Raw genomic sequence first — 52228 nt, forward strand, 5'->3', positions numbered from 1 at the left:
AATTTCTCTCTCCTTCCTCTCCCATCTTTTCTTTCTTTTCCATCATCATCTTCTCCATCAAACTTTTTCTTCCCCTTATTTCTCTATTTTCAAATTTAGGTGTAAAAATGGATTATTATTATTCTCAAATTCGAGTAACCACGCTTGCGCGAATAATGAGTACCTTTTTATTACCTCTCCGTTTAATTTTCAACTGTTTTATTAAAAACGTTTTCATCAAATTAGATCAATTATGATCCATCTTTTTCTCATACACTCTGAATTTTTTCAATGAGAGACGAGTTCATAAAAAATCTTCACTGGCCGATTTCTTCAAACTTTATGTTCTCTATTTATGAGCATATTACATTGATTCTAATCATTTCTCCGACGAGTGCACGCCTGAGATTAGACATTATGTCAACTTTGAGGAGTAATTGACATAAGCGGTTTAGCACAACGGTCGCACCAAAATTACTTTCATGGCAATGATTCTTTCCACGGCACAACAATGATTCGATATTTGGTTCTTACAATCTGAAAGTAATCTTTTCCTCGTTCCAAATGTCAGTCAAGAACGGTAAGGTCCTTTCCGATATGTCCAAGTTCGAACCATTGGATAGAATAAATTACCGCGGTTGGTTTTAGAAGTTGCTCATCTTCTTTGAACAGTTAGAGGTTGATTACATTCTCACCACAGAAGGTTCTGCTATTGTCGAAAAGGTGCCTACTGTCATCGATCCAAAAAAGAAGCTGTTGTTGTTTCTGACCAAATGAAACAACCATCCGATATTGATCCCGAAAAATATGAAAAGACAACAAAATGGTTCGAGGTCATCTGCTTAACCATATGTCAGACTTGTTGTTCGGTATGTTTGTGGGCCAAAAATCAGCGAAGGAAGTTTAGAACACGCTGGATTTCAGATATGGAGGAGACGATGCAGGCCGTAACAAATATGTCGTCGGACAATGGCTACAATTTCATATGAAAAACGAGAAATTGATGGTGAATCAGATGAGTATGAAAATCTAGTGGCAAATGTGTGCTGTCTGAAGGGGTGAAGATGTGTGAAATTCTTCAAACGAATGTACTGCTTGAGAAATTTCCTCCATCTTGGAGTGACTACTAGAATCACCTAAAACACAAGAAGAAGGATTTAACTTTAAATAAATTGATCAGCCACATGCACACAGAAGAATCCGACTGACTGAAAAATAAGATGATTTTTGAAAAGTTAAATTTGGTTAATGCTAATCTTGTTGAATCTTTTACGGTTAACAAAGATAGGTTCAAAGGTAACAAGAAGTCTGGTAAAAATAATTCCTTTGAGAAGGGATATCACAGGACTTCAGGTGGCAAGATTGAAAAGAAAAAAATTAATCTGTTATGTATGTGGAAAACAATGGCACAAATCCTACCAGTTCAACCAAAGGAAAGGTAGGTCGGATTAGCGACCTACCCCACAGGCTAACCTTACTGAGCAAAACGATGTAATAGTTGCTGTAGTTGGGGAAGCCAACCTGGTGGAAAACAAATCTGACTGGATTCTTGATATCGGAGCCTCAAGATACTTCTGCTCAAATGGAGAGCTCTTTCATGACTACCAAGACACACCTGATGGGGAGTGTGTATTCATAGGTACTCTATAACGGTATTAGTACTTGGAAATAGAAGGTTATTTTAAAACAGACTTTTGGAACAACTTTATCTTTAAGTAATTTTTTGTATGTACCTTCCTTACATAGAAACCTGGTGTCTGGAAGTCTATTGAATCGGGTTGGGCTTAAAATTGTACTAGAAGTCGAGAAGGTTATTCTCACAAAAAATGATGACTTTATTGATAAGGGATACTTAGCTGGTGGTCTTTCTGTTTTGAACAATGTTTCTGTTACAAATTTGATGAATGCAAGTGCTTCTAATTCTACCTACATTGTTGAATCTTTGATATGTGGCATAGTAGATTAGGTCACGTGAACATTGCATCGATCAAAAAACTTAATGAATTAAACATTATTAATGCATTTAAAACACATGAAATAGGTAAATTTCATGTATGTGTATAAGCTAAATTTATCAAGAAATCTTTTAAACCAGTTACCACTAGATGTTCAGAATTGTTTGAATTAATTCATACAAACTTGGTTGATTTCAAAAACACTATTAGTAGATGTGAAAAAAATTATTATATCACCTTTATTGATGATTTTTCTAGGCATACTAAAATTCATCCGCTAAAAATAAAGGATGAGGCAGGTAATACGTTTTTTTAAATTTAAAGCTGAAGTAGAAAATCAGTTGGATAAAAGAATTAAAAGGTTAAGATCAGATAGAGGAGAAGAATGCAGTAATAAGACACTAAAAGAATTTTGTGAACTAAATGACATTACACATGAAACATCCGTACCTTATTTTCCTCAACAACATGGTATAGTTGAACATAAAATAGAACACCGAAGAAAATGATGAATCCTATGCAATTAAGTTATGGATTATTTGATAATATGTGGGGGAGCTATGTTTTCTACCTATTTGATTCTTAACAGAGTACTTCACAAAAAACTGGATAAGACGTCTTACGAACTATGCAAACATTATGCACCAAACTTCAACTACCTGAGAGTGTGGGGATGTTTGGCTAAGATAGTATATCCTATGTACAAGAAACCTACAGTAGGGTCTAAAACTTTTGATTGTGTGTTCATCGATTATGCCTACAATAGGCTGCATATAGATTTATGTGTTTAAATGATAGATCCATATGTGAATATAGAGATGCAGAATTTTTTTAGTATATATTTCCCATGCTAAAGTCAAATAATGAATTATTTAATACATCTAATTGTGATAATGTATATGTTTTTATGCCTTCGTCAGCTGACAGTATGCATGAAACTAAAGATAGTAAATTTTGCGATAATATGCATGAAATTAAAGATAGTGACATTTATGATAGTATGCATGAAGTTGAACCTAGAAGAAGTAAAACACAAAGGACTGAGAAAAATTTTGGCCCTGATTTCTTGACTACATTTTTAATTAAAAGATCATATGATATAGATTGTCGATATGCATGCATGTATTTAATAGATGAAAATCTTAAAACTTACTAATAGGCCTTAAGTTTAGTAGACTCTAACCGTTGGAAGGAAGCCATTAAAAGTGAATTGGATTCTTTAACTATGAATCAAACTTGGGACTTAGTAGATCTTATTATGAAGGTAAACATATTAGATGTCAATGAATTTTAAAAAATTAAGCCTATTAGATGCAAATGAATTTTCAAAAAGAAACAGATTTGATGGTTCGATTGAAAGGTACAAGGCTAGACTAGTAGTAGTAGGGTATACACACAAAAAAAAAAAAAAAAAAAAGTTATTGACTAATTTGACACGTATTTCTCTATGACTAAAATAGTTAGAATTAGAGCCTTGATTGCACTAACAACCATCCATGGACTACTAACTCACCAAATGCATGTAAAAACACTTTTTCTTAATGGTGATCTAGTAGAGGAAATATATATGATACTATAGCCTGAAGGCTTTACATTTGCCAATTAGAAAAATAAATTATGCAGACTTAAAAAATCTTTTTATGATCTCAAGCAAGCTCCCAAATAATGGTATAAAAAATTTAATAATACTTTAATAAACAATGGATTCAAGATGAATTCCTCTGACACATGTGTTTACATAAAATTATTTGGAGCAAAGTGTGTGTTGTATATTTGTATGTTGATGATAAGCTTGTCTTTGAAACAAACATAGAGGTAGTTTCTAAGTTATTATTATTGTCACAGTTTGAAATGAAAGATCTAGGAGAAGCTGACATAGTACTTGGTGTTAAAATAAGAAAAACTGAAAATTATTTTTCTTTATGTCAATCACACTACAATGAAAAATTGTTAAAGTTGATTTTTTTTATGATGCTCCTATAAGAATACCTTGCGACACTAGTACAAGCCTTAAGAAAAATAAGGGAGATAGTGAAAGATCCTATTGAAGGGAACCTTGAACGGAAGCAGGATATACCTAATTCCCATTTTTTTTTTCAGATCTTAATTTTTACAAAAAAAATAAGACTAATTATGCATTTACAAAAGAATTAAGCATGCTCAGTATTAAATATATATATATATATAAAAAATAAATAATAACGTAGGGTTTCAGAAACCCTTACCTTTTGAAGACAAATCTTCAAGAATCCCTCGAACTGGCAACGGACACAATCATATATTTTTTAAAACATCAATCCCATAAAAACATCAATCACCCACTTACGTGGGTGGAGAGAAAGGGTAGAGAAATTATAACCACCTATCTAATTTAATTAAATTTTAATAAATAAAATAATAAATTTAATTTATTTAAAAATCTTTTAATATACATATGTAAATATGATAACTAATTTATCATATGATATATATATTAAACTATATGTTATATCAAATATAACATATAACCTATAATTTTAATATTGTATCATATACATAATATAACCTATAGTTTCTTTTCTCTCACATATGACATTTAATATAAATCACATTCATATTAAATTTAACAAATATGAATCCAATTCATATATTTAAAATTTGAATCATATTCAAATATTTATTTACTCTAAAAAAATGAATCAAATACATCATAATAATTATACCACATATAATTAAAATAACTTAATTATATCGTATATAATTAAATCCCTCATTTAATTTCAACAATTCAAATTAATCCAAAAACTGATTCTCATTTAATCCTATTGAGCTACCAAATGGACCTCATGGACTTGTAGCTTGAAGCTCCAATGGTACATGAATAATTAATCAAACTCTTTAATTAAATTATTCATCATCCGTCAACTGTCGGACATTCCACTAAAGACCGACAGCTGTACTCTTCGCACTACAGATATATTTCTGTGTCTATTGGATATAACCAATCAATAGTACGATGACCCTTCACAAATTACTTGTAAGTACATATGGACCAAAATTACCGTTTTGCCCCTATAGTTACATCTAACTCCTTAAGTACCACCGATCCCTCTAATGAGGGATAGATTATAGTCCAACTACGACTAAACCTCTCTCTAGCCAGGAGAGAGTGTAGCGCCACATTGTTCAAGCCTCGAAATCAGCCCTCAAGGGAGCAATTTATCTACTTACCTTGACCTCGGGAAAGAAGTGAACTTCTTCTTGTGTGGCCGTGTTTCCAGCTCCCCAATCAGACGAAACTCCAAAATGGTAGGCTTATTGAGTCGGCGATCTGGTTACTCTTACCCATACAAATCAAAGGATCGCCTTCATAGGTAGGAGTTGACAACTCACTCAGGATTCAGGTCATGTTACCTATGGTCATCCTAGTGAAATGGAAGTCTCTATTATGAATGGCGTTATATAATGAGACTAAACATTTCGTGGTCCGGTCTTATACAAACTTCTTTGTATAGAATATCTCCGCTCACATGTCTATAAATGAATGATCAGGATCCGATCATTTATAGCACTTTACAACAATTGTAACACCTATAAAACGGGCCATACTTGTAATGTTACTAGGATAAGGTACCCTGCCTTATTCATCTACTACAGACCATTTAAGTTATCACTTAAACATGATCCACCCGTATGTTGTAACGCAAATTTTATTCTTAAACAATGCGCTGATACAAATATGGATATGAATGAATGAACAAGTCTATGTCCCCGTTACCAGTTCCCTGGCAACAGTGCCATAAACTTGTAACGCAAATCTTATATCTTTAAGCATGTGGACAAATATGCGATACTACTTCCAGATATACGTTACTTATGAATATTCTTGTAGTATGCATTGCGTTGTCACAAGTTTTCTTACGTTAGAACCATGTGTAATTCCACCGCAAGTTTCTCGGTGTGATCTAAGGTCGAACACAGGGATTTTTTGAGATTATTGCGGTATGTTCGTGGTATATGCGACTAGGTTTTTCAATCTTTAAAGAGTATTTTGTACAAGTATATAAAATTGCGGTAAAGTAAAGGAAAGCAGTAAAATGCGATAATAAAATAAGTACAGTAAACCTAAGTTAGATGATACAAGATACAGGCTTCATGATACAAGATGCTGGGGTCCAGGCTGGCTGTGAAGGTTATGCAAAAAGCATGGAATACGGCGGCAAGTCTTATGTACAAATAGAAAGAGAAAGATAACGAATATAAACAGTGCAAGTTTCTTAATTGCGTTGAAGTTATAAGTACGGTTCCGCTTTTCTCTCGGTGTACACCTTTTAGTGATCGACTGCGCTCCCACATATTTGTGGTGAATCAGAGACGAACGTGATGAACGCAAGGTTGCTTCCATGTCTGAAAGTACTACTCGCTTTAGTTAATGCATTCTTCTAACCTTCTCTCGATAGATCAGAATGGCATCTTCATTTCTGTTCTCACAGGTGAAGATGTCGTTTAGCATGCTTTAGCTAAACGCAGTTATCTCTTTAACATAAGTTAAGTACTCGTTTAATTCATATTAACTACCAGGGGATTAAGAAGACATCATAGAGAAAGTGATTCATGGAGGAACGGAAGTAGATAGAAAATGGAATATGAAAGCAATCGAAACATTTAATATATCTATTAAGCGTTTGATACATGGCGTGTGAATGAAGAGATAAAGAAAGTGAAATACAATGATGAAAAAAGATAGAATAGATACAAACGAGCGCCAACGTCTTGGCACCGATTCGGGTGGAGATCTGCTTGTCAGATTGGATGGATAAGATGGATGGATGAGCTTCCCTTTCAGGCTTGCTCAACCGGTAGCAGGTTTCTCAGCACAGAGCTTCTCGGCGGGTATTCGACAGAATAGAACTGAGACTTACCTCTCGGCCTTGTCTCGTCTTCTTCCTGGATTTCTTCAGTTAAGTACTCAACTCAGCCTTTTCTCTCAACACTTTAGCAGTAATTAGCCCCGTATCTAATAGCATATCTTTTCTTTGAAATCTATGGGGTATTTATAGGTAAGGATCTTTGACTTCGGCCTTGTGGTCCCCACTTGTTGTTATGAAAATTCCGAAGATGGGGGGATATTATTCCTTCTGTTATGCAATCAGACCGTCAATTCTGCACAACTGTTAGTTGTACACGTGTCTCAATCCTTCACTTTTGCATTGCTCAGCTGCATCTTTCGATCGTGAGTTCGCATGCGGTATTGTTTTTATTACCGCATGCAGTTGAAAGTCAGCTCTGGATGGACTATCGCATTGCACCATCATTGCATTAATCGTCTCTTCATTGTTGATTGATGGCCGCAATGTGACAGAGATGCGTTGATAAGTTCTTCTTGAATCTTGAGCGCAAGCGGTGACTCGGTCTTCTGCAAAACAGAGTAAAATCTCCTTTTCTTCCATCTTAAAGATGTTAGTGGGTGTAATTGTGATAATTTATAATTATTGTGATTCTAAGCTAATTTTCATACAATTGACGCATATTCACTATCTTTTGGCCACAATATCTAGATAAGGCAGTATAAATAACTTGTATTTCTACAAGTTATCATACCCCCAAATTTAGATATATGCTTGTCCTCAAGCATATCTTCTACTTAGGCAATAAAGCTTAATTCCTATCCTATATTTTTGCGTCGATTGGTTGCTCTGAATGTGCACTTAAGCACATTACTTGACATCGCAACATCTTCCTATCGTTGCTAATTCTTAACGAAGCCCTACTTTATTCTTCTATATAACAAATTTCTGCTAAAAAATGCTTTTCTAATTTTTCAAAATAGAATGTTTTTCTCTTCTTGTCAAAAAAACTCAGTGTATCTATATGCGGTGGTCAAAACTTTGCGTTATTTAATAGAGACTGTTGGTCATGGTTACACCCTTTATTTTGGCTGTCCCCACGAGTGTCATGCGAACATCCAACTACGGTTGTGTGTCACTTTCAACTTTAACTCATGAATTTCAGAGGAGTTGTCTCTTGTATTTTTTTTTTTTTCTATTTCATATTGCGTTGTTCTTGGAAACCCACCTTCGTTTTGGCTTGCTCCTACGGATGTCAAACGAACATCTAACTACGAGCAGACTCCTTTCACAACTAAACTCTTATTAGGTTGGGAATATTTTAAGGATTTCCCTTGCGCTGACATTGGAGCTTTGTATGAACATTTTTTTTTTTTTGAAAAGTGGACACATTTTCTTAAATATTGCATATTCTGATCTTATCTGCTCAGACCTTCCCCACCCCCAAATTTAAAGATGAGCAAGGTCCTTATTGCGTTGTTTGGATAGACTAGACAAACACTTAGAAGAAAATTTCAAAAAGAAGGTTTAAGCAGAACTTTGAAAGATAAAAGGTAAAGTACTGATAAATTAAGAATTAACTAAGTGTTAGTCAGAATTTACTAAGTATGGGAAATGTTTCTAAGTACAAACATATATTACATCATAGCAACGCAATGAAGAACACAAAAGTAAAAGATTAAGAATATTGCAAATATTGACAAAGGATGATAAAGAAAAAGGCACAGGCAAAAATGGAGTGAATATGTACTCATTGTATTGAATATTAACAAAGTATACAATTAATTACAAATTAACACAATACAAAAATTTGTGCATGTACAAGAATCAAAGAATTGATTAACTCATAAAAGAATAAATGAATTTAAAAGAATACATAATGGTCACATAGAAGAGAAAAATAATAGGAAGATTATTGCTGAGGGTCTGGCGAGTCTAGAAGCAGATTTTGAGGTGGTGCAGGAGGTGCTTCTTCAAAATTTAAGTGTTGTCGGAGATGTAGGGGCACCATCGGACTATGAAGATATGCGGTGAGAAAGTTGAAGTACTCTTGATTACGTTCCGTAATCATTCTCTGGTGCATATGGACTTTATAAATGTTGCGCTACATGTTGATTAGTGCCTCTCTTGATGTGGCAGCACTGCGTTGAATATCATCAATGCGCTCCATTACTACCTCAAATCGCTGGTTGAAGAAGTGTTGTTTTTGAGAGAAAAGTTGTTGTTGTTAGAAGAAGAGGGATCTCATTTCTGCTAACTCGGCAGCCATGGAGGTGATGGAGGGTTGTGCCTGCGATGTCTCGCCAGCATCTTTTGGGGTTGGTTAGAGGTGCCTTCGCCAAAATCGTGTGGGTCATTAACTTGCGATGGTGGAATGGTGGGTTGCGGTGATGCTGCTGATGGTGAATGTGGGGCTGCTGGATAAACAGGTGAGGAGGTTGGGATAAGGAAGAGATTGGTAAGATGTTCGTGAAGAGGGGAAAAGAGTTGCGTTGGTGGACTCAGAGGGCTTAGAGGTCGAATAACAATGGGAAGAGGGTCCATAGGTACTGGATCTTGCGTTGGTGACTCCAGGACCTTCTCTTTTCCCTTGTCTTCTCTTCGTTGTCTTTTTGGCCTGGATTCTTGCGGCGCATTCAAATCAATCGCGGGCCTCTTTGCTGGCATCTCGGGGCAATGTGGGGAGTCTTTGAGGAGCAGCATCAAGATTTTGATGTTGATGAGGCCGTGGACTTCTAACATGGGCTTCTCATCAATGCCTATGCCCATAGATAGGCACAGACTTGAAACGATCCACGAGAAGAAGTACTGCCCCCAGATATGCCCCACCAATGCTCTGATCTGCCTTGCGATCAACTGCTCTACGTCAATAGGATGTCGCGTTCAATGCAGTATGTAGCCATGACCCGATCCCTTGATATAGTTCTATCATGCGTTGTTGGGATCAGCCGCTTCTTGACCAGGTAAACCCAGAGCCTTCCCTCCGGAAGCAAGGACTTGGCCTCTAGAGTGCGGATGCCTTTGAGTGAAACCGACCACTTCGTGCCCATTTGCGTTAATATCCTCAGTGCGTCTTCCATCTATTGCTCCGTGGGATCATCAATAATTTTATTCCCTGGTGCATCAGGGTTATCTTTCATTTGATATATTTCGTTGATGTCCCTTGCGCTGAAGGATACTGTTTCTCCTTTAAAGGCCACCGCATCCCTGTTTCCATGAAGACGTCCGTGATAGAAGTCCCGCACCACCTGAGGCACGATGATGGATGGGCACTAGCAGAACGTGTCCCACCCATGTTCCAAAACTACGCTCGTGATAAGGTCGGGTACTGGATTCGACGCAGGAAAGAAGCCCATCTCGATCAACATATCATCATTCTCCTTTTTTCTTGATGAACGCTTCTTGACCGGTGTGGGTTCGCTACTCTCCGCAATTGCTTCGCCTTTTTCCTTAGCCAACGCAAGGCGGGCTGCTTGTTTTTGTTTCTTTTCCTGCTCCTTGCGTTGTTCTTCTTTATCGCGCTCTGCGAGTTTTTTTCCCTTCTTCTTATATAAGCGCCGCTTATTGGCTTTGTGCTTCTTCCTTTTCTCTTCCTCCAATAATCCGTCCTCTTCTTCTTTCTTCCTCATCTCTTATTCTTCTTCTTCTCTTTCTTCTCTCGCAAATTCTTCTTCAAATTACTCAGAGGCCAACAACAGACGTTGTTCCTCCTCGCGCTTCCATATCCCTTCAAGTCTAGCAAGCTCATTGTTGCGTCGCATTTCTTCAAACTCCAATCTTCTTCTTTTGTTCCCCTCTGCGATGATGAGTTTTCCCCTCTCCATCTTTTCTTGCTTCTTCTCCTCTCCTCTTCTTTTCCTTTCTTTTTCTTCCATTGTGATAATTAGTCTTTGAGGGTCAATAGTGGACCTTTCCGGCGCATTCTCCCTGGGACGCCGCATTAGGGGGGTTCCCTCTGCTTCTTCTCCTTCTTCAGTCGTAACCATTTGCATTGTTTCAGGTTGCGCTGATTCCATCAACTGTGTCGTTTCCCTCCAATCCTCCCTTACGAAGTTTGATTCTCCATATATCTCCGGGCTCACAACCCTTTGTCTCGCTTCCTCTTCTTTTCTCAGGCGCCTCTCTTCACGCCAGCACATTTTCTTTTCTTCTTTCTTCTTCTTCTTTCTTTCCTTCTTGGCCTCCTTATCTTCATTGTCATCCTTTTTCTCTTTATTCTTTTTTTCTTTGGGATGATAGGAAGATTCAACCTCCTCGGCCTTCTTTCCCTTGTTCTTCTTCTTCTTATTTTTATCTTTAGTCACTTTTGGTTGCGCCTCCCCTGCAACCTCCTCCAATGCAACTTCAGGGGCCTCCAACGCAACTTCAGCCTCCTTGGCCTCCTCCATCGCAATCTCTTCATCTTCTTTTCTTGGCGGTTCATCATAGGCTTCTACGTTGGCAATCGCCTCAGGAATCTCTGGGGCCAGAACACCTTTTCCCGTTTCTTCTTTAATCGTCACTACCTTCGCCACCACTACTCCATCCTCTACCACCACTGTCTCCTCCTCCGTAGGTAGTGGTTGATTTACATTCCCAACCTCGGGCAGTCCACCTCCTAGCTTCAGGTACTCAGAATATTGCCAAACACCTCTGTATCATCGCGTCTCTTCCTTTCACTCTCAGTCGAGACGGAAGGTATTGGAACAGGAATGCTCTCAGTGCTTCCTCCTCTTTTGAACAGAGGAGGCCTAACGGCCAAAGGGTTTCTTCGGCCTCTCTCGAAAAGTCTGGGAACAGTGTGGACTTGGGCGGCGAGTCTGCGACTGGCAGCCAAAAATGCTACCTTTCGCATGGGTACTTGGTAAGGGGTGGATGGTGAAGCAGATTGGTTGGGAGTTTGGTCAGCCATGGATACGAACTTAGGATGACTGGTGAAACGCTGGAATGCTGGGGAAGAAGGAAGGTCTGGATGCAAAGGCGCTAGGGTTTCTGATTTGTAAAATAAGGTAAAGTTTCACAATGAAGGAAGAGATTCTTTTTATAGGTTGTGCCGTGATGGGCCCAACACGATTTTTCCGGCGACAAGCCTCGAGCAGCTCAAAAGGCGCGTCGATCGATTTCCCTCATTTATGGAATTTTAGAGAAAAAAATTGTCCTTTCGTCTGCCGAATCATCATTACTTTGGGATACGAAACGATTGGACTTCACCCACATTACAAAAAAGAATTTTCTTTAATGTTTTATTCGAATTGACGCAAGATAAAGATTAACGCATTATGCTCACCAACACAAATGCATTTTCGCTGAGGACGGAAAACAACACATATATTCCCGTAACACACCCATTAACCAAACACATTTCTAGAGGATACCTCAACATAGTGCATTTAGCTAAGGACGGCAAAGAACATATACGAGCACAACACACCCCTCAACTTATTACAGTTGAGTTAGGTGAACGCAAAGAAGCTCTTATTAGCTTGCTATGCGTCCATTATCGCCTTGCATACTTGTTGTTAATCGTTTCGTTATTTTTATTATTTTTTCATCAACGCAAGTTGTTATGACTTGTGGCAATAAATTTTCTCTTTATTACTCAATCATTCACCATTTAAAGCTCAACACATTAATTACATAAAAACTCAAAATTAAAGACGAGACAACATTAAATGCAAAGAAATAAATGAGGATATAAATTTATGAAGTCAAGAATGAATTAAATGCAGAATCAAAGAAAAAATTCAGAATTCAAATAGACAGAAATTTAAGAAAGCATTAAACATAGTATTGAGATATGGACCGAAAATTGTGTTGTCATGAGTGATCGCAATCCACATCTCCTCAGGCGATCAGACTTGCCTGCCCAATGTCCTAAGGACATTACTCTTTTTCTGTAGATCCCGGGGCTTCTGAATTGCTGGGCAACGTTCCCGGTGCTCGACTTCTCAGCTCAGAGGCTAGCTGGCCCACTTGAATCTCCATACTTCTTATTAAAGATGCTTGCGCTTGCATCACTGCGTCATTTTTATCCATGTATTGCTTCAGCAGTGTCTCCAATGAGCTTCTCGAGGTGTTTGATGATGATCACTGCGTCATTTTTATCCATGATTTTTCACCAATCTTCTAAATCGCACCCAGGCGGTGCTTAGGGTCTCATTCTCCATCTGCTCGAAGTTCAGCACATCCTTTCGTTGGTCTCTTATACACATCTAGATGTGTATAAGAGACAGGTCATTGTCTCCGCAGGGACAATGGCTATTTCATTTTTCCTTCTCTCGGCGCCTCGGCCTCCATATCCATCGTCGATCCAGTCATCCATATTCCGCGAGATGTGTTCAAGGATGACTTTAGCCTCTATGTATGTTTTATCCATAAAACCTCCTGCCGTGGAGGCATCAGCAACAGCCTGCGTTGCTCAGTCCAAACCGTTATAAAAAGTTTCCATCAAGATGCAATCGGGGATCCCGATATGCGGGCAGTTTTTCACCAATCTTCTAAATCGCACCCAGGCGGTGCTTAGGGTCTCATTCTCCATCTACTCGAAGTTCAGCACATCCTTTCGTTGCCTTGCGTTAAAGGCAGGTGGGAAAAACTTCTTCAAGAACCGCTCCACCAATTGGTCCCATGAAGTGATCTCATTTGGCTCCAGTGAGTGAGCCCACCTCTTAGCCTCGTCCCTCAAGGTGTAAGGGAACAGATACAGTCTTATACTTTCTAGGGTTACGCCAGGTAAGGAAAAGTTGCCGCACATTTCGACAAAGCTGGTCAAATGGGCATGTGGGTCATCATTTTGCAGACCCCCGAACTGCCCGACATTTTGAATAATTTGCAGCATGACCGGCTTAATCTCGAACCGTGCGTTCTTCTCCACAGTCGGCCTTGAGATTCCAAACGAAAAATCATACAAATTGGGTGTCGCATAATTCCTCATAGGAATGTTGTGGTCAGCTGCCAGGAAAAGAGGATCCTGTGCTAGCCGAACAACTCCTTGATTCTCTACCGGTACTGCATTATCATTTTTGTCCGCCATGCTTGCTGCCTTCTTTCGCCTAATTCGGTTCTAACGTGCCGTTGCGCGAAAAGTACGCTCGATCTTAGGGTTAGCTTCGAATTCTGGTTCAGCACCATGACTCATAAACCATCAGGCTGTTCTCCGCATTGAACAGCCAGTACAATGAGATATGTCCTGCAAAATACCAAAAACATACTCAAACAATAAACCGTTAACCAATCCCCGGCAATAGTGCCATAAACTTGTAATACAAATTTTATTCTTAAACAATGCGCTGATACAAATATGGATATGAATGACTGAACAAGTCCATGTCCCCATTACCAGCTCCCCGATAACGGCGCCATAAACTTGTAATGAAAATTTTATATCTTTAAGTATGTGGACAAATATACGATAATACTTCTAGATATACGTTACTTATGAATATTCTTGTAGTATGCCTTGCGATGTCACAAGTTTCCTTACGTTGGAACCAAGTGTAATTCCACCGCAAGTTTCTTGGTGTGATCCGAGGTCGAACACAGGGACTGTTTGAGGTTATTGTGGTATATGTGCCCAGGTTTTTCAATCTTTAAAGAGTGTTTTGTACAAGTATATAAAATTGCGGTAAAGTAAAGAAAAGCAGTAAAATGCGATAATAAAATAAGTACAGTAAACCTAAGCTAGATGATATAAGATACAGGCTTTATGATACAAGATGCTGGAGTCCAGGCTGGTTGTGAAGGTTATGCAAAGAGCATGGAATGCGGCGGCAAGTCTTATGTACAAACAGAAAGAGAAAGATAACAAATATAAATAGCACAAGTTTCTTAATTGCGTTGAAGTTATAAGTACGGTTCCGCTTTTCTCTTGGTGTACACCTTTTAATGATCGACCGCACTTCTACATGTTTGTGGTGAATCAGAGATGAACGTAATGAATGCAAGGTTGCTTCCATGTATGGAAGTACTACTCGCTTTAGTAAACGCATTCTTCTAACCTTCTCTCGATAGATCAGAATGGCATCTTCACTTCTACTCTCACATGTGAAGATGTCGTCTAGCATGCTTTAGCTAAACGCATTTTTCTCTTTAACACAAGTTAAGTACTCGTTTAATTCATATTAACTACCAGGGATTAAGAAGACATCATGGAGAAAGTGATTCACGGAGGAACGGAAGTAGACAGAAAATAGAATATGAAAGAAATCGAAACATTTAATATATCTATTAAGCGTTTGATACATGGTGTGTGAATGAAGAGATAAAGAAAGTGAAATTCAATGATGAAAAGAGATAAAACAGATACAAATGAGCGCCAACGTCTTGGCACCGATTCAGGTGGAGATCTGCTTGCCGGATTGGATGGATAAGATGGATGGATGAGCTTCCTTCTCAGGCTTGCTCAACCAGTAGCAGGGTTCTCAGCACAGAGCTTCTCGGCGGGTATTCGGCAGAATAGAACTGAGACTCACCTTTCGGCTTGTCTCGTCTTCTTCCTGAATTTCTTCAGTTAAGCACTCAGCTCAACCTTTTCTCTCAACACTTTAGCAGCAATTAGCCCCGTATTCAGTAGCATATCTTTTCTTTGAAATCTATGGGGTATTTATAGGTGGGGATCTTTGACTCCTGCCTTGTGGTCCCCACTTGTTGTTATGGAAATTCCGAAGATGGGGGGGATATTATTCCTTCTGTTGTGCAATCAAACCGTCAATTCTGCTCAACTGTTAGTTGTACACGTGTCTCAATCCTCCGCTTTTGCGTTGCTCAGCTGCATCTTTCGATCATGAGTTTTCATGCGGTGTTGTTTTTATTACCGCATGCGGTTGAAAGTTAGCTCTGGATCGACTATCGCATTGCGCCGTCATTGCGTTAATCATCTCTTCATTGTTGATTGGCGGGCGCAATGTGACAGAGATGCGTTGATCAGTTCTTCTTGAGCCTTGAGCGCAAGCGGTGACTCGGTTTCCTGCAAAATAGAGTTAAATATCCTTTTCTTCCATCTTAAAGATGTTAGTAGGTGTAATTGCGATCATTTATAATTATTGTAATTCTGAGCTAATTTTCATACAATTGACGCATATTCACTATCTTTTGGCCGCAATATCTAGATAAGGCAGTATAAATAACTTGTATTTCTACAAGTTATCATATGTCTCTACATACATATTTAAGCTACAAGATAATCTTGGATGTTAGTTTATTGGTTTGTGGTCAAGCAACTAAAATGTGGAATGAAATATCATATATTAATTAAATAAACAATGAGTTTGTATAAAAACATTGACAAACTATAGGACTCTACGAGATTTAGGGCATCAACCCCAATAGATAGTGTCTCAATTTGATTATGCCAAGGTTATAGGAAGTGTTATGTTTCTAATGAGCTATACAAGACCTGATATTGCATATGATGTAAGTAGATTGAGTAGATATACACATAATCCTGATAAAGATTATTGGGTTGCACTTCGTTTATTAAGATATCTTAAGGGAACAATAGACTATTGTTTGCATTTTAATAAATTTCTTGTTGTATTAGAAGGTTATTGTGATGAAAATTGGGTGACTAATAACAATGAGGTTAGTTCAGCTAGAGGATATATTTTCTTACTCGGAGGAGGAGTTATTTCATGGAAGTCTGCAAAACAGACGTGTATAGCTAGATCCACCATGGAATCTAAATTTATTACTTTATAATTAGTAGGACAAGAAGTTGAGTAGCTTAGAAGTCTAGTAAGAGATGTACCATTGTGAGGATATCAGTACCAGTCTCTTTATTTTATGATTCACAAGCTGCCATAGAAATTGTAAAAAATAGTGCATACAATAGCAAAAGAAGGCATATATACCTCAGGCGTGGAAGTGTGAAATAGTTATTGAAAGGAGGAATTATTTCCTTGGAGTATGTGAGGTCTAAGAAGAAATCGGCAGATTCTCTAACCAAAGGCCTAACAATGGAAATAATTTTAGAATCCTCAGTGAACATGGGTCTCAAACCCATGAAATCTCCATAGCCCTTTATTTTGGTGGTCCTAGTTCGGACTTGATGGATAAAACTAAGATCTTTAAATTTTATTGTCCTTTCTTTAGGTGGTCCTAGTCTGGACTTGATGGACAGTTGTGAATTTTTCATAGCTCAGCATTTGAGTGGTTTGTCTTTGACAGACTTGATGAAATTGATCCTGGTACGAATTAGATGAAGTCTTCATAGCTTAGTTTTTAAGTGGTCTACCTCTAACAGACTTGATGAAGCAATTGACGTGATTGTGAAGGTGTGCTCCCCTTCTATGAAGAGTTTTAAGGGCCTCTTTCCAAAACTTTGACGATGACTCGAGGTTTAATGTGCATGGCCTTAAATAGTACACTTGTATCGCGAAATCAATGAAATTTTAGGAGTAAACATATTGTGGGGGTCTCGACTTCAGTTATTGAAAGCTCAAGAGGTAATTCACTTTCTCTACTTAAGTTGTTGCCCTACTTCACTATACATCAATTTAAATCGTTACATATTGATGCCCCATTCCTCCACATTCATAACAATTACTGGATCTCATCTGCTAAGCCTTTTCTTATCTCATTTGCAGGTTTCTCAAACATTTTTTGTTTTCCTCTTTCTTCCTTCCTCCTTGCTATTTTGTTGTTCCGGTCATTTGCGGAGGAATGTTGAAAATGACTTTTGGGCTAAGACCCATAATAAAATCAAGTGGAAAAGGACTAGTTGTCCTACATTGGAAAATTAAGGAATGCTAAGAGGGCATAAATACCAAGGCATGATAAAAGAGTTCTAAAGTGTGGTAGTGGTGGAAGTATCGTAGTTTCTCACATGCGTGTTGTCGCTATTGCACTTACACAAAAAATGAGTACCTTTTTATTACCTCTCCATTTAATTTTTTTTAACTATTTTATCAAAAATGTTTCCATTAAATTAGATCAATTATGATTGGATCTAATTAATAATATTTTGCCCATTTTTCCATCCGTTAATGCCCTAGCCGTTTCCAAATCCCTCTTCTTCTTATACGCTCCAAATTTTCTATTCTTCTCTGTTTTCAAGCATATTTCATTGATTCCAATTCTTTCTCTGGCGAGTGCACGTCTGAGATTGGACATTGTGTTAATCTTGGGGAGTAATCGATAGAAGCAATTTATTACTGAAGTCGTGCCAAAATTGCTTTTAAGGCAGTGGTTCTTTCCACGACAACAACGATTTGGTATTTGGTTCTTACAATTTTTATATTCTAATTTAATAGCTAGGGACCACTTTTAAGCTTTATTGAAAGTACAATGACCAAAATTGGACATTTAAAAGTACAGATACCAAAATTGGACCAAAATGATATTTTAACCTTATTCAAAATCTATTTAATATTTGATTATATGTTTTTATACAATCAAGATAGACTTAGAATGAGTGACGTGTTTGAAAGTGATTTTGAATTCGAAGATAGACTTAGAATGAGTGACATGTTTAAAAGTGATTTTGAATTCGATGAAAAGTGACAGGAGGTGGCAAGGAGCAAAGACGACAGTACCATGTGCTTGGACAACTTTGTCATGTTCTATGATTATTGATTGGGTAAAAGTTGAATTAAAGATAACGTTGATATGGATAGAGACAGAATAATTCCTTATTAGGTTTTTAGTGAAAGCACCATATAACTGTTCAACCAATTCAAGAGGCATGTCTCTGTCTCACCATCCCTACATGCTTACCCGAAAAACCAAACATAACAACTCCAACCAAAGGTGATATTTTCTTTCTGCCTTCTTAAATAAACATTAATAATCATTTTTTAGATGCACAATGGCCTAACAAGAAAAATGTTAATGGTTTGTCATTGGATCGGGTCTAACAAATTCGTGTTAGAAGGTCAGTGAACTTCTACATGCAGATTAGTTGATAAAAGATTGCAACATTTTTCGATCCGCCCATCTCATTGTTCATCAGCTCAATGAAGGGTTTTGTAAGGGAAAAAATGTATTAAACAATTCTCTAAGGAACCCATAGAGAAATTGATTATAAATACAATATTAGCATAGATGTATATCTTCATATTTTTATAATAGTATGATTTGTTCACTTTAGAAATAAACACCGTTACTTCTCTTGATTTCACCTTATAGGCTTTGTAAATTTAGAAATGGTTCTCATGATTTATATATAGCCACATGGTGATCTATTTCTTTGAGCAAAAATTAGAGAGGAGGAAAAAGACAAGATGCGTGTAAAGAGATGACAATTAAATAAAGGAAAGTTTTGAATTCCATTTATTACAATAAAGTGAAAACTATAATTGGTACCGTGAAACATTTATTATGTCTATCAGTCTACCCTACAGATTTATAATAATAATAATAATATCTCTCTTTCAAACTCTCTCCTTCTCTCTGTCTAACTTTTTCATTATTGTCGAGAAAAAAGGAAATGTAATGACAGAGAAGCAAAAGAAATAATAATAATAATAATAAAACTGGGAAAGTTAAACTGAAAATCAACTCAAATTACAACAAGATTTGAAATTTTAACAGTCAAAAAGTATTTGAGTGCGGTACGACAATATAGTGTTAGCTAAAAAAAAGTTCTACCGTCTGCCCAGTTTCCATTATCCTGACATGGCTGTCTTTTGCTTTGTATGAGCCCTAAGTATTCTGCATTTAAATCTCTGTTCAAATAATGCGTCTTTTTGCCTTTAGACTTTAGCCTTAAATACAGCAAGGACAGGATGCCCTATTACAACTATCACCACTCAATGCAGAAGAAGAGCTTTCATAATTCACAAACATACAGACAGGCAGAGCTGAAAATCTACTCAGTCTCTTTCTTCTCAGCTTAAATTTAGACCTAACCAACCCCCCACGCTTTCCAAGGCTTCTCACACGTGAAGCCAAGTTTCCTTTTGTTCTAGGAAGAAACAGACTTCTCCATTCTAGTTAAAGATGTATTAAATTTACTAAAACATTTAAAGGGCATCTCTTAAAATAACCCAAATGAGGCTTTTGAGGAGAATCACGTCTCATCTTGCTTTGAAGGTAGCAAAAACCCATGTTTTTACAGGCATTTTTACTTAATCGAGTTGACTTGTTTTAAAGGGGGAAAAAATGATGTTGTTGAAGTTGGGAAACCTTCCAGAGAGAGAGCTAAATAATTATAAATAATATTAAAGGGGGTGACACTCCTCCCTAGCTTTTTTGTTACAGATTCTGCCTGCAGGAACTATTCTAAAGCTAAAGAAGGAATCATAAAAAGAAGTGATGGTAACTGTAGTTTAAAGGAAAGTTACAATTTTATCATTTAATATTTGCTGACCTGACAAGCAAAAGCCAACCAACCCAAAAGATCTCTGAGTTGGTCCCAAAGCCAAACTGCGCGCCCCTCTAGCTGAAGACTGGTGGTTTTCTCCTTTTTACACTCGAGAGATATACAGAATCACCAAGGCCCCACCAACAAATTATCAACATCAATTGAATTCGAAGTAGATCTGATCAAAAGTAGGATCTTGGCGGGAACGAGCTTTTCAACTTGGCCAAAAGAGGAGGCATCCATTGGTTGTTCATAGTGTGCTCTAAGTACAGCCAACATCTGTGCTATTACAAGTTGATTTCGACCAGATTATAACCCGAGCTCCTGAAGCAAGCCTGTGAAACGAGAATTGAACTAAATGTCAACAACGATTCACTAGAACAATGGCTAGATAGTGCCACCTTGAGAATCTATCAAGAAAATTGCAAATCGGCACTCAACTTTCTTCGATCTTAATCACATCCTCTTCCTCTTCTCGAAAGGAATCTAGCCTCTTAGACTGTTTCCTTCCGGAGCAAGGCTCTGTAATCCTTTTACTACTGTCATTGGAGGTAGCGGGGCTTATGTTCTGAGAGCTATCGACACCATCAGAAGATGTTCTTGGCCTATCAGAAGTAGGAGATTTCATAGGGTCGTTTCGTGGCTGCTTGCTTAGTGAAGCTTTAATGGCCCGTGGAATGCACTTTGAGCGGCTAGAGGTCGACTGATCCTTGTCTTCAGTTGAATTCAATTGCTTACATGTCCTATAGTATTAGCTTATTGTTAGTTATAAACTAACTGAAACTGCAAGCATTATGAAGAAATAACCACACATATCCCAAAAGCTCTCTAGTAATAGACACAACTTTTAATGTGTATTGTATGAAACAAAATAAGTAAATACCGACATACGTACAATATAATGATTGAAACCAAATCTAGCTGCTGCCAGACATATGCACACAAAACATGAAGTACAAACATACATTTGAAAGATATGAAAGGTTCACATTCTATTGTGGCTAGCAATAATGGTAAGTTATTTTTATGTACCTCCATGTAATTTTCACATTTGTCCTTTGATCAACCAAAGCCAATTAGATAAGTCCCAAATTTTCATTTTATGGGCAGAGCAGAGAAGTAGGTTAAAGCAGCAATAACATGAGAAACAGAGGTGAAGCTTCAAAGGATCTACTTACATTAACATGAGAAACAAGGTAAAACAAGTAACAGTGAGAAGACACGAGGACTTTCCCCCTATAAGCACTATTATGCACAAGTTCAAAATGTAAAAGAACATGACAGAAATGCTGGTTCACCAATCTGGGCCAGCCAAATCCGCATAGTCTCTCATAAAGCTGCTTCATACAACACATAAATGTAGCATAGGAACTTTATAACTTCTTAACTTCCTATGCTACAGGAAAAAGAAAATAAACCAACAGAAAATAGCACAGGCATGCATCAAGGGTTCCATCAATCAAAACAACAAGGACTGGTCTTCAGCATGTTAAAGGTGATGGACATTGAACAATTTGGTCTCCTGTCCATTGAAAACATTGTAAGGGTTCCTTTTCTTCAATTATGTCACTGCCTTAATTGAGCAAGCTTGACCATCGTTATCTCCATAAGTCATGAACGGCACAAAGTATATGCGAATTGAAGACAATAAAAAATGATAAATTGATTCGTGGATGTTAGTACATTTAACATTAGTAAAGTATATGAGCATAAAAGAACCTGTCAGCATTGTATGAAGATGATCGTTTTAGAGTTGTCAGCCCATCCCCTTGCAACATTTTAGTCTCAATCAAGCTACCACTGAAATATTCCTTGTCTTCTAACCTCAAGCCCATCATCCTAGGATTCTCAGACAGACAGTTGAGTTCTCCCAACATCACTGTAGTAGAGAATAATGGGGAGGGAAATTTGGTGTGAGAAAACCTTGGTTTGTATGATGGAATGAGTCCAAAACTATGATCCTTGACTGATATTGATCCACACGAGATAAGTTGCATTAACACGTTTGTAGCCTTGAGTCTTGCATTGGTTGGCATCCGAATTTCTTCTTCTTCAAGAATCCTGAAACTGTTGATTTTACTGGCATCGGCTCTGATAAGAGACTCTAACGTTTCAGTCTTCCCACCTGAGGAGGAAGCACTCGAAGACAATTGGGGTGGAGAAACCGAATCCTGAGGAGCATCATAGTTTTTCTTTTGATTTAAAGTCACATTGCTAGGAGTCTGGCTACATTCCGGTTCTAGGGACCCATCATCTGTTGAAACTCCCCTTGTACAAGTTTCTCGTGTTTTAGGTCTGCCAATATTTTCCTCAGTCTGAGTTGATGCATCAGACAAGCCATCAGTCTTGTACACCTTGTATTCTGTCAAGCTAAGACAACCACCCCATGAACTCTTTCCACCTCCAGAATCTGGAGACATGCCTGATGAACCAGGTCGAAGGACAGACAACGAGAGGTCATCCTCGTGAGAAGTTTTCATTTCTTTTCCGTTCATGCTTGAAGATGATGAAGAATCATCCTGACTCTGGGAAGATGCTGGATCAGGTAATTGCTTCAGTGGTTGAATATTCATATTGCCAATGGAGGTGAAAGGGTCTGTGAGAACATATCTAACTTTCAATTTCTTTCATTACTTCTTTGCCACGAGAAACAGAACCAAATAATCACCCATAAGTTTCTTCCCCAGTTTAGTTTCTCAAGTTATGTCAGATGCGCATTTAAACCACCAATTATGTCTTCAAAACTTCATATCACAATTTTTTTTTACTAACCTTTACTAGAAGTGGACTCTTCAAACAGCTCGGAGCCTTTGAGAACATACTCATTTCCATGAGCCGGAAGAATTAGGTCATCTTCGCAGAGATCATGCCAAACAAATCCATTCTTGTAGCTTCTGCATAATTAGGGCCAACAGATTGCACTATAAGAATAATGTTGTATCTCAACAATTCAAAAACTGAAACATCTGAGAGTTTTCTGATTATTTCTCTCCAACATTTATCATCATCCAAAGAGATGCATAAGAAAAACGTAAAGATTGTAAATAATTTACCTTTTACAAGACCAAGAGTATAAGGTAGCCATCCCTCTTCCTCTGAGAACGTTAAGCCTGTTAATCACATCTGGGAAAAAACTACTTTAAAGCATATCAATCCGTTGGGAGAGGGGAAGGGGGTTATTATCAACAGGAGGTAACATAATCTTATACATTTCGATTTGAAAATACCTCTCAAGTACAGTCCCTCAGGAGATGAGAGTGGAACTTCCATGAAATGAGGATGCTCCAGCTGCCTATTTCTGCATAGATAGTAAACCACAGGCACCTTCCGAACCTGTTGATATTTGGGCGATTTCTCCGTCCACACCTTAGCCCTCTCAGGACTCAATTGGTTGTACTTCTTCATTCTCGTCTCCATGGTGCCTCGATATTCATCAATCCCTCGTCAAAGCGGCTACCAACCGAGCAGATTTGAGGATTTTAGCTTCCTTAGGAACAGTATCGCAGAAACCCTGTATGAAACAAGCCATGATCAGTCAGCCTCAGATGCGTGAAGAAGAGGCCTTTAAGAATGCAAATGGCAGAACAAATTGGAAAATGTAATTGCCAGATCTAAGAACAGAGGAAGAACAAACTCCAACAGTGAAGCCAAAGTGAAAAGAGGCCAATCATAAGGGAGAAAAACAAGAATCTTTGATGCCAAGAGAACATGCAGAGAGTAAGATTGACTCGGTAGTAGTAGTAGTAGTAGTAGTAGAAGAAGAAGAAGAAGAAGAAGGAAAGCTCGCCCGCGTTTATTGCTCAATGGTACAGAGACAGCTTGTTAATAGAAACATTGGAAAATTGGGATCATATATGACTTCGACTTTACAGATAGAGAGAGACGTGGTGACATGGGACTGAGAGGGACACGACGGAAAAGAAACCAGAAGCTCTTACCCCTCCTCCTCATTTTCTGGGGTCTTACCTTTTTGCTTCTTTTTTTTACGTTCCTTTTCTCTTTTTTGGCTGATTCTGTGGAACGCCATATCCCCTGGCTTAGCTTGCCTAGTTGCCTCTTCTTAAATCCCAATTGCCTTGGGAAAAAAAATATAATGTGTATATACAAAAAATTATTCTTTTTTCTGTACAAGTGCCCAGTAGCTTTGGACTTCTCCTTGACGCCTACGGTACTGTCAGGTAGAAATTTAAACTTGAAACAAATAGTTCACACTCCACCACCGTCAAAACTATTACAGGAGTTGACTGTTGACGGTGTAAAAAATTCAACTCCATTACCATAAGTACACTTTTAAAATATACTTGTTTTGTTTGTACCTCTGGATCCCAAACGAAAATGATGAGTTGTTCTAAATCTTGAAAGAAAAATGATCATATGGGTATGAAGGGGAAACCAATGAATTACGGGTAAAAGACCCAAAAACTTAAATCTCAAAGGCTTGCAATACCAAATCAAATGATTTAAAAACTATACAGCACCCATTTTGCACGAAAATCACAAAAAAAAAAAAAAAAAAAAAAAAAAAAATCATGAAATATGAAGGGGACTTTTTACAAACAGGTGGAGAGCATTATCTTCCTCGAAAAGAAAAAGAAAAAGAAAGAAAGAACAACAACGAACCCAGATGGAGCAGCGGCGTCCCAAGTCAAGTCACTGAATGATTCTGTTAGCAAAACTTTCCCGATACAGTTGCTGGACATAATGGAATAATTGTCAGGAAAGAGGCACGGCGATGAACAACATGGCGGATACGGCAGGGGGCAGGATCGCCTTGAATTTGGTTGCTCTCCCTTTCCTCCAAGGAACCAACCTTCTTGTAGATTCGCCTCATTAAATACTCTCAAAATCGTGGGTCACCCCTTTGTGCTCCCTTTTGAAATTTCAATGCCGCGTGTGGTGGTTTGTTGCATAATTTTCTGCTTCTGTTCAATTCAATTTTCTACAGAGCCATTTGGTTTAGAGGTCTGTGAATGTCTCCTTTCTCTTCGCACATGTGGGTGAATCAAAACTCTAAATAATGGTTATTACAAATTTTATAGCAATTCGTATAGTACAAGTTCATATAGGAATCTCTGGTCCTATGCTGTTATTGGGATGTCTGGTGTATTCCAAATTAAGTATGAAGATCTCTTTAGTCTTTCATAACCATTTTTGCTGTGATATTTAGTTTTTGAAAGTTAAATTAATAAACATGACTTTCACCAACGAATTTTTTTTTATTATTTATTTTTTATCGGTCGTGTACAAAAAATCGAGCTAAATTTTGAAAATTAAAAACAGTAATTTTTAAAAACTTATTTTGTTTTTTGAATTTGACTAACAATTCAATAATTATACTTAGAAATATGTAAATCATGGTAAGAAATGAGAAAAAAATATGTTTAATTCTCAAAAAGTAAAAACAAAAAACAAAATGGTTAACAAACGAGATCGAAAATTTGTATTTTTTAAGTTAAGATTTCATACATCACTTTCTTTCAAATATTTGAAAATCCCTCCATCGACGATAGCTTAATGAATGAGACACTCGTTGTCATTCCAAATTTGATTAAATTTTAAATTTTCATTATCATATTCGTTGAATAAATAGCTCGCTGATTGAGTAGATAAACAGAAAATGTTAGAAATTGAATTTTTTTATAAAAAAAAATAATAATAATAATTCAGATATGTTTGTGTTTAAAAAAAAAATATTAAGACCAAACAACATATGATGAAAGCCAACAAGTTTTGTGATCTTTCAAACTAAAAGAAGGCTCAACAACAAAATTAGTTGGCAATTGATTATGAAATTATATGATAATTGTTAACTAAATATTTATTTTAGAAAAAATATTTTAAATGATAAAATTAATGAAAATATTTAAAAATAATAGTAAAATATCACCTTCTACTGCGATAGAGTTTTGAAATTTTACTATATTTATAAATATATTGATTTATTTTCCTATATTTCATCCAGGGTTAATAATTAATATATCTGAAAAAAAAATTATAATTACAAATTTTGTATAGTTATTGTTTTAAAATAATACACTAACATGTCCCATTACTCCATTCTGGAATTTGAATGAGCGGTCTCAGTTTAAAATTGTTTCTTGTATGGGAAAGTTGTGGTTTTAGAGGCCTAAAGCGGACAATCTAGTTGAATATGTATTTTATCGATATGATTAATAGGATAGACATCCTTTTTCTGAATCCAATAGCTTCTAGCTAATATTTGACATTCGAGGTGTTCTTTTATGGATATTGATTTTTTATTTGTAAAGCGTTAATGAAATTTCTCTCACATATTTAGGGGTGTTCAAATAATCTGACAATCCGAATTAGACTATTCAATCTAAAAGTTTTATTCTTGGATTGAGTTGGGTTTAATTTTTCTATTTTTATTGAATTGAGTTGAGTTGTGAGTTGGCTAAAAAAAATTGGGTTGATCCAATCCAACCTGAATTTTATATATATATTTCTCTTTTGTTTAAAGTTCGATTACTTTATATTGATTAATTTGTTAATTTTTAATATTTTTTTAAAAAAAATTATTATGATATTTATCTTTGTTTAAAATTTACAATCAATATCATAGATATTTGATATTTAGCATTTTAATTTTAGGAGATCTTAGTAATTAGTCATGTTGTATATAAATCTACATATTTTTCACTATAAATAAAAATAAAAAAGTTATAACCCGACAACCCAACCAAACGGTTGGGTTAGGTTGGTGACTTTATTTAGGTCATTTGAATTATTAATCATTCGGGTTGGTCCAAAAAACATACTCAACCCAATCTAACTCATGTACACCTCTACACACATTAACTAGACATAACTATAAATTCAGTCATTAACTTTGAGACTTATATCTATTTAATCTCTAAAATATAAAAATGTCTAGTAGGTTCCTATACTTTCAATATTTTATCTAATAAATTCATGAATTTTCAATTTTATGTCTAATAGGTATTTGAAAATTTGAAATTTTCAAAAAAAATAATTATTCTATTAGATATAAATTTAAATTTTATTTAAAGTGAAACCTTCAACTTTCTATTTTGTGCCCAATATATGTCTATAAATTTTAGTTAGAGTGTAAAACCCGAACAAAACCAAATGACATAAAGTCAGCTCGGTTCTACTCTGGTCAATTTTTTCTGAAAATAGAATGGAGTCGAACTAAATCGAATCGGTTTGGTCATGGTTTACTCGAACCCCACCTTAATCCCCCATCCACTTGAAATCCAAACCAGAGGGGGAAATTAAAAATAATAATAATAATAATAAACATTTACCATCCATTAATCGCGTGTGAATGACACACCATAAGTGCTGTCTCTTATACACATCTAGATGTGTATAAGAGACAGGATGTGTAGTGTTGTTTGGTTGGCAACAAAAAGGATATTGATTCTTACTATTGACTCTTATTATTTGTAGCATTTTATTTTACACTCTGTCTAATGGACTTTTAAAGCTCAACTCATGTAAATAATAATAAAGGAAAATATGTCAAATAATGTGACATGAGTATATTAATGTGTCGTTTTTTAATAAACAATGTGACATTTAAATTTTTTTTAATAAATATCAAACAATATTTTTTTATCAACAACAAGATCGAACAGTTTATAGACTTTTTTTCCTTCTTTTCAAAATTTACTTTTCAATCTTAAAAACATTCGATTAAAAATATGTTGTTCGTTTTTTGCACATAACTTTTATGTTCACATTATACTTTATATATTTTTGTTTGTTTCCATGTTATTGTTACATCCACATTTATTCGTATAGATTTTTAAAATTAATTTTAGAGTTCAAACAAGAAAATTATTTGCTGTCAATCGTTTAGATATACAAACTTGACAAGTAAATTTTAAAATCTTCTTAGATTTTAAGTTTTTATGCCTTTAAATCTATATAATAGATTGTAATATTCTTATTATTAATATTTTTGTAAAGTTAATTCAAAACTAAAATCGAAAGATATTATAAAGGAAAAATAACAATAGAGATTGTAGAGATATCATCTTCAAAGAAGAAAAATGTTTTGGATTCTGATCGATCTCATACAGAAATCAATCTAGAATAACTACATGCACATCTTGGTATAAGAACCAAAATTTATGATTATATTATAATATTTGAGATCAAGTTCATATAGCATATTCACTAAAAAGTCATTGTCAACCTCGAGATCATATTTTTCCACTTAAGAATTTTGGTACAAAGTCAAGACGATTTAATATAACTTGGTGATTTCGCTTCATTTATCATATTTATCATTTAGTTTAGTTTTAATTTAAGTTTATGAAATTTAAATAAAATAAAAATAAGGAGTCTTTATGTCGTATTACAGAGGGCCTCGTTTCAGAAAAATACCCCGTCTGGGGGCTTTAAGTGAATATTTTAATTAGTTAGAATATAACATCTTAAAGGATGTTGCATTTTGTTTATGTTACTATCTATTCAAACTATAAGTAAGTGAAGAGTTAGGATCGATTTCAAAACATGAAAACTCATAAAGGGCAATTGTAATGTAGTAAATTAGTTAATATATGAAGTTATGAATATATTTTTACATTTATTTATAGATTTTTTTTTCTTTTTTAAGTCTTGTGCATATAGTGTCCTCTATATAAAATTTCTTGCTCCATCATTGCTCCTTGTTGTTACAAACCTTCTTTATGTCTCTATGTCATTTCATACCTGAAGAAGGAAAAAATATCTAAGAAGAAGAAAAAAAAATCAGAAGCTCTCTCTCTCTTCCGCTTCGAAGAAGGCGAAGAAGAATAAGATTTCTTAAGGACGAGAGGAAAAACTCATATCTGACGCTTCAAGCTTGGAAAAAAAAAAAGAAAGAAAAAATATATGCTTCTAAATTTATACTTTAAGTCTATATTCACCGACCCCTTTTTAGACTCGATCCAATCAGGATTTATCAGTTTTAAAAGAAAAGTTGATTCGACTCGATCCACACATACAATCTAAATTTTAGAATATTTGAAAACTTACGTTCATTTTATAACTTATAGTATTCGTTTTTTCATAAATTCTTACTTATAATGTTCATGTTTCTTATGCAATCAATTGAATTCTTACCAAATTTTATGAACAATTTTGAAAACTATTTTTTTTTAGGTTTTTAAAAGTTAGCTTTAATTAAATACCCTTAAAATGTAGACAACAAAACATATAAACCAAAAGATGAGATTGGTGTTTACAAGTTTACTTTTCAAAAACCTAAAACTAAATTATTACTGAATAATTAGGAGATGTAGCATTAAAAATTAAATTTGTAATTTTATAATTTATATATCAAATTATAATTTAATGCTTGACTAGCTTCCAACATTTATGAACTAGAATGACCAGCCTCATAGCCCATAATGCTTTTAAATTACATATACTTCATGCTTTTCTCAAAAAAGGAAAAAGAAAAAGAAAAAGAAAAAGAAAAAAATGCAACTTTTAACAATACCATCGTTGAATTTTCCTCAGATGTATAGCATTGATTAAAATAAAAGATGCTTAATAGGCAAGGTCAATATTAATTTAACAGCGGGGTTTTGTCATTATAACAGTCATTCAATTACTACATAGATCACAAAAAGTTAAAAATACTCGATTTACCCATAATAAAAGACTAATTAATGTAAATGATTAAATATTTTTTTACGACATGGAGAGAAGGAAAATCAATTTTTTTTTTTTTTTCAAAATTGATAGTAGGCTCTATGTTAGATGAGTTGTGTTTATTTTGACAGATTTTTAATACTTGACACGATATTTTATAACTCTCTCATTTTTCGCAACTACTTAAATTGATAATATCCACTCATTAAAAATAAGAATTACATGTGAATTCAAGCATTTACAAAACAATGCTAAATCATACAAGATACCTAAACTTAGTATTTGTGTCAAAAACACCTTTCAACAGTCAAAAGTTTCAAAAACCCATTGAACTTCCAAAATGAATTAAAAGATACCCTTATCGTTAGTTTTATGTGGAAACCATTAGTATTTTGTGTCGAAAATATCCGTGAATTTTGAAAAATACCTTATAAAAGGGGTGAAAAAATATCTTTAGTATTAGTATATGAACAAAAAATCGTTAATAACATCTTACTTCTCTATTTTTCCTTTTTTTTCTTGTCTCTCTTCTTCAATGCCCTCTTGCTTCATTTTTTGTTAATTGTGTGACATTTGTTTACCTAAAGAACTAATAAATAAATGAATGAAAATGTCTTTTAAGGGGATATTCTATTTTTAGAATTTTGTGAGATTTTTTGGGGTTTTATGTTTGTTTTAATTTAGAGTTTTGGTTGCTTAGAAAATTGATGTAAGAATTGAAAAAATCGAAGAGAATATTTATATTAAAAATAAATAAATAAGGATATCTATATAATTTATTTTATAATTGGTTCTTTTCGAACTTGAGAAAACTTTAAACAAATTGATCACTATGCTAACTTTTGGGATTTATGCCCTTAACTCGTGGTTTGTTCGTTATAAACATATTGTTCATTTAATAAATAGAGTGTTACTTATTTTGTCATTAAACTTGCATAACTCAAATCCAATAAACTAAGATCCAAGGTTATTTAATGTAACTTGATCAGTATGTGGTTGACATACAAGTAGATCATGTTCAAGTAATAACCTAAAGGGTGTCTAGTATATAGATAAGGTTGGGTACCTTGTCCTGGTAACATTATGAATATGACTCACTTTGTAAACATTACAGACGATTTGATCCAAATCGTTCGTGTAGAGATATGCAAGTGACAGTATTCTATACAATGAGTTTGTATAAGATCGAACCACAAAATATATGGTCTTTCTTTATAATACTGTTGACCAGAGAGAATAATATTTCAAACGATGATCATATGTAACCCGATCTCAATCCTGAATGAGTTACGAACTCCTGCTTATGAGAGATCGTTCTTTGATTTGTATGGGTGAGAGTAGCCTGAGACGCTGACTCAATATGCCTACCATTTTGAAGAAGATATCGAGTGGAGATCTGAGAACATAGTTATATAAGATGGAATTCGCCCATTCCCGCATTTAGGGTAAATAGTTAAGTTGTTCTAAGTGTTAACTCCAAAACTTGAACAATGTGACTCCACCCTCTCACTGGCCCGAGATGGACTTAGTTTGTGGTTAGACCATAAACAAATTATTCATTAAAAGATAAGTGGTACTTAAGGGGCAAGATGTAATTACAAGGGTAAAATGGTAATTTGATCTAGCTGTAATGACAAATGATTTGTGAATGATCGACTTACTAATAATAGTTATATCAATGGACATAAAATATTATACAGTTCATAAGAATGCAGCTATAGATCTTTCGTGGAGTGCTTCATGGTTAATGAATGTTGATTAATTTAATTAAATAGTTTAATTAATTAATTTCGGATAATTGAATTTTTTTTTAAAGTTAATCAACATTCATTAACTGCAAGTCGCTCCACTAAAGATCCATATCTGTACCATTCACAATGTAAATATATTTTTTGTGTCAATGGGTATAACCGTTACTAATAAGTTAATCCTTCATGAGTCGTTTATAATTACAATTTGGTCAAATTACCGTTTTATCCTTGTAATTACCTATAGTTCCTTAAGTCCCAGTAATCCTCTATGAACAACTTATTTATGGTTTTACCATAAACAAAATCCCTATCGGGTCAATGAGAGGGAATAGGTCATATTGTTCAAGACCCAGAGTCAGTACTTAAGGGAACGACTCCCCTACTTTCTCTAAAGACGGGAATAAGTAAATTCCATCTCGTGAAGTTATGTTCCCAGCTCCTCACTCAGTCATATCCCAAAATTATAGGCATATTGAGTCGGCGACTTGAGTTACTCTCACCCATACAAACTAAATGACAATCTCTCATATGCAGAAGTCCATAACTCACTTAAGATTGAGATCGAATTACCTACATGAAGGAAATCGAATATGAGGATTTCCATGAGCAGCGGAATGATCGTTTCAAATTTCATTCGTATTTGAACATAAACAATTACAATCAAGAAACAAAAACTAACTGGTCATGCAACATATGAAATTACAACATGTTTTACATAAGATCAAGGGATAAAATTTACATACCTTTGAATACTCGTTTTCAAACTCCTTCGATCACGAACGTTCATTCAATCTCCAATATTGCAACACACAAACAATCGTACACCACGATTACAACACAGTATGATCACAACGAATACCGCGAACACAACGAACGGCCTCCACAAACCTCGACTTAGACAAGTTAAGTATGACACCACCACAATGGCTACCTTGGTATTCTCGGTGTGATAATCCATAAGTGTGGGCTCTGTATGGACTTGGTTAGAGGAAGAGACCGGAGGAAGAACAATCATGTAAACAATTGAGCAAGTGGGAGATGACAAAGGTCTATCGTATAGACGAATGCCCAATCGTTTAACAAATGCTCTGTGATTGTTTAGCTAATGGTCAGCTAAGTGAACTATCGTGTAATGTCACTCCACGATCGTTTAGTCTCTCTTCAGCTATCGTTTAGTGAATTCTATTCACTTGATAGCAAACCGTGAGAACTTGCTAAGAATGGAAACTCTCACAACCACTACTAAATTTAGGAAAACATGTTTCTTTTTATCTCACGGTTACCATGAAACCACCAATAACCTCCCATTCAATTGGTTATTAGAGAAAAAGATATAATTATCCAATAATTAATATTATTATAAATATATATGATAATCAACTTACCATATTATATTTATAACCTATAGTTTTAATATTTCATCTCATGAAACATATAAACCATAGGTTTTTTTCTATTTCATGGTACTTAATGTAAATCACATTTACATTAATCCTCCACTTGATGTATCTCATACATAACACCAATCATATCATATATAATCGAATTTTCTCTTATCATTTTGAGCATTTCAAATCAACACCAAGAACTTATTCTCAACTTGAATCCATTGAGCTACCAAAGGGACCTTATGGACTTGTAGCTTGAAGCTCAAACAGTACGTGAATAATTGACTAAACTCTTTAGTCACGAGATCCACCAATCGTTAACTGTCAGGCACTCCATTAAAGACTAACAGTTGCACTCTCCTTACTATAGATATATTATGTATCCATATCAACCAATCAACAATGTGATAACCCTTCACATATCGCTCGTAAGTACAGATGAGCCAATAACCGTTATGCCTTTTAGTTACATCTAACTTCTTAAGTACCACTGATCCCTCTAATGAACATAAGTCATAGTCCTATTATGACTGAGTCATCTCTTCCAAATAAAAGTTGTGTCTACGATGTTCAAGACCTAGAATCAGCCCTTGAGGGAGCAATCTATCTACTTAACCCTACTTCGGGGAATGAGTGAATTTCATGTTATGTAACTGAGTTCCCAGCTTCTAAATCAGATTAGTCCACAAAAAGGTAGGCACGTTGAGTTAGCAATCTGACCACTCTCACCTATACTAATCAAATGACTGCCTTAAAAAATGTATGGATAAACAACTAATAAATAAATAAATAAAAATGTCCATTTCAATTAAGGTGTGTGGACTAAACAAGAAGAAAGAAGAATAATAGAAGCACCAAGGTATTTTAGGACTTAAATATTTTAATAAAGCGTATATTAGCAGTTGATTGTATGTTAGCTATATTTTTTTTATTTGACTATTTATCGTTTTTATGTTTTAAGGGGAGATTCTGCTTTTAGAATTTTGTGAGATTTTGTGGGGTTTTATGTTTTAACTTAGAGTTTTGGATGCTTAGAAAATTGGTGTACATTTAAAGAAAAAAAAAAGAGAGAGAATATTTATATTAAAATAAATAAATAAAGATATCTATATAATTTGTTTTAGAATTGGTTTTTTTCGAACTTGGGAAACCTTTAAACAAATTGATCACTATGCTACTTTTGGGATTTGTGCCCTTAGTTTGTTTGTTATAGACATTTTGTTCATTTAATAAATAAAGTGTTACTTATTTTGTCATTTAGACTTGTATAACTCAAATTCAATATACTAAGATCCAAGGTTATTTAATGTAACTTGAACAGTATGTGGTTGACATATAGATAGATCATTCAAGTAATAACCTAAAGAGTGTGTAGTACATGGATAAGGTTGGGTACCTTGTCCTAATAACACTATGGATACGACTAACTTTGTAAACATTACACGCGATTTGATCTAAATCGTTTGTGTAGAGATATGCAAGTGACAGTATTCTATACAATGAGTTTGTATAAGATCGAACCACTAAATATATAGTCTTTCTTTATAACACCGTTGATCGAAGAGAATAATATTTCAAACGATGACCATATGTAACCTGATCTCAATCCTGAATGAGTTATGGACCGTCCTTTAATTTGTATAGGTGAGAGTAGCCTGAGACGCCGACTCAATATGCCTACCATTTTAGAGACGAGTCCGAGTAGAGGGCTGAGAACATAATTATATAAGATGAAATTTGCCCATTCCCGCATTTAGGGTAAGTAGATAATCGAAATAATCGCGACAAGCTGTTCCCTTCATTATTGTTGACCTTTTAATAGTTTTATTCCTTTTATTTTCCCCTTTTTGATAAATATTCAAATTATTTATTTTAAATATTGTTTTTTAGTACGTTCTAATTATTGGTTCGACAGCTCGGAGCCTTAACATTTTTTGTTCTTGTGTTTTTTTTTTCTTTTTAATATCAATTAAAACACTGAAATACAATTGTATAATTCAAAAATTAAATTTTTGCAAGTGTATCAATTTGTTGTAAAATAAATTATATTATATTTAAAATTTATAAAACTAATTAACCTATTGAACCTATAATATTCAACAACTTTTCATTGAATAGAATCATAAATTTTAAAATACATGTTCAATAAATACACGAATTATAAAAAATGTCAATTAGACACAGTTACCAATTATACATTTTTAAATGTGTAAAATAAGGGTATATTTGAGATTGATTTTTACATGGCCTTATATTCGAGAAATGTCAGAAATTGAAGTTAAAAAAATTTCAAATTGATATATAATGGATTTTTCAATAGTTAGTTGAAACGTACTTTTAATAAGGTGATTGTTTGATAATCACCTCACTAAATAAGTATGTATTTCACTTTTGAACTCAAATACATATTTATGACCTTATCACAGACAATGTGGTCTTATTACGACCTTACTTGAACAGGATTTATTTTATAGATTGTACATCTGTATCTTTGAATTATGATTCTTAAATTTTCTGTCAAGTTTCTATCTGATTCATAAGTTTTAAAATGTTATGCTATTAATATTTAAGTTTTGAGTTTGATTTTAGTCTAGATTTTATATTTCAAAATTTTACAATTTTAACCCTGAAGTCGAGTTTTGTTTTAATTGGGTCCTAAAATTTTACATTTGATTTCGATACTTTCACTAAATACTCACATTTTAGACTTCCATGTAAAGTTGTTATTAATCCATCTAAAAGAATATAATTAATTTAATTATAATTTTTTTTTGTTACCATTAATATTAATTTTAAAGCTTCTCTTTATAATCGTTTTAAATTAACTAATAAACATTAACGACAAAGATAGGAAGGGAGTATTTAACGAAATAAACGAAGTTAAAAGTACAAATCTTCAAATTTTAGGACCAAATTGAAACAGAAATCTAATCTCAAATGTGTCAACCACCTTTTTAAGATGTGGTTAATTTTTCATAGATTGAAGTTTAAATTTTGTACTTGACCTTGGTATTTTAAATTAAGTTGGGTTAAATAGAATTGTTGGGAAGATTAATTATGAATATCGTTAAATTTTATTTATTTTAATTTTGAAGTTTTCAGCAAAACTTTAATTAATTTGAAAATTATCACTTTTTATTAAAAAATATTTTTATAAAAGATCTGAAAATATTTGGAATTTTTGGAATTAGAGAGGGAAAAGGAAAAACTTTGCCTTCACTATTCAAGGCTAACTTTAAACGGAAATGGCCAAAAATAGGATACATTTTAGGGTGTTAACGTTTGTTGGGATCACTTTTTAAAAACAACTTTGGAGACAAATGACATTTTTTAAAATGCGAGATAAAAAAACATCAACTAAAAAACAACTTAAAATATGTGTACAACATCCTAAATCACATAAAATAAGTATGGAATTGATTGTGAAGTATATAAATGTGGAGCAACTCTTATTTTTGAAAAAAGAAAAAACCAACAACAACGGTATTCTCAATTAGAAATGGAACTGGAAGCCAAGATAGATTCACAAATTAGAAAACTAAAAAGCCTAAAGAAAACAACAAAAATAGAAAATAATACTCCAAAAAAACAAAAAGATCAATGTTGAACGAGAAATTTTGGACTAATCACAAGTTGCCACATCATTTACTAAATTAATGACGAAATTCCAAATCATTAAATTTGGGCTCAATTAGGAGTTGACATATGTCCTGAATTGAAGTTGAAGACAAATTTCGATGACGTCACGTGTTTTTATCATGACCGTTGAATCAGGATTAATTTGACCCAATTTGATATTATTATTTGGGTCAAAGACCAACTAAGCCTAAAAATAGGCTGAATTTGACCCAAATGTCAAATACTAAATCAGATTAATTGGGCCCAAAGGCCAGACCATAGACCGACCAAGCCCAAATCTAACTAATTGGGCCCAAAGACCAGACCCATGGATCAACCAAGCCCAAGCCCACATGTGAACTCTATAAATAAAGAAGCTCTTCTCATTTAGAGGGGTCAACAATTCTATACTCCAGAGAGCTTATAAAGAATTATCTACAATCAGAATACTCCTTGACTCCTGAAGCTGCACTCCTAGAATACAGAAGACCCTTGAAGACGCAAACACTCTGCCAAAACTTCTACCTCAAGAACACTTAAGTCAAGCACATCCACCAAATCGAGAGAGAATCAGAGAATCAAGTACTAGAGATCGAACCACGTCGCATCAACAACAACTCAAGTTCAACTCCACGAAATAAGTTTCTCTGGAAGTCTTGTACGGACACTGGTCGATCATCCAATTATCAACAAGCCTGAAGGCCGATCATCCAATAAGATCAACAAGCCCAAAGCCAAAGGTCGATCGTTCAAGAAGATCAACAAGCCCAAAGGCCGATCGTTCAAAAAGATCAACAAACTTAAAGATTATAATTTATTTTGAAAGCATCAAAATACTATGTATTAGAAATTGTATTCACTTTCTACAAAATTAATACAAATACAAAGTTCAAGTTTCACGAAATAATTTTCGCTTGAAATCTAGTTTTCTCAAATAAAAGTTAAGTTCCTTTGCAGTTTTTCTAAAAGAAATTGATTATCTCTCTCTTTTTTTAATTATTATTATATATTACTATTGTTGATTTTAATTTTTAACTATGCACATATTTTCATAACTTTTTAAGAAAAAAAAAATCAATTTTCCCCATTTTTAAAACATAAAAAATTATTTTGTATACATATATTAAACACAAAATTTTGAATTCAACTTTTTAACACAAAATTACATAACATATTTTTTTCTCCATTGAAACCCAAAACATCAAATGAAAAAAATCTATAGATCTAACATATTCTTAGATAATCGAAACCCGAAAATCTAATGAAAAAACCTACGGATCTAACATACTGCGGAAATCGAAATCCAAAAATCCACTGAAAAAGACCACTACATATCTAAATTTGTGGTCAAATCGAACATGCAAGGAAAACAATAAACACATAGGGAGAAGATCGATCTAGAACCCATAATAGAAACTCCAAAAAATGTAGATATGGACAAAAAATGAAAGAGGAAGAAGAAAAATAGTCGGATCTACAACAAATAACCACATACGTAGTAGATCTTAGGAAAAAAAACCATGAAAATAACCCTAGAAAGATATACAGAGAAGAGAAAAAAGTGATTCAACAAGAAAGACTCATACGATCAAGCTAGAAGAAAAAATATGAGCAAAAGAAATAAATAAGACAAATAGGATGGACCAAACGAATAAATAAGAAAGAAGATGATAGAGAAAATAACAAGAGTAGTATAAAGAGATGGGAAAGTGAGAAAAAGTAACGACAAAAGAGAGTAATGAGGGAATTAAAAAGAGAGTTAGAGCAAGTGCACTGATTTAGGGGGTGTTGAGAGGAAGTAAAACAGTGGATTGTTAAACCCACTATTTTTGTTTTATCAGTGGGCCAAATACTGGGTGTGCCTTTTTTGCCCATCCAACTTAACTCTATCAAAATTATCGAGTTTGGACCTTTCGCATACACATTAGTTTGTTGAAAAGAAACTTTAGTTTTTTTTTGCCATGCGAACAATTCCACCCCCCCCCCCCCCCCCCCCGCCCCCCCCCCCCCCCGTGCACCCTCCCGTCAAATAGAAAAGAGGTATGGTATACTCTGTCATACCCCGTCCCGAGCTTTACCTTATTTGCCTGAAATGAGGCATGAAGACAGTAAATACTACCTTTTTGTAATACCTATTGTCCACCTAATCTACACCATTGAACATTTTCCAAAACCAGAAACAACGAACTGGTCGAAATTTTATTTTATTACCATTATTAATAATTTTACCTGATTGTGTTGATGATCCTCTGAGCTTAATGCAATCCTAGCTTTTAACAATTCACAAAGAAATACTCGTAACTAATTTGCTAATGTGATAGATCCTGACCTTGGGTGACACTTATAGAACATCCCCTCTTTCTACCTGAAGGGGAGGGGAACAAAACATTTGGAAAACATGAGCTCGGAAGCCCAGTGAGTGGTACCTTTTAAATAGAAATATTTTTTTGTTTTCAACATTCCTTTTGAAAACATTAAATATAACAATTTTCTAGTAAGAGAAATCATTCAACCAGAATACATGCACCAGTTATCAAAACGTGAAAGAAATATAGAATTTGTATGTATTCCTTCATAAACTTTTCCAATCCAAATATAAGTTCGAGAAAACAATACTTGTACCTAATACACATCGTCTAATGTGCACATGTCAACAATATCTCGCTAGACATGCTCAAGATATGCTAGCATTTCCTCGGGTACAATCCCGTTTTCAGTTTTCAGTGGTTGAAATTCTAATTCATCAACCACAATCTAAAATACAAATTATCATCCAAATTCAGGTAATAAATTCAATACAAAACATACTTCCAGGAAAATCATAGACTAATAGAGTTCACTAAATAAAATAATAAAAAAAAACCATTGATTTTTAATTAAATTCTAAGAAATCTCATTTTAAGATCATGTCTTATTTCCAAACTATACATATATTATACCATACATGTATCACTTCAACCAAAATAACTAAAAATAAATCACTCACAACTTAAGCATATAAACATATTTGCCAAATATTTGGGGAAATCACTCACTGTCAACTAGCTTTTCCCTTGAATCCTTTGTTTATTGGATTCTTGCTAATCATGAAGTTTAATTGATAATCTTCTAAATATTTTCCAAACAACCATAGTCCAACTTGTTTGAAAATTAGTCTCCAATTATAACTAATTGCACTTAAAATTCCCAAAACCATAATTTGGTCCAATTGAGGGTTTTACTTTACAACCAAGTTCTTAAATAACTTTAAATTACTTAAAATCCTCAAATTATTCCAATTTCAAGCTATCGCATACTATCACATACTATGAAAATACATACTATCACATACTAACGATTAAGCACTTAAGTGTGTATATACATAAATCAGAATTTGTGCCAGAACATACTTTGACTCAAGTCATACTGTTAATCAACAATGCTGACATTTACCATAACATACATTTATCATGCTAGCATACAACTAGAGCCTGGCCCGTGGGCAGTTCCAGTGATAAGATTACTTACCTCGAGTCGATACTCTACAAATAAAAATTTTAGACCACCAAACTATGACGGCAATCTAAAGTAGCGGTCCTACCAACAAAACAACTCTCAAATTTCAGTTGAAGCCATAATTGTAAGACTTCAGGTCCAAGTCCAAACTATCAAGAACTTACTCAACGGAAGAAAAACACTTCCACCTTCCACGACGGTGCCTCCTTTGACTTCCAAACTCCCTGACGACTTAATCTTGAAACAAAATTCAATAAAGACGAGTCATAACACTTAACACAATATTAATGGCCAAGAGAACGAACGAACCGACACAACCTTACCCCAATAGATCTGACAAGACCAAAACGGACCCGATGTGGCAGGGCGACATCGGCCGGTAGCGAAACGGCTAGGGTGGCGGACGCGGGGGAGCTGGATCCGAGACATCGGTCGGAGGCAGCGTGACTTGACCGGTTGGCGAGAATCGTCGTGAGCGAAGGGTGAGGGAAGCAATGCGGTCAAATCTGATAACGGGCGGCACGCGCGCGGCTAGGTCTGAGACTGCGATCGGAGGTGGCGCAGCTTGGCCGGTTGGCGAGACGGGAGCGACAGGCGAGGGTTGCTGAGAGAGAATGAGATGCGAGTGGCTAGGATTCGTGACTGGCGGCGGACGAGCGAGGCGACTGTGATTCTGACTGGTGGCGGACAAGCGAGGCGGCTGTGAGGAAGATGAGGGTGCCCTTTTTATTTTTTTTAAAAAAACTAATAATAATAATTTTTTTTTAAAAAAAGGAAAATGGTATATTTCTAATTAACTCCTTTCCTTAACCCACTTTATATTATTTAATCTCTTTCCTTTTTCCAAAAATGATTAATTCCTGCCATAACTTTTTAAATTGCATTTGAAAATTGAAAAATTTGTGAATAAATTCCACGACAACACTTAAATCTTCGCATTCATACCTTAAATTCAGAATTCCAAACATGCCCTTCAACTAAGGACAATTACTGAAAAGGGGAAAAGTTTTACATTAATAATAAATAAATTAAAAAAAAAATGTGGGGTGTTACATCAACAAATAACATTTATACAAGTCTTTATTATTTATTTATAGAATTAGTTTCTTTAGTAATTTACACCAGAGATTATTCTTAGATTTCCTATAGATTTACATTTTCTTTCATGAGGTTATTTCAAGTCTTTCTTCTATTTTCCAAGGGCACTCTTCCAGGAAATTCTCTCTCTAATGACAATAAAGACAAAATTTTCCATAGTTTTTGCTACAAAATTTTCTATGACTAATGCATAACTTAAGGTGGGATTTACTATATGTGCATACCATATAACATATAAAACCATACATCACAAGTAATAAATTAAGGATCAATGGACCGGGATGAGCCTTTACAAAAAATCGGAATGAAATAACCCTATCTATTACATTTTTCATCGAGTGAACAGGTTCACAGGTGAACCGGGTTATGAACCGCCAAGAGGACTCCATCATGTAGTAAACGTCGAAGGCAGACGATCGCCCAACGCACACTAGACGATAGATGCAAAAACTAAACGATCGCGTAGACGACAACGAGGTTGCGAAGCCTGATCGTCTAGGCGATCGCTTAACGCGGCGACAAATAAACGATTTACCTTGCGTTACTAAGCGGTTGTTTAGTCAGTTACTAAGCGATGAAGCTTGCTGACCTAAACGATCGTCTAGTGAGTAGCACGTTAAACGATATGTGAGCATCCCATCATCTACACAACCCGATACTCAGCGATCACTTACCCATCATCTACATGACGTGATCAACCCTTGATCGTCTCCTTCTTCGAAGAACTGCAACTCTTGCTCCGATCTTCTTCACGAACGACTCAATACTCAAATAGACTTTGAATTACAGACTCAATAACGATTATTAATGCCCAAAAATACAGAGGCCTTTACAAACAACCAAAAATGTAAAAGAATTAAATCAAACTGAGGCTAACATCCATTAATCCACACATCCACATCAATTTAACGATTAAACAGAGCAGACATGCACCCACCAAGAATATCTTAACGAAGAGCATCCATGAGCGCATTCGGATCTTTCCAATTTCATTGTGACCGAAATACAACACATACATTCTATCAAATAGTTATGCACTTTACACTAATTAACGACATGCTTTGAACACTAAAATATAAGGGAAAGAGTTCTTATACCAGTTGAAGACCCTCTTCAAGCTTTGAACTCAAATGCAGCGGAAGACCTCTACACGAACTCTATCGTCCAACAAACAAGTCGGTTGCAGCAGTACGATCGTCTACCAAACGGCAACAATGCAAACAGTCACGAACAAGTGAAGTATCGGGGACGACACCACCAAATGGAGCCCTTGGTATTCTCGGAGTGAGAATCCAAAGTGTGGTCTTTGGTGAATTTGATAGAGGTTAGAAAAAGGACAAATCGTATAGATGATAAGCAAGTGGGAGAGAAAAAAAGCTATTGTATAGCTATGTACTTATCGTTTAGAAGAAGCTACACGATTGTGTAGGTTTTACTACGCGATCATTTAATAAATGGTAGACGATCGTTTAGAAAATGCTGCATACTATGCGACTGTTTAGGAAAACTAAACGATCGTTTAGGCGATGAACGACTATCGTATAGGCTTTCAAGCTATGCGATCGTTATGTTTTCACACTGATTGCGATATTTTTGAACTTTTTACAAAATGAAACAAATTTTCATTTTATTCTTCGATCATAATAACCAACTTCAGATTCTCCCACTAACACACATCCGAGAGAAGTTTTAGGCCAATTATCATATAATTAACCAATTTAATAATTAATGAATATAATCATATTATATTCTTACCCCATAGTTTGATTCACATATCTACTGTAGTAATATATCCTCCACATGATATAGATCATATTTGTATACAAATTCCTCAAAAATCATGTATTCATACATTTAGTCAATTATATCATATATAATCAATCAGTTTAATTATATCATATATAACCGAACTTCTTCTTGTCAATTTGAACATTTCAAACTGACCCAAACACTGATTCTCGACTTTATCCAACCTACACAGGGGACCTAATGGACCCGTGGCTCGAAGTTCCAACAGTACGTGAATAGCTGACTAAACTTTTTAGCCACGAGATCCACCATCCATTAACTGTCAGACATTCCACTAAAGACTAACAACTGAACTCTTTTTACCATATATATATTTTTGTGTCCATCGGATATAACCAATCATGAATATGATGACCCTTCACAGATGCTCGTAAGTACAATTGGACCAATTTACCGTTTTGTCCCTGTAGTTACATCTCACTCTTTAAGTACCATTGATTCCTCTAATGAACAATACAACATAGTCTAACTATGTGTGAACACCTCTCGGGTCAAGAGAAGGTGTGTGGCGCCACATCATTCAAGCTCTGAAATCAGCCCTCGAGGGAGCTATCTATCTATTTATCCCTGCTTCAGGGAATGAGTGAATTCCATATTATGTAGCTGAGTTCCTAGCTCCCAAATTAGACGAATCCCCAAAATGGTAGGTTTGTATCGGCGACCTGGCCTCTTACACCCATACAAACCAAAGGACTGCCCTCAATGGCAGGAGTTCCCAACTCACTTAGGATTGAGGTCATGTTACCTATGGTCATCCTAGTGAAGTGAAGTCTTTGTCATGAACGGTGTTATATAACGAGACGTTAACACTTCGTGGTTAGGTCTTATACAAACTCTTTGTATAAGACACCCCCGCTCGCATGTCCCCTACACGAATGATCAGGATCAGACCATCTGTGACAAGTCACAACACTTGTGACCATTTCACAAAACGGGCTGTATCTGTATCGTTACTAGGAAAGAGTTTCCCTCCTATATCCATATACTACAGATCATTTTGGTTATCACTCAAAACATGATCCACTTGTATGTCACCATATTCATGCTTAAGTTACATATCGATAACCATAGATTTTATGTTTATTGGTTTGTGGTAAAACAAATAAAATATGCAACTGAACAAAAAAACAAGATGTGAAGTAAATACCATATATTATACAACACAAACGTTCGTACAAACTGTTTACAAACTACATGATACGAGACTTTAGGGCATCAACCCCAACAATAACAACTTTAAAGTTACATGTGTTGCATGTTTTGGTTGATGTTGATTTTCGATGATTCATGGAGGCTATTGCTATGAAGATACATATTGAGGTAATCATCATTCCTTGTCGTCTTTCCATAATCGTAATTGTTTGTCATTTGTGTCTCAACCGTCAAGTTCTTTTTCTTTTTCATTTTTTTCTTGATCTTGCTCCAATTTATCCAACTCCCTAATGAAGTTGGCTATCTCTTATTTGATTGAGACCACACACAAGTTTAGGAACAAACATAATGTATAGGAACTACTATAAATACAGTGTATTTAATAAATCTACCTCGAAGAATTCAAATGTATTTCCTTCACTGTCTCCATCATGGTAAGATCCATAAATTTCCACAATCGAGGCCATCAAATTCTTCAAGTTTGTCATTAGGTTTAGTACTTCAACGACAGACCTCATTCATGCATTATGCCCGTTCAAATTGGGTTTTAATTGTTTCTAATACAAGTATTTGTTGTACAAGGTACATATTTAGATTGCTAACTTTAGTTGTTTTTAGCTATTAAAAGTTTTTTTTTCTTTTTTTAAATAGTTACAATGTTTAAACCTCAGCATAAGATTTTAAATTATCTCAGGTATTTTGTATGGTTGAAAGTTTAATAAAATTTTTAACTAGTTCTAATACAAGGTATTTGTGTGGTAAAATTCTAGTTTCTTTTACGCGTAGGAGATATACGTGGGGATACTATGGATATGAAGTAAAATAATCGAGAATATAATACAAAACACAAATACCTTAGTTATGAAAAATAGACGATTAATATGTGTCCTAGGATGTTTGTAGAGAAAATGTATTTATATGGTTAATGATGGAAAATCCCAAATTAGGTTTTATTCTTTTTATACATGAATTTTTGTATGCAAAATTATACTTCTCACAAATTTTAAAATTTTATCTATGAATTTATGTTAGGTGATACTTTTTTTTTAATATATGGTTATTGACCATTTTTTTGCTTGATTTTAGAAGTTTTTCTTTTTCTTTTTCTTTTTTAATGTTGTTCATTGAAATATCTAGTGGTCATTTTTTAAAAGTCTATTAAGTTTTGGCCATTTGAATCAAAATATTTGTAATAGATAGAGAAATAAGGTAAAAAATTTAAAAATATAGTAAATATTTGCAAATATGGAAACTTTGTCCAATCAAATTTGTTTGTTTGTTTGTTTGTTTGTTTTGTTTTGTTTAATTTTCAATTTCGTCCGTCTTGTTGCATGACTCGTTCTGTCCTTTCATTTTTATTTTTTTCCTTTTCTCCATTTTTTATTTCCTTTATTTACTTTCTTCCATTTCTTTATTATTATTATTTTTAAATTTTCTCCTTATTTTCTTTGATTTATTTATCTTTTTTTTTTCTTTGATTTATTTAGATTTTCGAAATCTTTTTCTTTTTAAAATTTTATTTCATTTCTTCGGTTTATTTTTAATTTTTATTTTATTTTTTTATCCAATTCTTGTTTCCATCTTCCCATTCTCCTCATCTCTCTGAACATTTTCCTCTCTCCATATCTTCCCATTTCCTACTAGAATCATTAAAAAAAAATAAAAACTACGAGACCAAGTTTCAAATGAAAACAAATCACGAATAATTTAACACCAACAAGTCAGTCATCAGACTTGATTATTATAACGAAACGTTAAATATAAATAGCAAATGAACACAAATTTGAAAGATACTACTTTTTTTAGTTTTCAATTTGCACCGTTTTTATAAACATTTATCAAAAGTTGGAAATAGTAACGTTAATAATTATTAAACAAGTTTATTTCTCAAAAAATGAGAAATGAGAACGTTATCAAACAAGCCAATATTATTATTTTTTTAATTGGACTTTGAGAGTATGAAGTCTATCGGTAGTATTACTGATAACATGTTATCATGGATAGCATGTTACCATTGATACAATGATATCAAACTATCAATGAAAAATTTTATGCGCAATCAAACAATTTCGACGAGTCATCTCAAAAACTACGAATACATAAATACTATAAGTGAAATCGTTTACATTGGTAGCAATATAAATATATCTCTGACATTAGCTATCCTTTATGATGGTCGATGTAGAATGATATCATTCTATACCTATATGTATCAACAACGACATACAAACACATTACATGTATCAACAAATTAATCAAAAGACCCCGATTATTTACAAACAAGTATAACATGATATCAAATTCACACAACAAAAAACATAGAAACATACAAACAATAGCCACTATTTGGCTATCATTAACATGAATATATCAGTGATAACAATGGATAGCCAATTTTTAAAATTGAAAGTTATGACTAATAGCAGTGTCACTTATAACAACCATCAACGATAACAACTGATAGCAAATTTATTGAATTGAAAGTTATCACTGATAGTAGTTATCAATTTCTATCACTAATAGTAGCTACCAGTGATATTTATTGACGATAGTATCACTGGTAGCAACTGATAACATTTATTAGTCATATAAATTGATAGCACATTTCTTAAATTGAAAGTTATTATTGATAGCAGTATCACTAATAGCAGCTATCAGTTTCAATCACTACTAACAGCTGTCAGTGATATTTACTAATGACAGTATCACTGATAGCGAATGATAATATTTTTTAGTTATAGCAACTGATAGAATATTTCTTAAATTGAAAATTACTACTCATAGCAGTATCATTGATTGCAACTATCGGTGATAGCCACTGACAACATACTTCTTAAATTTAAAGTTATTACCAATATATTTTAATTTGAGAAAATCGGAAAACAACGTATAAAACAGTGGCCAAGCGTGAAGTTTTTGGTTTTTTTACTATTTTCTGTTCTATATATATAATTATTTCATCATTGTATTATATATTCTATTATTTTGGGTTTGAATATCATTTATGTAACTACCCCTTTTTCCAAACAACCCTTAATTTCAGTCCAAATTCACGAAGAACTTATAGAAAAGCAGGCCCATTACGGCCCATTATCTCCACTTCAGGGTGGCAGGGTCGGAAATTCAGCAACCATCTTTCTTATTCAGATTCCGACACAGTTCGATCAAATTTAACAATTACAGTCCGATCAAAACCCAAAACCCAAAATCCAAAGCCCTTCCCGCCATTTCTCAGTTCTTCTTCCCTTCCGCTCCTGCTCTGTTCTTCTCTCTCTGAAATACTTTATTCCCCTTTTCATTACCTACAATTGATGCTTTCACTGCGTTCATGTTATTATCTACGCCCCATCACATTGCCTCATCCCCAATTCAAGAAACTCATCTTCTTCAACAAACCTCCCTCTTTCAAACCCATTTTTCAGAATTTTGTTTCATCAATGTCTTCTCGTCCTTCTGCATTCGATGCTCTCATGTCTGGTGCTCGGGCCGCTGCCAAGAAGAAGCCCGTTAATTCTTCTCCCAAGAAGCGTAAAGCCCTTGATTCTTTGGACCCTCCTCCAAAACCTAGCTCTTCCGTTGCTCTGGAGTCAACGCCGGCTGTTGAATCGCAGTGCGGCAGTTCAATCGCAAATTTGGACAATCATGGAGGTACTCATCTGGTAAAGTCCGAGGACGCTGCAGATTTGGGGGAAACCAAGTTGCGTCAGGACAATGGTGGCAGTGTTGAACCCAAGAACGGGCCGTTTGGGAACAAGGCGTGTGCGTCCAGTGTTCAAGAAAGAACTGCAAAATTGAAGAGCTCTATTCCAGAGTTGAAAAGGAAGGCCAAGGATTTCAACTCGAAGAATGTTGCATGTTGGAAAGAGGGCGAACGGGTTCCCTTTTTGTTTCTGTGTTTGGGGTTCGATATGATTTCGGAGGAGTCTAGTAGGATTATTATCACCGATATAGTCTGCAACATGCTGAGGACCGTCATGGATACTACGCCCGACGACTTGGTATCTACTGTGTATCTTTTGGCGAATAAGATTGCTCCAGCTCACGAAGGGCTTGAGTTGGGGATTGGGGATGCTTCTATTATCAAAGCTCTTTCTGAGGCTTTTGGGAGGACAGAGGCACAGGTCAAAAAACAGTACAAGGTAAGTAGGCTTTTGAACTCCATTCTTAATATTTAGGATGTTTTCTTGGAAACTACGATTCCGGTGTTTGGTGTTTTAGATATTTTTTATAGGAAACAATTAGGACAACAATCCGGAAGTTTTCATAGACATGGATTTATTTTCATTGTAACTCGGTTTACGGAGTTTGTAATTGAAAGGGAATGGATGATAAAGACTCCTATTTTTCTTTCATCAGTATTAGAATGTTTTCAAAGGGTCTTAAGAATGTCACAATTCATCATTTCCTGGTGTATTAGGAATTTATCGTTGAGTTCTATTTGAACAACGAACATTATATATTTTAATGTCTCAGTTGTTGACAGGAATTGGGAGATTTAGGTCTTGTTGCTAAAGCCAGCCGTTCATCTCAATCCATGATGCGAAAGCCCGATGCTTTAACTATTACCAAAGTATTTGATACATTTCGGCTGATTGCTAAGGTGTGTTAGGCTTGTGATTCCAATTTTTTAGTGCATAACCAGTAAACTAGGTTATGGTTAGTTTAACTGTGAACTATTAATCATGCTTGCCCACTAGGATAATAAATTATACATTTTTTCTAATATTATCGCATTCTTGCGGTTCTGTAAATGTGGGACGTGGAATTTGCTCTATTATGCGCTGTTAATTTATGGTCATAATGTCATTTTTTTTAAGATTTCCTTTTCAACCTTTTGAGTTGTTCTCAGGAATCTGGCAAGGATAGTCAGGAGAAAAAAAAGAACCATATCAAGTCACTGCTTGTTGCTGCCACTGACTGCGAACCTTTATATCTGATTAGATTGCTGCAGGTTATGTCTCAGCTTTGTTAATTTGTTGAAATACGTTAAATTAGCCCTAAGGGCATTTTTGTCTTTTTACTATATTTGCTAAATTAGGGTTTCACCTTATTCTATTTATATCTGAGGTTGGGTCTATTGTAAACATGGCAATGGTAGAGAATAGCATTTTTGCAGAGTTAAATCCCTGAAATGGTGACAGTCTGCCTTTTCCAGCAACAGGAGCGAAGGACCCATCCGCAATTCGAATCCTCTCATTTCCAGCACTTGGATAGTATGAGAGAAACCGGTCGGATGAGCCCGAGTCAAGGTGATCGGTTACTCCTTGAATCTAGAATCCATAAACTCATTCCCTTCTAGCAAGGAACTAAAAGATTGCAGGGTTACCATGATTGAGCAACTGTTCCGATTCCTATGGTACCTGAATCACCAGGATTAGTCACTGGAGACTGTGTCTGAGGTTGTGCAGCCCCTCAACTGATTCACCCACTAGAGCAGCGCCCAAGAATTCAACTTGTTCATTCAGGAGGGCGACGTTTACCATTGTGGAGGGCGACATGCAATTTCCAACACTGATCCTTCGTGTGCCACTGTTTTTTACAATGCTCACAAACTGGGGGTGTTTTACTATTCTGCTTGTCACCATCAGCTCCAGCAGGACTTCACCCCGAAGGCAATGACTCTACAAATGGTAACCACCTGGCCCGTTCATTGCACTCAATCTATCTTCTTCCAATCTAACTTCTGAACATACCTCCATGAGAGACGAAGATGTTTGCGTTCTTCCAGTATTCTACTGCGAACTGTATCAAATTTGGGTTGCAGCCCGGCAAGAAAATCATACACAAGCTCACCTCTTCTATCTTGGTGTATTGAATTCCATCTTGTGGGCGGTCAAATGATCTCCCGACATAGATCCATTTCTTGCCATAACAATCGACATCTTGCTGAAGTATGACGTTACATCAATGAAGCTTCCACGTTTGTATTTGCAGATTCATTGAACTCTGTTTACCGTAGAGAGTACGCAGTGCGGGGATGTCTGTTCTGACGCCTCGAAATATAGACTTCGATATGCTTTGACATTTTTGGCAACCAAATATCCTACTACGGCAGTGGCTGAATATGAGTATAGGTTTTGCCCGTAGTTTGTGGTTCTGAATACTTCTAACTGTGGAGTAACATTTGAGTCCCACTCGAAGAGCTAGATAGAATACCTCTAGCACTTCCAGAGCTACGCTTCCATATGTTATAGGATTTTTACCCAAAGTTCGTGCAATTTGTATTCTTTTTCCAGTACAACCTAGTGCAATCTTAATGGCGTGTCCCTACAATGCCACACCATTATTAATTGTTTGCGGACCTAACGCCAGTAATTTTGATAATTCTATTGTTGCTCTCTATATTTTTCACTCTTGCTCCCATTCGATACATTGGCCATAGAGCAGAAAATGTCAATTATAGTTTGGGTCCAAGATAAATAGAGTTAGAAAGTTGTTATATACCATTATGGCATGGACGGAGTAAGTAGATAACTTTAATTTATACCAAGCCCCCACCTTGGGATTTATCGCTGATAATTATAATCTCGCGGCAAGAATGAATGCGCCATATTCAATCTGGCTACCCATGATTAATGCGAGAAAAGTTTTTTGATCCAATTTTGTTTTCTAGTGATTGAAGCACTAACTAGATAATTTTGTTAAGATTGGAGTAATCCACATTTTGAGATTATGCAACGCATCTGGAGATCTTATTGCCATGTCTAATACAACCAAATAGATAATAGGAGATATTAAGTTCTTCATAATGTTGACTCACTCATGGCTCACTGACCAACTTTGGGACGAACTGAATCATGGTATACTTATACTCAGAGGGAAGAGCTGCTATCCTACTCATATGGAGTAATCTTTTAATAAATTTAAAAGTGGTAATTGACTGCTTACTTAATAGTATAGGGTTGGTTATGAAAGCAGCGCCATGTGTGACCTAGTGCGCGATTTCTCAGCTGGCCTGTCGGAACTTTCATATCTATCACGCTCGTGAGCTGAGGCGTTTGCTTAATAAAGTTAGTATGGCCCAAGTGACGGGACTTGCGCTGAAAATCGTGCCTGGGATGGGATAAGCGGGCCCAACAACGGTGGCGTCCGACCGATCGGTAGAAATCTAGTCTGATTGGTTAAATAAGAGTTTGCCTGAAGAAATCACTCCGTTTCTGCACGCGACTTCAAATCCAGGCATGCTTGGACGCAAACCTTCTATGGTTTCGAGACCGTGTGGGGGTTGCCTTCTTGATGTTAGATCCGATTATTGTTGCGACGCCGAGATACCTTACCTGGGCTTGTTAATCGTGATCGTGTTTCCTCCGGCGGGAAATCGTTGGTGGGTTGATTTTAAATGTTAGGCTTTTTGATGCAATACGTCTTGTTGTGCGAAGTATGAGGGTACGCAAGAGTTCTGAGTTAATTTAATTGTGAACATTCTCTCTCGATTCGCAGAATTAAATAATAAGGAAGAAAGTTTTGCGTGCGCCGTGGTGCTTGGAATCGCTTGCGTCTGACTTTAGGTAAACACAACACCACTTCGTGCTTGTTCGTAAAAATGTTTTTTTAAAATGATTTTGATTGGAAAGATAGACCCTTAGTTTCATGGTTTCCCTAATGAAGAAATAGAAACCTTTAAAAGTTTTATTCTTTTTATAAATCGGTCTGGTATAAGGTTCCTGAAATTGAGTTGGTAGTATTTCATGAATTGTGGTGATGATTTTGAGACTTGGAAGCTAACATTACGGAAGTTAAATTTTTTCAATTCGTAACCTAGCATGGAAGCCAATTAATCTCCTAATTAAGGGGGACTTTTCCACTGTCTCGTTTGCTATCGGAGGGCCAGGTTTCCTTTTGGGCCTAGTCTTTCTGCGAGGCCCCTTTCGTGTATTCGTGTATAACGGCACGGAACTAGAGCGCATCTGGGAGTGAGTGGTTACGGAACGCATCAGCAGTCACCTCGTGAATAGTCTGTGGAGATCACAAAACCTTTCATTCCAGCCTTTAGCAGTACCTTCAACACCAGTGTTGCAAGTATTTTGATGACTGAGGCTTTGCATTTCTCTAATGCCGGAAGATTAACGAGGTATTTCCACTCACCTTTTTGGCTCTGAACCATCATTGAAATTAGGAAATGAAGATCGACACTCGAGGAGTTTTACGTGGAAAAACCTATTCAGGGAGAAATTGACTCCTACGGTAAAGTGTTATAATGAACTTATTATATTGAATGATGATATTTTATCGATAAAGTTATTAAATG

At 35.2% G+C, this 52228-nt stretch overlaps 2 protein-coding genes across 10 annotated transcripts in view; one reads left to right on the plus strand and one right to left on the minus strand.

The window, feature by feature from the left end:
- Window positions 1-19733: 19733 nt before the first annotated feature.
- Window positions 19734-25104, minus strand: LOC120088519 (protein UPSTREAM OF FLC). Of its 8 annotated transcripts, none has more exons than XM_039045895.1 (7): window positions 24660-25104; window positions 23267-23550; window positions 23093-23162; window positions 22812-22933; window positions 21759-22575; window positions 20480-20782; window positions 19734-20374 (listed from the first exon to the last, which is right to left on the minus strand). In XM_039045895.1, the coding sequence occupies exons 2-7, from the start codon at window positions 23454-23456 to the stop codon at window positions 20302-20304; spliced, it is 1575 nt and encodes a 524-aa protein (XP_038901823.1). In that variant the 5' UTR covers window positions 23457-23550; window positions 24660-25104; the 3' UTR covers window positions 19734-20301. The 8 variants fall into 8 exon arrangements, with proteins under 8 accessions (XP_038901823.1, XP_038901817.1, XP_038901819.1 ...); XM_039045889.1 differs by having other exon boundaries at window positions 21759-22635; window positions 24660-25100; XM_039045891.1 differs by lacking the exon at window positions 24660-25104 and adding an exon at window positions 24006-24500 and having other exon boundaries at window positions 21759-22635.
- A 22012-nt stretch (window positions 25105-47116) lies between these two features.
- LOC120088004 (DNA ligase 1) overlaps window positions 47117-52228 on the plus strand; it is a 21354-nt gene continuing 16242 nt past the window's right edge. Inside the window, exons 1-3 of one of the 2 annotated variants that reach the window (XM_039045032.1) lie at window positions 47117-48119; window positions 48464-48580; window positions 48830-48931. In XM_039045032.1, coding sequence (XP_038900960.1) covers window positions 47292-48119; window positions 48464-48580; window positions 48830-48931 — 1047 coding nt within the window. In that variant the 5' untranslated portion in view covers window positions 47117-47291. The remainder of the gene's footprint in view (window positions 48120-48463; window positions 48581-48829; window positions 48932-52228) is intronic. The other variant, XM_039045030.1, reaches the window with a different exon arrangement.

The sequence above is a fragment of the Benincasa hispida genome, chromosome 10, assembly GCF_009727055.1.
Source record: "Benincasa hispida cultivar B227 chromosome 10, ASM972705v1, whole genome shotgun sequence".
Lineage (NCBI taxonomy): Eukaryota > Viridiplantae > Streptophyta > Magnoliopsida > Cucurbitales > Cucurbitaceae > Benincasa > Benincasa hispida.

Excerpts from the sequence above, each read along its gene's own strand:
- LOC120088519 (XM_039045889.1), bottom strand. The coding sequence starts at position 23,456 with ATGGAGACGAGAATGAAGAAGTACAACCAATTGAGTCCTGAGAGGGCT. Across the intron at positions 23,163-23,266 it reads TGAGGGACTGTACTTGAGAG|ATGTGATTAACAGGCTTAAC; the intron begins GTATTTTCAAAT and ends GTTTTTTCCCAG. Across the intron at positions 20,375-20,479 it reads GTGATTAAGATCGAAGAAAG|GCTTGCTTCAGGAGCTCGGG; the intron begins TTGAGTGCCGAT and ends CTCGTTTCACAG.